Below are 72,089 nucleotides of genomic sequence, written 5' to 3'. Positions count from 1 at the left end.
AATTGTTATCTTCTACTTGCAGTTGGATCCCTTAGCAATAGAAGTGCTGATATCAGAGCAATTCCATGCTTCCCCCATCACCTAAGAGTGTCCATAGGAACTTAAAGTTACAAATACGATTTTAATTAAGTATATAAAATTAAAAACGCCTGTGTAACAAGCAAATCCTCAAAATATACTCAGGTGCATAGTCACCTGTGGAGGGACTTTGGGGTGGGACAGGGTTGGAGACAGATATTTTTAGTAAATTCATCCCCTTAAAAACATTCTTCCAAAATGCAGAAGGAATATAAATGGCACATAATATTAGAATGTACAAACCTGAAGAGGATTAGTAAATGATGTAATTTCTAGAAATTTGAAGCTAGTAAAGAAACTTGAAACAAAGCGTATCATTTCACTTTATCTTCCTCACCCTGCTTTAAACTTTTCGGTAACTCTTTCCATCCAGATAACTAGAGTCACCTTGTCTAGGTTATACAAGATATGGCATAATTTGGCTCTTGTATTCCTTCCTAGTTTGTTTTTCACTGAAACTTCCTTTGTATCCACTTGCCATGTAGAATAACCAGCAGTTTTCAAAACTCGCAATGATATCTCAAAGCTGTCATTTTCTATCATGCTGTTTCCTCTACTTGGAATCTACCACTTCTAATGTAGCCATTACAAATCTCACTTTATGTTTACTGGATATTTAGAAACTTGCCTCTCCCACTGCATTCTGTTTCTTCATCTTTTATGTTTTTTTTTTCATTGTTGTATCCTAAGGGTCTAGCAAAGTACATATCAACTACCAGATGTAAAATAAATGCTTGTTAAAGGGACAATTGAATCCAATCTGTAATTGAAAATATAGACTATGACCAAGCCTATGAGTATAAGAAAGAGGGTCATAACAAAACAAAATATCAAAAGTCATATGACACATGTAATGATATACATATTGATATTAATGTTGACAATTATGCCAGTAGTAGGTTGTATGAAGTATTCTGCCAAAATGTACGTCCTCCTAGAAACTTACAATGTGACTTTATTCAGAAATAGGGTCTTTGTAGATATAATTAATTTAGTTAAATTAAGGTGATTCTGGATCAAACCTCATGAGTGGTGGGTCCTAAATCTCATGAGTGGTGTCCTTATAAGAGGACAAGAGATATAGAGGAACAGAGGGAAGAAGGTCATATGAAAACAAGGGCAGAAATTGGCATGGTGCAGCTATAAGCCAAGGATCATGAATGAATTCCTGGAAAGGGCCAAAAGCTAGAAAGAGAAAAGAAAGGATTCTTTTCTAGAACATTCAGAGAAAGCATGACCATACCAACATTTTGACTTTTGACATCTAGCCTCCAGAAGCATGAAAAAGTAGTATTTCTGTTATTCTAAGCCACCCAGCTCCTGATAACTTGTTATGTAAATTCCAAGAAAACAAATAAAATTCCTAAAACGTAAGTTAAATAATGATTATAAGTCTTTAATATAGATTTCATGATTAATCTAAATTTTTCTCACATTTTTGTTCATGTCATGGATAAATGGCATTGTTGAATAATCTTTTTGGTGATAAGAACAGTTTAGTCCTTAGTTCTAATTTGAACCCTGGCATCCAAATTCCTTACAAGCCAGGCATTTCAGACCAGATCAGACATGTTCGGGGTGGTATGGCATAGACACAAGCCAGATGTTTCAGATCCTTTCCCTAACAGCACAATTTCTTAACCCAAAGCTTCATTACAATGCCTAGAGTGGAGTTTCCTGATTTTCCTTTATTATAAATCCTTAGTCTGCTATCTCTTGGGTATTTCTATCTTGAAAGTCTTTTTTAAAATAAAAATCTGCTCCATACTTCTCTGAAATGCATACTTTTGAAACTCATCTTTATTCCCAAAGCTGCTTATTCCCTTTCCTTTCTGCTGCAACTGACTTTGTAGTTAAAACCATTATATTACCCCTTTTTTTTTCCCAGTAATCCCATGCTGTTATACACTTGAAAGGCTGAAGTATCCTATAAAAGAGTCAGGGAATACAGAAGAGAAAGCAAAGAGGAAAATGTGTATAAACTGGAAGTTTTGATGAAGATTTGTTAGAATCATAAGTTTGAAAAGAATTGACCTCTTTATCACCAACACTGCTATGACAAAGTGATGAGATGTATTGACAATCTTGTTGCTCTTTGAATGGCAAGCTGAAAGAAATCGTGCTGCTATGAGGAGGCACTTAGAGGAAGGCTCACTGGGTGCAGGAGCAGACTTCAGCTTTGTTAATGATAGATCAGGTATCCAGACCCACCCTCCTGCTTAGAAAACTAAAACGGTAAAAAAAAAATGTAAGAGCTCCTGAGATAGTAAGAAATTAGAGATCTGAAAATCAAGTGAGTGATGGGGTTCAGGATACATTATCCCCAAACATGGCAATTTGGCATTTGAGAAATCAGAAGATGCAGGAAGATCACTATCACCTTCCTCTGGCCCTTCTCCCCTGAAGCAGAGGATTAAATTCCTTATTCTAGAAGGGCCATCCATATACCCAGAGGTGCTGCTTGATAGTAATGGTGACAATCTTTCCTGCAGTAAGTTGTATGTAGTACCCTCCCAAAATGTATGTCCTCCTAGAAATTCAAAGTATGACCTTATTCAGAAATAGAGGCTTTGTGGAGATAATTATCTTAGTTAAGATGGGGTCCTACAGGATTAGATTGGATCCTAAATCCCAGGTGTAATATCCTGAATAAAAGGATGGCAGATACTGAAGTACAGAGGGACTGAGGCCATGTGAAAATGAGGGCTCAGTTTGGAATGTTGCATCTGTAAGCCAAAGACCACAAAGGAATTGCTGGAAAGCTCTAGGAGCTAGAGAGAGGACAGAAAGGATTCTTCCCTAGAGCCGTCAGAGGAAGCATTCCCATGCCAACACCTTGATTTGGGATTTGGAAGGATAATTCAGCTATCCTTATCTGGAAGATACCAGGACGCAAAGAAGAATCTGAACACAGATCTCCAATTTATTACCATTGGATCATAACCCCCTTTATCTTACAATCATATTTCTCCATGACTGTCCACTTGTTATCAAACTTAAGCATAAAAAAACACACGTTTACTTGTCTCTTTGTATATTCACTTCCTTATGAAGGCTCTAGTGTTATGTAAAATATATTAAATAAAATTGTATGCTTTTTTCTTGTTAATCTGTCTTTTTTAAAATATTGTCCTCAGCCATGAACCTACTGATAGACAAGGAAAAAGAATTATATCCCCCCTGCCAGGGGCAAAAATCACAGAGACAATTCTGACATTTGAATTTGTTTGGGGCTGCACTGGTACATTCTAAGAAATTGCTGTGGTTCATCTTTATTATGATCCCTGGCTTTGGAGCTACCACCTTTTCTTAGATCATTTACTTTCAACACAGGTTATGGAAAACAGAATGCTGTTTGAAAGCAGGTTACTTTCTTGTGCCTAGAAATGACCATATTTCAGCCATCTTCTAAAATCTACTTTTGACTCCAAAGAAGGACATTTTTTGGGAGAAGGGGGAGGACAAAAGCAGCAAAAAACACCTGAAAATAAAATACTAATTAATAGATTATATTATAATATCATATCTCATTAATTCAATTTATAAAAATTGACATGTCAGTACCTGCTTTTTAGGAAGAATACAAACTGTGACATTTATATCTGTAAAACCACAAATATCCATACATACTACATAAATGCAGCACTACTGTGGACATACCATATTTTTTAATAGTCCACAGATTTAAGCACATTACTAATCTTAAAACTTACACTAAAAATTATTGGTTGAATAGAAAGAAAAAAAGGCATTGATGTTTGTAATTACTTCATAAACCACCAAAAGGTAGCATCAAAATCTTAAAAAGTAAAGACCAAGTAGACAGGGTCCATTCACAAACCCACAGGAGGAGCCCTACTAGGGGCATTGTAATGACTTCCTGATACTGTTTCAGAAAAGAACATGGATTCATCAGGAATCCAATTTGTTAAAGGTTAATAACATTGAGCATTTGACTGCAGAGTCCTGTTAAAATAGGATTTAGAAAATGTAAGGATAATTTAGACACTGATGAAAGAAAAGCTAAAGAATACCAAGTTTAGGTGTTGCTTCTTTGGTGAGCAATTTCTATTAAAAAAAATTATAGCAAAGTTCTGAGTATAGTGATTAGGAAAAGGATGAAACTCTAGGACCGCCACTCTTTCACCAAGTGAGAAACGAGACAAGGCATGCCACTGATATTTTCACATTTTGAAATAAGGTGTTTATTTATTTTCTGACATCCTGTTGAAAAACTGTTTGCTCTTCAATTTTCTCCCCTGAATTACAAAAAAAAAAAAAAAAAAAAAAAAATGGTGCTCTTAACATGCAAAATGGGAGTTGAGGCTGATAGAACTCAAGATTTGTGCCTTAAACAAGTTAACAATTAGCAAGAGGTATCACCAGTACTGGGAAAATCTGTACAGATGATTTAGATCATTTTCAATTGCTTCTAAATAAAATATCAGGGAACATATTCAAAAATAGAGAATTAGATGATCTTAATATCAAACTTGCAGTCCAAAAAGCATGATAATATATTCTTTTTTTTTTTTTTTTTGAGACGGAGTTTCGCTCTTGTTTACCCAGGCTGGAGTGCAATGGCGCGATCTCGGCTCACCGCAACCTCCGCCTCCTGGGTTCAGGCAATTCTCCTGCCTCAGCCTCCTGAGTAGCTGGGATTACAGGCACGCTCCACAGTGCCCAGCTAAGTTTTTGTATTTTTAGTAGAGACGGGGTTTCACCATGCTGACCAGTATGGTCTCGATCTCTTGACCTCGTGATCCACCCGCCTCGGCCTCCCAAAGTGCTGGGATTACAGGCGTGAGCCACCGTGCCCGGCCCAAGATAATATATTCTACAGCTACTCAAAACACTTAATTGCAATTATGCATTGATGTTGGAAAAACAATACTACTATTGTCTTCTATTATTAAATAATATTAATGTTTAAAAGTAAACACAGAAAAACAGAGTTTGAGATAGCAACTGACTTCAATTACTATTCAACACATTGACTAAGCACAACTAAAATTTTGCTAAGCAAACCCTATTGAGTAGCTGTCTTAAAAATGCTTCAATCAATAAGAAAGACAAAGTTTGTTTGACTTGAAGTCAAATTCTAATTCTACTTTCACTTTTTCTACAGGCTAAATAATTACAATTAACCACTGATTAATGCTGTGTGTGATGAGAAATTAAGGTATTCTTCTATTTTGTCCCCAACCCAAAACAAAACTTAGCTAAAATATATTTCATTTTTGACAGGAAAAATAGAACAGTCAGCAAGTCTTTTTCTAAGTTAAATGCTACTCATTTTAAATTCTTTCTTTTTACATCTTAATTCAGAAACATAAAGCCCATTAATAATTTTTTCAGAATTATACATGTTTTAATAGTGTATTTTAGCTGTTTTATTCTGAAAAGAAAGTAATTACATGTTTTTGAATCATTTAAGATTTTATTTTTTGAAAAAAATCTATAATAAAACAAAACCTTTGGAAAAGCTGATGCAATTTTTAAATAACATATTTACCTTCCATTATATTTCTTCCTATTACAACTGATTGAATCTCATTGTTTTGCTTAACTACAAAATGATTTTAGCTGATATACAGTTGAGAGAAAAAATGTGGGTGATTTTGAGGACCATGTTTATCTATTAAAGCAACAATTTTAATTATCAGAAGAAAATGTTTAGTGTTAGCTCAATTAACTGGGGAAAGATTGTGATCTTAAGATAGTATTTTCATTTTAACCTTTATAAACTTTGATTGAATTAGCTGTTTGCCATGCAAATTAATTATCTAATTTCAGTGACAGGGTTAGATGAATGGATTTTGAACACCATTCTTTAGCACCAAATTCTCTTGTCACTATTAATTCTACTTTACCACCTTTCTTGACAGAAGTACAATTTAGAATGTGGTATGGCAACAGAGTTAAAAACAGCCATAAGGGCTACATTGATAATCTATTATCCCCAGTGTCTTTGTTCCATTTTAAGTTTTCACTGCAAGGTAAGCAAGGACAAAGAATGGTGGTGTGCTTTAAATCTTTGATGTTTATAATTATTTAATAATTCCAGTGAGTTATTCAGTCTAATATTAAGCAAGCTATAATTTAAAAAAGATTGGTATTTGGCATCCTCTCACATCCTTATGGCATCTTTATTTTCTGTGGCTCCTTCTACTAAGTGCCTGAAACCTTTATTCTTCTCGCTGGTATTCAGAATTCCCCCATCATAACCACCAGGTAATATTTTCTCACTGGATAGAGCAATGCTTTTTCTGACTGCCTCAAAAATTGCCTACCTTGCAATTACTATTACAGAAGATAAAAATAGACTTTCAGAGATGCTAAATATCTTGTCAGAGGTCATGCATTTGGTGTGACATAGAGCAATAGCTTTTTTTTTCTTTTTTTGAAACAGGATGTCATTCTGTCACCCAAGTTGGCTCACTGCAACTTGAACCTCCTCAAGCAATCCTCTCACCTTAGCCTCCTAAGTAGCTGGTAGTACAGGCTCACGCCACCATGCCTGGCTATTTTTTTATGTTTTTTTTTAATTTTATTTTTTTTGTATAGATGGGGTTTTGCCATGTTGTTCAGACTGGTTTCAATCTCTTAGGCTCAAACAATCCACCTGACTTCACCTCCCCAAGTGCTGGGATTATAGGCAAGAGACACTATGCCAGCCATCACAATACTTTTCATAGATTATCTGACCAAATTATCAGCACACTTTCCACTTTCCCATATTCCTTGTTTCTGATTAGAAAGAAGAAATAAAGAGTAAAAGAAATGCTTTAGGAAGTTGACTCCACACATCTTTAATGGATATCATTCCCATCAGAGAATAAATATGTAAATAGAAACCCTTGAGTTTTGCAGTATACAACCTGAGTGATCATACATAGTGGCCTCATGTTGATGAAGAAAAAAAGAAAGAAATTGTATATATTTTAAATTCGATAGTAATTAATTACTAAATTTGGAGGGTTGCAGAGAAGGAGGCATCAAGGATGATTCTGAAACATAGCTTTAGTCTTAATCTTCTTTAGAATAAGGGTCATGGGAAAAGTGGCAATTGTGAAAGGGAAAGAAATGAGTTCATTATTTAGCCTCATTGGATTTGAAGATTCCTGCAAATAGAGATGTCCAGAAAGTGAACTTGAGTCCAGTAATTCAAAGTGTTGTGCTGGAGTTTGAGAAAGAAAGGATAACATTGGAGATTCAGATATAATACTCACAAACAGAGAAGAAAGAATTGAAATCATTATGTTGCCTGAAAACAGATTACTGAGAAAGTAGGAGCATCCCAAGAAAGCAGCATTGGGGAAAAGATAGTTTGCTATTCAGAGAAATGAAAGGGTTAGACAGCAAAATATTACTATATAATACTGATACGGTTTGGAGCTGTATCCATCACCCAAATCTCATATTCAATTTTAATTCTTAGTGTCGGAAATGGAGCCTTGTAGGAGGTGATTGGATTATGGCAGGCAGATATACCCCTCGGTATAGTGAGATAGTTCTCCTGAAATCTGGTCATTTAAAGCATGTGGCACCTTACCCTCAACCTCTTCCTCCTGATCTAGCCACATAAGGTGTGCCTGATTCCCCTTTGCCTTCTGCCATGATTGAAAGTTTCATGAGGCCTCTCCAGAAGCGCAGCAAATGCCAGCGCCATGCTTTCTGTACAGCCTGTGCAAATCTGAGCCAATTAAATCTCTTTTCTTTATAATTACCCAGTCTTCTGTATTTCTTTATAGCAATGCAAGAATAAACTAATACAAATACAGAATCAAAAACATTATAATCATATGAACCTCAACAAATGGAAAGAATTTAGAGAAGATGACAGAAATAGTTCTAAAAAATTACACTGAGAGGAAATGGTGGATAGGTTCCAAGAGATGGTCATCAAATGTAATGAAAAGGAGCTCACTAGAGAAAATAAAATAAATATATACCCTGAGATACATAAGTGGTCAGCCAGGCTCACTCATTTACCTAAGGGGCTTTTCCTCCATACTAATCTCAAAAATTCATCACCTCTTTTAAGCTTTGCCTCAAGCATTTTGCAGACTGGTTAAAACCATTTGATAAGGATGTTTTGGTAGTTCAATTTTCATCAAAATCTAGAATTCAAATGATCTACAATATCTAAAATTATATAGTTCCAGCATTGAAGGGAACCGGATTTAACAATAGCAGCTGGCAGAGACAAATGAGGGAAGGGTAGGTTAGGGGAAGGGTAGGGTAGGGTAGGGTTGGTTATGGGAAGGGAGGGGAGGGTAGGTTAGCGGAAGAGAAGGGAAGGGAGGGGAGGGGAGGGGAGGGGAGGGGAGGGCAGGGGAGGGCAGAGGAGGGGAGAGGAGGGGAGGGGAGGGGAAGCGAAGGGAAGGAAGATAGAGAGAGGAGCAGGGATAGAGGAAGAGAGTTTTCTTTACCCTATTGCATTTTTCTTTGCTTTAGGAAAAGGTGAAAAATTTAAAAGTGCTTCATTTTGTCTCTTTAATGTATCCCTATATATAAAACAGAAAAAATGTATTTATTACTTGTATTATCTGTGTCCCACATGAAAATGTAGGCTTCATATGGGTACAGACTTCTGCTATTTTGTGCCTTTGGTATCTCCAGCACCTCAAACTATAACTGGCAACAAGCTAACTACTGAATAAATCTTTTATGAATGATGAATTTCTTGACTGAACTTTTAAGAGCCAAAGTCTCAGAGATTTAAGGATGGCATAAAAGATTTTAAAAGTGTATTTGGTCACATATGATTTTACACCTTATTTATACTGTTTAAAATCTAGTCCCTGCATAAGCTGGTTCACCATCATTTTGGACATATGTTTATACACAAAATATGTACATATGTTTATCTAATATATCTATGGCACAACACATGGTAGGATTTCACATATACAAAATCATTTGCCAGCATACGTGTAAAGTATAAAAGAAAAATGCTTGCAAACAGGAGCTTAAGGCTGAAAAAGAAAAATAATAATAGTATAGGTTTAAATTTTTAAAATACATTAAAATCTATCCCAATACTTCAGAATTTCGAGCATATTTACAGCTTCACTAGCATTTGTGGAAATGGATGGATCTATGAAACTCAGTAGTATCTCATCATGGGCTGTCCGTCAAAAATTGTATCCATAAATCTACCAGTTTTAAAATATAGACTGCATATTTATATTTTGTCAGAAAACAAATTCACAGATTCTATTAAATTTGAAAAAATAAAGTTGAGGACTACTGATGGAAATTTAAACAAAAAAATCATTTTGTTAACTCATCCTCAGTCCTTTTCATTTATTTGACAAGCACATAGATGCTAGGAGTATACGCTGGGTTCATGCTCTGTGTTCCAGTCAAATACTTAGGCTACAACAGTAAAAAGATGCAAATTATTCAAGTCCCTTTAATTACAGTCTAGTAATATCTGTTAATGTAAAACCTATCTGCTTTCGGATCAAAGTCTAATATGTAATTCAAAATCCTTTCTAATTTTACTTTACTGAATTTCAAATCAAATAATACCCCAATAAATTTAAAAATTATTGTAAGAGCAGTTCTATTTCATGTTTACAAAAATGTACTTAAAGAAAATAAAATCATACATTTCTTATTATGTAGTGTAATATCATACATTATTGATAGTCAGCTTTCTTTTTACTTGTTAAAATATGCAGCATTTGGTTCTGATATTTTAAGTGTTTTGCACATTTACAAAAATAAAATAGCACTTTAAAGTCGCTATGATCCCAACCTCATCCTAATGCAAATGTGTAAGTTGCCTTCTTGCAAATTAATGAGAAAAATACATAAGAAACAAACTCATTTGAAATCTCTTACTCCCTTTCACTATTCATAGTGTTTCTTTACACTTTTATAAAAGTTTTCTTTTAATTAAGTGCTTAAAACTCTTCAAATGGAATAATTTGTTGCCAGAAGTGTTAGCTCTCTTCATGTTCCTGATCAGTTAGGCTCCTTGTTTCTTCATTTACAGAATATTAGTCTTCAGAAGTAAGATAATATTACTTTGCTGAATAGACTTTAAATTTCATCATTGTTTTTCTGATGTGTGAATAATCAGGTCAAAGATGCATCTAGGGTCCTTATGCATCTTTAGTTAATCATTATCAAATAGATAATGATTGTTTCAGATTCTTTTTTTCTTCTTTCCACAATTCTTGATCCCACAACATGATGAAGAAAGGAGTACATCGTCTACATTGTGATTCCATCCTTTTTTAAATAATCTTTTTACCTAGTTGTCATCACAGCACCTGCGGTGAGAGTAAAACATAAGTCTCTATTACAATGGAAAGAAAATCTTTTATTTGGCTTTTCCCATAGGCTACATTTTTACATACTAAACTAATATTCAAAGTAAGTAGTAATTAAAGGCCACTCTTACATAATGAAAACAAACATTACGTACGGAGCCCTGCCTTGTATTTATTATTAAATTTGTATTTTCCGTAAAAAAGGATTTAATCAGTGAAACCCTAGCTAAATGAATACTGTTGCCAATCTCCTTTTAAATACAAAATTTGTATTTTCTGCATACATTTGCCCTATTCTTGCACAACACATGAACTTGGCATGCTTTAACTTCATTAGCTGTCTTACTAAATAATATTTTAGATGTGGTAACGAATGTGATAAAATTTTAAATCCCTCAGTGAGGTTATAATTACTCTATATCATTAGTGTTCATTTAGATTTACTCTCATATTCATGTTCTTTGTCTTTTCCTCTTGCTTCCTTTCTGAGATTACATCTGGGATTATCTTTCTTTTCTGCCCAAAGAATAGTTTTCAGTTTCTTTGTGTGTTTTGTCTGCTGGTAGTGAATTCTTTATTCTGTGTCTGCAAATGCATTTATTCTTACTTCATTTTTAAATATGTCATTGTATACAGTGGAGAAATTCCGCTTGGCAATTATGTCCCTTGGCATCCTGAATATGCTGCACTGTCCTAGGCCACTGTTGTTGTTCAGTAGCCAATCATTCCTTTGAGGCTAATCTCTGGCTACTGTTAATATTTTAATACTTTGTTTAATTCAGCAATTCTGGGAAATTCCCATCTATTATCTCATAAAAGTCTCCTTATACCTGATTTTGGCTATTCTCTTTTGTTGCTTTCATTAAAAGGGTATTAGATCCTCTCTTGGTATTCTCACTTACCCATTTTCTTGATTCTTGTATTTGTTTCTCTGCTTCTTTCTAGTTCAGCTGTGTCTGACCTGCTGTTAAAATCATATATTGTTTTTTGGGGTTTTGTTAGCATATTTTTGGTTTCATAATTTCTCATTAACTTTTACTCAGATATGCAGTATCACTTTTTATAGTTTCCAGTTCCTTGCTTTAAATTCTAAATTCATTTTTCTTCCTCTGAATATACTAAGCACAATTGTATCATGTTATGTATCTGATAATTTTCATAACCAGCCTTCCTCTGGACCAACATGTACTGAATGACAGTGCACTGATTCTAGCTTGTTGTCTTTGATTGTTTACTTACATAATTATTTTCAAAAATAATTTGAGTCCTAAAATGTTGCAGTATTCTTTCAGAAATGACTTCTGTTTTCCTCTGCAGGGGTGTGTATGAGTAGACTAAGACCAAAACTTGGGAATTTTGTGACGTAGTTATCTAGATGGCCTGCTGGAGTTAATTCCTTACCCTATCTCTTGAAGGAAGTTTCTCCAGGTTTCTGCCCAGAGCAAGAATATTAGCTCTCAACTTTCCAGCTCAGTACATTAGTGTTGTTAAATTATAGTTTCCCTCTCAGATGCATCCAGGACTCTGACCCTATTTTCTGCCTTCCAGTGGTTTCTCATGGTTGAAAATTCCCCCGAGAAGTGGCACATTCTTCCCTCCCTATTATGTGAAGTTCTCATCAATTTATTAAGATAATTTTAATTGTTCCTCTTCTTTAGGTAGTTTTGGCAGGGGAAAATCTGAATCATCTAGTTCACCATTTCATAGAAATGAATAATTTTTCTCATAGACCACATATTTTTTAAAAGTTAACATTTAAAAATTCTGTATTGGAGATCTTAAAAATATTAACAGCTTTTGACCTAAAAATTCCACTATTTATTATTTCACAGTTTATTTTAAGGAAAAAGACAAAAACAAACAAAAGCAAACAAACAAAAATTCATGGAAACACTTTATGCATGCAAAGATAATAATTATAACATTTTTTTAAAGACTAAGAAAAAAAATAAAACAAACTAAGTGTCAAGTGTAAGAGAAGAGATGTGCTAATGAGGCCTGATCCATATAATATAATATTGTGTGGCAATTAAAAATAACATTTCTGCAATAATTATGATACTACAAAATCAGAATATAACACCTTTTAGACTATAAAATTAAAATTATATAAATAAAAAAACAGGACTATAAACCAAAATGTTGGAAGACAAATTTACTAAAAATCTATAGTAATTACTTCTGAATGTATTATTATTTTTATATTTACATATTATCTAAATCATAAAATAAAACTATACTACATTTAAATTTATTAAAAATACTAATTAATATTTATCTGAAAGGAAATATAGCGAAACATAATCAGTAATTTTATTTGCTTAATAAGAATTTCAGTTTTCTCTCTTCTTCCAATTTCTTTGTATTTCACAAATCCTCTAATTATGTACTGTTTTTATGATCAAAATGAAATTTACTCTAATTTTTAATTGAATGTTAAAAAAATCTATTTTTCTTTGGAAATAATGTTCCATAGGCTCTTCTTTCTATGCATTATGTAAAATTGTCTCTAACAATAAGGTTAAGATCATTCAGAAGAATTTATAACATTCTGCAAAAGAAAAAAAAAAAAGGTTTTGGCCACATGTTGGTCATCTGGTGTTTGAATAACAGTTCACAAAAATACTTAACAGGAACTGGGAGGAATTTTTTTTTCAAGTTGTTTTTTTTTTTTCAAGATAACCTGGTGTTTAAAGAGTGTGCTTACAGTATTTAAATAAGCCCTGAATCAAAAGATAATGTCATATGGCACTAATTTTCAGTCATTTCCTCAATGTAAAAACATAGAAAGATAAGCAGCCTTTAAAAACTTCATATTAGAAGTAAAATACTAAATGCTATTTTAAAAAGAGCACTTCTGGAGTATACCCTTTTTTCAGTAACTACCATAATGTGAAGGAGTAACATAAATTAATTGCATAAAGGCACAGTCTTCAGGCCTATATAAAGTGTTCCTTTCTCTTCTAGCATCAAATTGCTCCTTGCAAGGGATTCTTAAGTACTTTATCTCTTTGTAACGGTGAAAGAAAAGGCATTTCTGGCCGGGCGCGGTGGCTCAAGCCTGTAATCCCAGCACTTTGGGAGGCCGAGGCGGGTGGATCACGAGGTCAAGAGATCGAGACCATCCTGGTCAACATGGTGAAACCCCGTCTCTACTAAAAATACAAAAAATTAGCTGGGCATGGTGGCACATGCCTGTAATCCCAGCTACTCAGGAGGCTGAGGCAGGAGAATTGCCTGAACCCAGGAGGCGGAGGTTGCGGTGAGCCGAGATCGCGCCATTGCACTCCAGCCTGGGTAACAAGAGCGAAACTCCGTCTCAAAAAAAAAAAAAAAAAAAAAAAAAAAAAGAAAAGGCATTTCTAATTCCTCACATAATTGTCTTGATGTCCAAATCTAACTGTGGCCTAATCAATCACCTTCCATTAACTTTAGCCTAATTTCTTTAGTTACTGTTGGCAACACCCCCAATTCGGTTTCTAATGCTGCAAGAGCTGTTATGTAATATTCATCTTGCGTAGTAATTATAAATATACAGATATTATTTGGTTCACAATAATTTTCATCTACAGAACTAAAGCAAATTAAATAAAAAGGCATTACGCCCTTGAATTTTTTCTTGGCTGAGCACCCAATTAATTGTGACCTCAGCATAAGAAAAGAATGGCTAACTGAGCTGATGATTAGGCTGTTGAGGTGGCTAAAATTGTTTGGAAAACAGAAGGTTGTTCTTTACAGATGAATCTTATAATGTTGTAATTTTTACTTCCTTTACAAACCAAAAAAAAAATGTATTTAAAACACACATCTGCTCACCCTTGACATTTAGATAAACAAACTGACAAATGGCTTTAAATTCTAAATTTGTCAAGATTTTTAATCCTGTTCTCTCAAAAAATTGTTGACCATATAGTTTTATGCCAAATTTGAATATGAAAGTTTTAAATATAAATTCCTTTTTTGTGTGTGAATTAAGATAACTTTAAAAATTTTGTAACTTTATAATATCAGCCTTTATTTATATCCATCTATTTATTCATATCCTTGTCTGAAAGGTTTTAAGACAAATGTACATGTGTACATGTGATGATATTAAAAATACCAATATAATTAAATGATGAAAAAAGTGGGACAAAGGAGAAATTAGAAAAGTAAAAGTAAAATAAAGCAAACATGCCATCAATACATGAAGTGCTCACCAACATACTTTTCTGCTACAGAATACAAACTTGGCCACAAATCTCCTAGTAATTAATATGAAATAAGAAATAAGGCAAGTAACATAATTTGGTAAGAAAAAAAATGATTTTTTTCTTCTTTCAAGACAGCAGACTGGAGGCAGTATTAGCATGTCTGTTCCACTTGGAAGTACATAATAGTGGGTAGAGATTGACGCTGTGAATTTTCCCCCCCAAGAACCAATGAGGGAATTTAACAGGAAACCCAAAAAATCCACAGACGCTTTGAAGGAATTGGCACATTGAAACCTACTCCTGAGACAAGTGAAAAACTGTGAGTTCCTAGAGTATGAGATGGGGAGATTCTGCCTCCAAGCACATGTCCCCACCAGGGAATCTGAAAATACAGGCCAGGGAGAAGACTTTAATTCTACCCAGAGCTGGAATGCTTGAATTTAGGAAGCTGCATGAAATATTAAAGTAGAAGCAACAGCAGGCAGTGCCTTGCAGGCATTTCTAATCTCTAGTATAATCCCAAGAAGTCATTTCTGACTGTATCTCACAGTGGCTCTTGAAATCAGCCAAAATCTCAGGGAGGAGTTGCAAAGTGAAACAAGCTCCCAACTGAATTTTATAATATAATCCTAAGTGGGGAAAAACTCCCTTTATCAGAACCTGGGTGCCAGCAGGAAGTGTGCTGTGGACATGAACAGAAAAGCTAGAAGCTTTGCAGGCAGAAGGGGAGGAGCGTGGCTTGAAAGCTGTGCTTGCTGTCTCTGCAGGGAAGCTTATGGCCTGGGGCCGGTCTGAATTCTGTAAACAGACTTCCTAGATTTAAACCTAGGAATTCTTAGGGGAGCACTGTGGGAGTGATACCAGCCTCAGGCACTCTGTGGGAGCTGGGTGGAGCTTTCTACTGACCACTAGTCTCCACTCCCACTCCCTGTGTGAATTTTTCCGAGCAGCAGAGATGTTGCAGTTAAAGAGGCATGAGCAAGGCATGAGTGAGCTATCCCCCAACCCAGTAGGAATATCAGGTGGTGATTTGGCAGTTACCGCATTGCTTCTCTAAAAGTGATAAATTGGCAGCCTGTGCCAAGAAGAAGCCGTTTCCTGATGGTCCACATCTGTTGCACTAAAGTGTTAATTGAATGCAGGGGCCAGGGACAAGCCATTTCCTGGGCTTGTGCATTAAGACACAAAATGGTGGAGTATGACTTTCTGGGGACAATCCATTGGAAAAGGGAAGATAAGCCTCAGATAGGCATGTATGCAACTTCCTAAACACACCATAGGTGCTCCCTTCCCAAACATAAGGAGGGCACTGTGCAAGCAGGCAGTCCATCCTAAGGGAGGAATCATGGGAAATGCCAGATGCTTTTCTGATCTGAATAGCTGGAATGCTAGGACAGGAGTGAGGCTGGGAGGTAGACAGCTTTCCTACTTCCCTGGCAGAGGAGCTTAGGTAGATCCCACCCTTCACCCTAATAAAAACTTTAGTCCATCTAATTGAGAGCTCCTTCAGCCATCTTCATCAAGGTTGGGACCTCTGGCCACCACTGCATAATACATCTACCCACTTGCTTTAGCTATAACCAGTGCCTACCCAGGGATATCACTTTTACTGGCCTGAAGCCTGAATCATCAACTCAGTAAATAAAATAAATAAATATATGTACACCATAAGAGAATGAGATAAGCCATTCCAAACCCAGACAGTGAACTTGCTCACACATCAAAGACATACACTACAACCAAGATCTGGGAAAGCCCATGCACAAAGATTCTCTCTAACTAAGGAACTCATACAGAGTCTTCACCCCTAAAAGTACCTAGAATCAAATTAGGCTATAATAAATAATAAACAGTAAAGTCAGATCCTTAAGAGGGGAAAAAGAAATTTAAAAATACATAGTAAAATTAAAAGTAAATTCAAGAACAGTTTAAAGGAATAGTCTACCCAAATAAGAAGAAACCAGAAGAGTAATTCTGGTAATATGACTAAACAGGGTTCTATAATTCTCCCAAAATGTCATACTAACTCCCCAGCAATGGATCCAAACCAAGATAAAATCTTTAAAATGCCAGATAAAGAATTTAGAAGGTTGATTATTAAGCTCCTCAAGGAGATGCCAGAGGTAGGTGAAAACCAACATTAAAGATTTTTTTTTTAAATCCAGGATATGAATGAACTATTTTCAAAAGAGATAGATATCATAAAGAAAAAACAATCAAAACTTTTAGAAATGGAAGACACACTTAGAGAAATGCAAAAAGAATAAATCTGGAGACATCATATTACCTGACTTCAAATTATACTACAAGGCTATATTTACCAAAACAGCATGGTACTAGAATAAAAATAGGCACATAGACCAATGTAACAGAATAGAGAACCTAGAAATAAAGCCAAATACTTATAGCTAATTGATCTTTGATGAACCATACAAAAACACAGATTGGGGAAAGGACACCCTATTCAATAAATGGTGTTGTGAAAACTGTCACTTACATATAGAAGAATAAAACTGTATCCCATCTCTTACCTTATAAAAAAACCAACTCAAGATGGATCAAAGACTTAAATCTAAGACCTGAAACCATCAAAGTTTTAAAAGATAACATTGGAAAAACTCTTCTGGACATTGGCTTAGGCAAAGAATTCATGACTAAGACCCCAAAAGCAAGTGCAACAGAAACAAAAATAAATAAATGGGACCTAACTAAACTAAAAGGCTTTTTGCAGAGCTAAAGAAATAATCAGCAGAGTAAACAGAAAACCCACAGAGTGGGAGAAAATATTCACAAACTGAATATATACATCTGACAAAGGACTAGTATCCAGAATAAAGGAACTCAAACAAATAAGCAAGAAAAAAACATACGGTCTGGTCAAAAGTGGGCAAAGAACATGAATATGTTTCCCCAAAGAAGATACACAAACAGCCAACAAACAACTGTCCCTAGCTTTTCATTATGCAAATGCAGCTACATGGCACAAATGGCCTCAACCTGGCATAAATGGCCTCGACCTGGCTGTCCGCACACTTGGCAACAAAGAAAACACGGGAACCACCTATTGGATAGACCTGGCTCTTAGCCACTTGCAAGTACATATGTAAGCCTATGGCTAGCTTATCAGTGCTCACAGGTCTGGTTTTTTAGGCCCCTTTCTGTTAGAAACAAAATGTTCTGGGGGCTGCTTTTGTTTTTAAAAGAAAAAAACCTTACCAAGGACTCTTTACCCTTTCTAATTGCCTAAAATAATTTCTTAATAACTCCTATAATACCAGCACAGTAGATCATGCCTGCAATCCCAGCTACCTGGGAAACTCAGGTGGGAGAATTTCTAGAGCCCCGGAGTTTAAGGTTGTAGTGAGCTATGATCACACCACTGCACTCCAGCTTGAGCAATAGTGTGAGACCCTATCTCTTAAAAAAAAAAAAAAAAAAAACAGAATTGTGAAACCCGTAGTTACATATAAGCATGAGATAGCATGAGGATCAAAAGATTACATGAATTGATACAATTAATATCTTCCTTTGATCCTCTGTCTTTTAAGATAGTGATACATGATCAGTAATTAAGTTTATCATTGCAACAATGTGCATTGTGTACCTAGTACTGTAGGTTGAGCAGTACAATCAGGGTCAGAGAAAGAAACAGAGGGATTGTCTTCTCTTACGGATATCAAAAGTTAACAGAAAAAAGGTAATGTCCAAATATAATATAAGGTGAAATATACTCAATAAAAGGTGAAACATACTCAATAAAAGGCAAAAGTAACTTGAGAAAGGGAGAACTGGCTCAACTGGCAAAAGAGGATTTCTTGGAAGAGGTCATACTTAAATCTGTAGTGAGGGTTTTATATCAAGCAACATGTGTATAATACAGTATATTCAGATCGCAGTCACCTCACAGGGAGAGCTGATGAAAGACAGTGTGTGCACTGTAGTAGAGTCAGAAAGTCTAAGTGCTATCTTTGCACCACTGCATGGGATTACCTTGGGCATAACTTTATTTTGGCCAAGCCTCATTTTCCTAGTTAAAAATGGAAAATAAAGTTCTATACTACCTTGATTGATGGTGAAGAGGAATAACATTGATAAAAGGAACTTTATCATAGGTTATTCTCCCTACTTCTTAAAATTATTACCTTGATAAGTTGAGATAATATATTCTAGTTTGCCTACCTCCTGGAAAACTCTATGTATAAGGTATTGCTAAAATAATAAAACAGTAATCTGGAGGAAAAATGCAAAATGGAATCTGTTCAACTATTTCATACTATAGTGAATATGACATAACAGTTATAAGGGGAAACATTTTTCTTGAACTGTGGCATCTGATTTTCTGAATTTGAATCCCAGCTTTACCACCAAGTGATCTGAAGGCAGTGGCAAGCTCTCTAAGCCTTGGAGTCTCTTCCTATGAAATGGAGTTCATGATAGCTTTTATCTAATAATGTTGCTGAAACACAGATAATATTTTAAAAGCACTTAGCATACTATTTGTCATTATAGTAATTGATCAATATATATTAGGTTCTGTTGATTTATTGAAGATATATATATAAGTAGTCAAAGAGTGAATGGGTAGAGTAAAAGGCACCTCTTATAATCCTCTTCAATTACTAAATATTATTTTGAGACTAATACTATACAAAGTTGGACCAAAAGGTGAGTTATTTCACCATTAGTTTACAATGCAAAGGAAAGTATAGAAGAGAGGAAAAGTTGATGTTTAGGAAAGCAAACTGGCTGCCCACCAATAAAAATTCAGTATGAGTGCCACATCTTAGAGTCTGGTCCCCAAGTTTGCCAATTTGGAAATTTTAGGTTTCTGAATAACAACTTAATTCATGCTAATCAATCCATCTTAATTGAAGTTTCTTATCTGCAGTTACACATTGAACCACATTACATAGAAATTGCTTTGAGTGACAATTTTCTTAATTATTCCAATGAGTACCATTTTAGAGAGATAGGTGAGAAGTTAACTCTTAACATTCAATGGATGTCTTGGGACATCAGGGCCTAATTCTCACATATTTCAGTTAAAAGAGAACTATACATTTTCTTTTTTTGTTGTATCTCTGTCAGGTTTTGGTATCAGAATGACGCTGACTTCATAAAATGAGTTAGGGAGGAGTTGCTCTTTTTCTATTGTTTGGAATAGTTTCAGAAGGAATGGTACCAGCTCCTCTTTGTACCTCTAGCAGAATTTGGCTGTGAATCTGTTTGGTCCTTCGCTTTTTTTGGTTGGTAGATTATTAATTATTGCCTCAATTTCATAAGTTGTTATTGGTCTATTCAGAGATTCAACTTCTTTCTGGTTTAGTCTTGGGGGTGTGTATGTGTCTAGGAATTTATCCATTTTTTTCTAGATTTTCTAGTTTATTTGGATAGAGATGTTCATAGTATTCTCTGATGATAGTTTGTATTTCTGTAGGATCAGTGGTGATAGCCCCTTTATCACTTTTTATTGTGTCTATTTGATTTTTCTTCCTTTTCTCCTTTATTAGTCTGGCTGTCTATCTATTTTGTTAATCTTTTCAAAAAAAGAGCTCCTGGATTCAACGATTTTTTGAAGGGTTTTTTGTATCTCCAGCTCCTTTAGTTCTGTTCTAATTTCAGTTATTTCTTGTCTTCTGCTAGCTTTTGAATTTGTTTGATCTTGCTTCTCTGGTTCCTTTAATTGTGATGTTAGAGTGTTGATTTTAGATCTTTCCTGCTTTCTCCTGTGGGCATTTAGTGCTATAAATTTCCCTCTAAACACTGCTTTAGTTGTGTTCCAGATATTCTGGTACATTGTGTTTTTGTTCTCATTGGTTTCTAAGAACTTATTTATTTCTGCCTTGATTTCATTACTTACCCAAGTAGTCATTAAGGAGCAGGTTGTTCAGTTTCCTTGTACTTACGTGGTTTTGAGTGAGTTCCTTAATCCTGAGTTCTAATTTGATTGCACTGTGGTCTGAGAGACTGTTAGGATTTTTATTCTTTTGCATTTGCTGAGGATTGTTTTACTTCTAATTATGTGAAAAATTTTAGACTAAGTGTGATGTGGTTCTGAGAAAAATATATATTCTGCTGATTTGGGGTGGAGAGTTCTGTAGATGTCTATTAGGCCCTCTTGCTCCAGAGCTGAGTTCACGTCCTGAATAACCTTGTTAATTTTCTGTCCATTGATCTAATATTGACAGTGAGGTGTTAAAGTCTCCCACTATTATTGTGTGAGTCTAAGTCTCTTTTTAGGTCTCTAAGAACTTGCTTTATGAATCTGGGGTTCCTATACTGGGTGCATATATATTGTTAGCTTTTCTTGTTGTATTGATCCCTTTACCATTATGTAATGCCCTTCTTAGTCTTTTTTTATTTTTGTTGGTTTAAAGTATGTTTTATCAGATACTAGGATTGCAATCCCTGCATTTTTGTGTGTGTGTGCTTTCCATTTGCTTGGTAACTATTCCTCCATCGCTTTATTTTGTGCCTACCTGTGTCTTTGCACTTGAGATGGGTCTCCTGAATACAGCACACTGATAGGTCTTGACTCTTTTATCAGAGTTGCCAGTCTGTGTCATTTAATTGGGGCATTTAACCTGTTTATACTTAAGATTAATATTCTTATGTGTGAATTTGATCCCGTAATTACAATGCTAGCTGGTTATTTTGCCCATTAGTTGATGGAGTTTATTTATAGTGTCGATGGTCTTTACAATTCGGTATGCTTTTGCTGTGGCTGGTACTGGTTTTTTCTTTCTATATTTAATGCTTCCTCCAGAAGCTCTTACAAGGCAAGCCTGGTGGTGATAAAATCTCTCAGCATTTGCTTGTCTGTAAAAGATTTTATTTCTCCTTCACTTATGAAGCTTAGGTGCAAAAATCCTCAATAAAATGCTGGCAAACAAAATCTAGCAGCACATCAAAAAGCTTATCCACCACGATCAAGTCAGCTTCATCCCTGGCCTGCAAGCTGGTTCAACATACGCACATCAATAAACATAATACATAACATAAACAAAACCAATGACAAAAACCACGATTATCTCACTAGACACAGAAAAGGCATTCAATAAAATTCAGCATCCCTTCATGATAAACACTCTCAATAAACTAGGTATTGATGGAACATCTCTCAATATAATAAGAGCTATTTATGACAAACCCACAACCAATATCATATTGAATGGACAAAAACTGAAAGCATTCCCTTTGTAAACCAGCACAAGAAAAGGATGCCCTCTCTCACCGCTCCTATTCAACATAGTATTGAAAGTTCTGGCCAGGGCAATCAAGAAAGAGAAAGAAATAAATGGTACTGAAATAGGAACAGAAGAAGTCAAATTATCTCTGTTTTCAGATGACATGATTATATATTTAGAAAACACCATCATCTCAGCCCAAAATCTCTCTAAGCTGATAAGCAACTTCAGCAAGGTCTCAGGATACAAAACTGATGTGCAAAAATCACAAGCATTCCAATACACCATTAATAGACAAACAGAGAGCCAAATCATGAGTAAACACCCATTCACAATTGTTATAAGGAAAATAAAACACCTAGGAATAAAACTTATAGGAATGTGAAGGACCTATTCAAGGAGAACTTTGAACTATTGCTCAAGGAAGTAAGACAGGACACAAACAAATGGAAATATGCTCCTGGATAAGAAGAATCAATATTGTGAAAATGGCCATGCTGCCCGAAATAATTTATAGATTCAATGCTATCCCCATCAAGCTACCATTGACTTTCTTCACATAATTAGAAAAAAACTACTTAATTTCATGTGAAACCTAAAAAAATCTTTTATAGCCAAGACAATCCTTAGCAAAAAGAACAAAGCCAGAGGCATCATGCTACCTGACTTCAAACTATACTACGAGGCTACAGTAACCAAAGCAGCATGTGACTGGTACCAAAACAGATATATAGACCAATGGAACAGAAAAGCGGCCTCAGATATAATGCCACACATCTATAACCATCTGATCTTTGACAAACCTGACAAAAACAAGCAATGGGGAAAGGATTCCTTATTTAGTAAATGGTGTTGGGAAAACTGAGCAGATATATGCTGAAAACTGAAACTGGAACCCTTCCTTACACCTTATACAAAAATTAACTCAAGATAGACTAAAGACAAATGTAAGACCTAAAACCATAAAAATCCTAGAAGAATACCTAGGCAATACTATTCAGAACATAGACATGGGCAAAGACTTCATGACTAAAACACCAAAAGCAATGACAACAAAAGCCAAAATTGACAAACGGGATCTAATTGACCCAAAGAGCTTCTGCATAGCAAAAGAAACTATCATTAGAGTGAACAGGCAACCTACAGAATGGGAGAAAATTTTTGCAATCTATTTATCTGACAAAGGGCTAATATTCAGAATCTATAAGGAATTTAAACAAATTTACAAGAAAAATAGAAACAAACTGATCAAAAAGTGGACAGAGGATATGAACACACACTTCTCAAGAGAAGACGTTTATGTGACCAACAAACGTGAATAAAAGCTAATTATCACTGGTCATTAGAGAAATGCAAATCAAAAGCACAATGAGATACCATCTCATGCCAGTTAGAATGGCAATCATTAAAATGTCAGGAAACAACAGCTGCTGGAAAGGATGTGGAAAAATAGGAACACTTTTACGCTGTTGGTGGGAGTGTAAATTAGTTCAACCCTTGTGGAAGACAGTGTGACAATTCCTCAAGGATCTAGAACCAAAAATACCATTTGACCCAGCAAACCCATTACTGGGTATATACCCAAAGGATTGTGAACCATTCTATTATAAAGACACATGCCCATGTATGTTTACTGCGGCACTAGTCACAATAGCAAAGACTTGGAACCAACCCAAATGCCCATCAAGGATAGACTGGATAAGGCAAATGTGGTGCATATATACCATGGAATACTATGCATCTATTAAAAAAAAGGATGAGTTCATGTCTTTTGCAGTGACATGGATGAAGCTGGCAAACATTGTTCTTAGCAAACTAGCACAGAAATAGAAAATCAAACCACACATATTTTCACTCATAAGTGGGAGTTGAACAATTAGAACACATGGACACAAGGAGAGGAACATCACACACTGGGGCCTGTCAGGCAGTGGCAGGGGGTGGGGGGTGGGGGGCAGGAGAGGGATAGGCTAGGAGAAATACTTAATGTAGATGATGGGTTGGTGGATGCAGCAAGCCACCATAGCATGTTTATACCTACGTTAAAAACCTGCCTGTTCTGCACATGTATCCCAGAACTTAAAGTATAATAAAAAAGAGACCTGCAGACCAATATATATGTTACTTAATTGCTATATCTATATTTATCTGCATATATTTTATATATATTTTTATATGTATTTATCTATATATTTATACCTATCTATATACCTGTTTATACACTTATTTCTTTTTTCTTCCTTCCTTCCTTTTATCTATTTATTTATGTAGATAGAAGTTATCTATTTATAATAAGAACTATTATCATTGAGTTTTTAACTGAACAGCATTTTCAATCCTGCAGGCAGGCCTACATGAAGTCCAACTAATATCAGAAATACTGTTGTTGGAATATGAAGTAGTAGTGCCATTGAGTCATGAGGACATGATTTATTTTCCCCAATAAAGGTAGAGTTTCTGCAAAGACTGGACAATTAGATGTGGTCCAGGGCTCATTCTCTCCCCAGCCTTAGGCGTAGAGCCATTATACACCCTCCTGACTTTCTTTTCAATTATTTTCTAAAAACCCTTTTTTTTGATTGAAGCATCTTCTCTCTAGATATTTTTCATATATGTTATTATGCTAAAATGTTTTTGACTTAAACATATGGCTTGCATGTTTTAAAGAAGGGAATTCTCTTCCCAAGGAGCTTAAAATATTTTAAAATCTCTAATTGCATATCACATTTTAGATGTGATCTTTGCAGATATATTTCAAGCATGTCATATACTTCTTTACTTTGTTCTTTCCCTTTACAATAGAATATAGAATTAACAGGCTTAGACTTACTGATCATCCTTTTGAGTCCAATTCTTTTTCACTTTCAGCTGTTCTATGAATCCCGCCTTTGCTTTAGGTATATCAAAGTTATGAAACCTGTATTTTATTACTAGAACCAGCCCTCATTTTCTGGTTTTCTTTTTAATCATTTTAGTAAAAGCAAAATAAACAGTGGTGAAGTATTTTTTTCATGAGCAGAATGTTTTATGATTCAAATGACATATGAAAGGGAACTAGTGTTTTTGAAATTAGTCACAATCAGGAGACCCACTAGCCTGCACTCTACTCTCTTCCAACCAAAAAGCAAATGAATTCCTAAGACATATTTGTGGTGCCATATATACTCTGAGATTTAAAAAACACTGCAAAGATAGATTTTTGTCTAACTAAATACAGACATTTAGTTAGATAGATGAAATAGGTAAATGCCTGATCTATAGTGTGTTAGTTGCAGCATGTTAGTAATGCAGTGTATCAGTTTTTTTGTTTGCTTGTTTTTTCTTGCTGGAACAAATTACCACAAATTTAGTGGCTTAAGTAAGACAAATGTATTCTCTTACAATGCTGTAGTCTAGGCTAGAAGTCCAACCTGGATCTCAGTGAGCTAAGATCAAGGTGGCAGCAGAGTTCCATTCTTTTCTGGAGGCTCTAGGGTGTTGATTTCCTTTCCGTGGTCATGTGGATTCTTGGCCAATTTGATTTCTTGTTGTTGAGATTCCCTTTTTCTTACTGGCTGTCAGCCAAGAGCTGTTCCCAGCTTCTTAAATTCCTTGACTGGTGGTCCTCTTCCTTCATATTCAAAGTCTTCCATGGCAGCCCCATCTCCTTTATGCTTTGAATCTCTCCTTCTTTCTTCTTCATCTTTCTAATCTAGCAACAATAGGTTCTCCACTTCTAAAAACAAATGTTATATGATTAAATCAACCAGATAATTAAAGATAATCTCCCTACCTCCGAGTCTGTATTCATGATCACATATGAAAGTCAAGTTTTCCGTGTAAGACAGCATATGCACAGGTTTCAAGGATTAGAATGTGGACTTCTTAGGGATGGGGCAGAGGTTGTAATTATTCTCTTTACCGCATGTAGTGTTTGTGCAGTCATTTGCATTTGCTTATAATGTGGAGTTCTTGACCAATGGGACATGCTGGATTTAAATAGCTCCTTTAATCAGTTTACATCCTAGATATTATTTTGAACATTGAGGAGGCTTTGCCTACGAAAGTTTGATTAATTATGCACTGTTTTATGGTGAATTCCTAGAGGGGAATCTCTTGACTCTATTTCTAATATCTTAATTGAATTCAAGTGAGAAAAACTCACAGTTGCCCACTTGCAATCAGCGTAGTAGAGGGGGTTGCCTTTTAGACCATGGGTCATCAGATTAATCAGTAACAGACTATTAATAGTCCTGCCAGCCCTTCAGCCATTAAAATAAGTACACATACACAAAATATGGAGAGTTACTGAAGTGACAGAATTGGCCCAAAGCTAGGCAGACCAAAGCTTTGAATAAACGGAAGAACCAAATTTTGACATGCTTATCTGAATGTAATTGGAAATTCAAATCTCTATACAATCACTTATCCTTAAGTTCTAAGTCATTGCATTTCATCTGTTATTTATAATCTTATTTGGATTTCAGGAAAAATTCAATACTTCATAACACCTCTTAATTTATATTTTACCTTTACAATTTCATTACTCTTTGAGCCAAGAGCACAACACTTATCCATGTGTACAGGAGTTAAGAACTGCCACCAAAGGTGGCACTCATATAATGGAGACAGAGTTGTTGGTCTAAACTTGGTGTCCGAATGATGATTTGAATAATGGTGAAAATGACATTACTCCTTCTGAGAATTCAAAGACAGCGTCTTCCCATGGCATCGTGGCTTTCGGCCAGCCAGTTTCCAGGCACAGTGAGTAGCAGAAGAAGGGAGGGATACTAGTAGCCCTCTTAAGGTTGCTTTTGCTAGCTCTAGTTACAAGAAGCTGATGTGACTGCTACCCAAGGCAGAACTTCTGTAAAAGTTCCACCAGTAGAACACTACACATGCCTACTGTGTTAATAAGAGAGAGAAAACAACTAGAAGTTTCTTTTCTCTCTCACTTGATACTAAAGGGCAATAGGACAGCTATCAGCAAAAAGTCCAGAGGCACAAATCTAGCAACACAGAGAGAACTCAAAAGTTGCATTTCACAAGTGGTAAACACATGATATGTTTTCTCTGCATTCCCTAGGGGTCAGGCTACTTCTCAAATGCCAGTTCCCATCACAGTTGGTGCCTTTGGCACTTCTGAAATACTGGGTGTTTGGCATTCAGCTGAGGAATTTCTGTGTTCAGGAACCAAGCACTGAAAGAAGGCAAGGGTCCAGGTCAGCTGCTGCCAATCATCATCTTCGCTCCACAGGGGTTCACTCAAAGGAGAATACAGCTTTAGGTTTCCCTTTAGGGAAGTTTCTCTTTCATTGCCACAGCCAGTCCAAGTAGATTTTCTACTGTCTCTAAAATCCTGACAAGCAATATGGAAGGAAAAGAGCAGCACATTTCTGAAAATAAAATATGTGCACCAATACTGACATTATATAAGGTAAAGTCACATAACTTACTGAATACAAAGCAATGAATAATACTACATGGGTTAGGAAATACCATAGTTCAAAGGTATTTTTTGCCAGGGTTTTAATGAGTCTAACAAATACAACACGTTAATGCATGCACTGATGCATTCAAGGACTTTGATTCATGTCTAAATAAAAAGAACGGCAAAACAACCCCCCAGTCCCAAAGGGTCAAATTCAGGGGCATGTTAAAACACCTCTTTCAGATTCATCTCATAACAAACGCATTTTAGGAATGACTAAATCAAAGTGTCATGACCCAAAGAGAAAAAATAACAAGCTAAATAAATTTATCATTGCTGGGAGAAGAGTGGGCTATGAGAATGATCTTTGAAACTAAAAATCTCTTTAAAGCATTATAGAATTTGCTATCAGCACAAATTGAGAGTAAATGAATAATTACCAAAATCCTACCAGATATTAATTTCCATCCACATTAGAATGTGGGCAAAAATCCACATTAGAATGTGAGAAAGCACAAGAATTTGCTTTTAAATGTTACATTGTACCAGAGGAATCATAAACAGCAGACACCATCCAACAATTAGATTCATAGATTTTTTCTTTAAGACATGGGACTGAACTCTAGCTACACCACCACGGACACACACACCTGGAAGTGAGTGTAGAAATATCAACCAACTTCACAAGCAGCTGGAAAGTCTCAAAATTCTATGCCCTTTGTACTTTCCAACACACATGATTGCTTACTTTCATGCACAGCTGTAGGAAATAAATAAGACCCTTTTTTAATTGTGCAAACTTAAACCAATTTGTTTGTGAAACACCAAACTATCCCATATTGAAACTAGTTTGGAAGACCTTCATATGTGAGGATAATCTATTTGGCTTGCAAAATTCACTTGAAATTGGCATACAAACTCTGTATATTTTCATATCTTCCACAATTTTCTCTTCTTCCCATTATAGGCCAAGAGGGCATAGCTATGTCCTGGCAGTGAATAATTGCAGCATAATATGTGTTAGCATTCCCTTACAAATAAATATTCCCTTAAGAACCAAACACAGTAGAAAGGACAGGCAGAATGCATTATAGCTGTTTATCCTCATTGCATCATTTTATTTAAGACCCAAGCTGATCCCCTTAGAGTGGCTATAATTTCTTTTGGTATTACACAGTGTACATGGGGCTAATGAGGTCAAGTCAGTCTTTATATGGTACCCTAAACTCATGGCATCTCTTAAATAAAACATACTCTTCAGGTGACAAGAGGGGAAAAAAGGGAACAAATTTATGTGGATCAGACTGAAATCTGGGAATATTTTAGATTTCCCCTTTTCCTTATGCCCCATATTAAATTTGATCATTGAAAATGTCTCACATGTTGGCTCTTTCCACGGCATCTCCTTCAGCTCCAGCTTTAATTCAAGCTATTATGATTTCCCACCTGGTTTGTAGCTGCAATCAAACAGATCCCTCCACCTCCCATCTGTCACTGTATTCATTATATTCTACACTGATACCACAGATAGATCTAAAGCACATATTTATTTTCTCTCTTATTTAAACCCTTTGGTTGCTTGGCTAATTCTTTGCATGTGCACATAGACAGCCTCCCTGTTAGTGGCATTTAATGTGCCTGGGCAAGTAACAGCTCACCACCCAAATAGGAGTCAAGTAACATATCCTAAGCTCCTGGGACTTGGAACTATCATGAGAAAAAAAATTGAACATGCGAAAAGCAGGAGGCCAGAGTTATCAGACCTATGCAGACATGTCTGATGGCTTGGAAGATCTTATAGAAACCTGATTTCAGGAAGTAACAACTTTGGTTCTGAGAAGAAAATCTCAAAAAAAAAAAAAAAGGGAGAGAGGGAGAGAAAAAGAAAGAACAAATTATTCAACATGGACTACACCCAATGGCCATGTTTGCTAACAACTATAAGCTAGTTTTAAGAAGCATTGGGAAGCCACGTGAATCCACTCAACCCAACTGTGTGCCCTACCTTCAAAGCATATAGGAAATCTGCAAATATGGGTGTCATTAAATAAATACTGATGTAATTAAGTAGTATGAAGCTTGGGATCTCTAAATCTAAGCATCTTCTCTTCTTAGACAAGCATTTAAAGAAAGGAGTGCTTTCTTCACCATCCAAAGAGAAGTAGGTAGGTGAAATGAGTAGAATAGAGAGTAAGAATATCTGCAGTTTCAAGTGGAGAAAATGCAGATGTCCCTGATATTTTGAAGCCAGTTATGAATCGCCAAGCATTCAGAGATCCATATAGAGATAATCACAGAGAATCACTGGCAGATGCATTAAATGCCTTGGTGATCCAGAGAAGAAAAAAGATAGGATCAAAAGTCACAGATGGTCACCCTGGAAACATGTTTAAGTCACCTCTGGCCATTTTTGAAAATTTCTAAAGAGACATGAGGAAAGTGATGAGGTTCTGAGGTTCTGGTAGAGGTTTTTGACACAGCAACCTGACCAACCTTCCATCCGTTAGTATTTGTATTAGAATGCTTTGGATGAAAGTGTTAAAAGGCTCAACTCAATATAACTTAAACAGAAGAGGTATCTGCTATCTCATAATTGAAGTTCAGGGATAGGTTGGTTCCAATGTTGTTGACTCAGGGGTTCAACATCATCATCAGGAACACAGATACTATGCACCTTTCTCCTCATTCAACTTTGGAATGTCACCTTGATCCTTTGGCTTGTTCCTCATGTGAGTAAAGTAGTTACAGACACCACCTCATCATCTAAAAGTAGGTAAGGTGTTTTTTTAAGATCAGAGACACTTTTCTAACGTATACACGGACATTCTTCACATCTGACTGGGTAAGCTATGTTTTAGGCTCACGCTAAACTAGTTACTAGCAACAGGAATTAGAATACCTTGATAGGCATAGACAAATTACTCGTCCTGAATGAAACTGGGGTGTTGTTAGCCAGGACAATGAAGTAGAAATTATAGTTTTATTGCATATACAGTGTCATCAATAGCTAGCAGGCACAAACCACTATAATCTAGGTCAGTGCTTTGCAAATTTAGATTCTGATTCAGTGGATTTCAGGTAGGGCCCATGATTCTGCATTTCTGATAATCTTGTAAGTGATGCTGTTGCTGCCAGTCCATGGACCACAGTGCAAATAGCAAGTGTTTAGATAACATTTATATAACTTTTTGTTTCATTGGCTTTAATAGCCTTCAGAACAAAATTCACATTCCTTAGCGTGAATGTCATACATGATGTTTCATTACAGCTAACCTTGTAACAATTCTCATTGCTGTTTATAACTTTAGTGCAATGTGCTTCAATATGGCCATGTTACATTCAAAGTGCTGTGAGATTAACCCCCTATGGCTTTTTGCTCTTGCATGTGATAAAATGTCAGGAAATAACAGATTTGATTTCCTTTTATTTATTTTTTCTTCCTGCCTTGATCTCACCCCATTAATTTCATGGCAGCCCTTGCTTGGGCAGGTGGAGGTTGTGGGGTGGGAGGAGTGATAAAAATAAATGCAAAATAGCCAAGCAAATTTCTTAATAGATTGTTTTAAAATTTCAGAACTCCCACTATAATAGTCTTTTTTTTTTTTTTTTTTTTTTTGAGATAGAGTTTTGCTGTTGTTGCCTAGGCTGAAGTTCAATGGCACGATCTTGGCTCACTGCAACCTCTGCCTTCCGGGTTCAAGAGATTCCACTGCCTCAGCCTCCCTAGTAGCTGAGATTACAGGAACCCACTACCATGCCCAGCTAATTGTTTGTACTTGAGTAGAGACAGGTTTTACTATGTTGGCCAGGCTGGTCTTGAACTCCTGACCTCAGGCAATCCACACTCCTCAGCCTACCAGTGTGCTGAAATTACAGGAGTGAGCCACCATGCACGGCTCGAAACCAAGGTACTTTTGAACTTGAATAGCTGGTTTGTTTGAAACACTTTTTGATGTTTTATCAAGGTGTTTAATTTTAGTTTTTTTCTTCAAAAATCAAAGGACATAGTTTATAACACAACAAAGTAAAAAAACTGTGATGATATGAATCACCTCTGGTTCCAATCTAGATAAAATACATGGTTCAAAATGAAAGAACTGTGGAAAAAAATTAAGCAAATTAGTACCTTTGAGGGCTATGAAGGATAAGCTGATCTTTCCCACTGATATTGAATTCCCCCAGCTGCCTACCAGGGTTAGGGAATAACAAAAGGTCATTACCTCTAGAGGAACCTAATTGCAGAAAGACTAGTGTCAGACTTTCTGTATTGGAACCTGTAAATAGACACTTCTGAGAATGAATGTCAGGGGTTGAAGTAGCAGAAAGAGAGCTCTGCTGTCCCTCAAATCTTATACGCAGAGAAAGCACAAGAAAACATTTAACAACTTTTAATGTTCCTCCATTTCCATGACATGAGAAGCTCATATATAGCCAAGGGCTATATATTTGGGGTGAGGAGGGTGTAAGCCTAAACGTTTCCAGTGAGGAAGAGGCAAAGAACCCAAAACAGAAGCAGTGAGAATAGGAGTCAATGATTAAAAATCAGTGGGAATTATATACCAAAGGAGCAGCCAGGAAGATGCCTGCTGAGGCAAGGTTCAGACAACTTTCCCCCATGTGAGCATAACATGTGAGCCCTTGACCAATGTTTCCCACTTGTCCCTCCTGATTTATTCTTTTCTGCCTTGCTCTGGATCTTGAGCTGACTTGCATGGATCACCCACTTTGGGCAGGCCATATTGTCATCTACTCTATGGTTGATTTGGACAATAAGAAGCACGTAAGAGATAAGAGGGGGACAGATAAATAGGTCAAGTTATTCACTTATATTTTCCATTGCTCTCTCCACATTTTATCCGAAAACACAAATTTTGGCATGGGATGACTTTTCCATGTCTGTGACTATTCATCTTCACAGGGTTTCAGGTAATGTTTCTCCTGTTGCCCTTAGGGTTTAGGAGTAGTAACAACTTCTCCCTGTTGCAAATCCTTGAGCAGTTCGCCATCTCTTATTCATATCCCTCAGCCTTGCCCACATGTTTGTAAATAATTCCTTTTTCATATTCTCTACCTTTATTCCCTTTGAGTGTGTGATTTATCACCTAATCCTGAATTTAGATGACCCTCTGGCAAAAACAGAAACAGAAGTTAAAGGCAGAAATTTCTGAACTGATTAAATATTAACCCAGAAAACATTAGAAGCCATTAGTATCCTTTAAACCAGTAGAAGATTTTTCTACCAATTGAGGAAATGCAATTTAAAACTTAAGTGAAATTCTGTTAGAATGTCCAAAGAAATTTTCCATTTTGTGCGCTTGAATCATGGCCTTTAATACTCAACTAGCTATATATAAGGATGTTATTTTTCAATGTTTTTTGAAAAAAAAATTTAAATGTAACATTTTACTCATTCCAAAAGGAATTAGCTAGGTGATTTTAAAAGTCTTATAATTGAACATTAGTCTTAAATTAAATACTCACAGTTTAATTTTCCCAACCTCTCTTTAACTTATTTGTAAAATTGGTTTTAAAGGATTCAACCATATGTTCAAAGAGTCATTTGCAATTTAGAAGTAGTACAGATGTAATTATTATTTCAACTTGAACCAGCTTGAAATATATAAACTATTAATGCACTAGACGTTATTCATTTGTGTAATTTACAAAGATCGAAAAGTTAAACCTACAATGTTCATAAACCCTATATTCATGAGTTGTAGCTTTCTTTTTAAGGAAATCTGTAAATGTACATGCATGTATGTATTTGTTTGTTTCTCTGTGTGAATTGAGTAAATCCCAAATAGCATAACCCCAAATAAATCCGTGAGAAGACATACGATTAAACTTTGTAAGCTAAAAACAAGAAAAAAATATTGAAAGCAGCAGACACAAATGATGCATTGTTTATTTGAGGGCACCCATTTGAATGACAGAGAATTTTCCAACCAAAACAATAAACACCAGAAAGAAATAGCATAGCATTTTTCAAGTGTTGAATGAGGATAACTGAAAATTCTACATCTGAGGCAAATATGCTTTAGGATAAAGATATTATCAGATGAAAGAAAACTAAGAAATTTCTCTCTAGCAAACCCACCTTTCAGAAATGGCTAAAGGATGTTATATTAACAGAAAGAGAATGATCACAAACGTTTTGAAATTTCAGGGGAAAAAAAAAAACCTTTGGAATGGGTAAAAATAAGAATAAATACAATAGGCTACCCTTCTTTTCATGGGTCCTAAAACATATTTAATGATTAAAGAAAAAGTTACACCACCATCTGATGTGGTACTCAATGTATATGGAAGAGATACCCAAGGCTGTTATATTGTAAAAGGGGAAAGATTAAAGAAATCTAAATGGAAATAAGGTTTCTGTACTTCACTTGACATGATAAAACATCAGTACTGGTAGGCTAGCATATGTTATGTATGTGTATTGCTAACCCTTGAGTGACCACTAAACTCTAGTTTGGTGCAGAAGTAATTGCGGTTTTGCCATTAAAAGTAAAAGTAATGGCACTCACCTAATATATGCAACTATACATTCAAAAACACCATAAATCAAGATGAGCTTTTTTTTAAAAAATTCTAAAATATACCAACCAAGGGGAATAAATAGATGTGTATCTAAAAATTTCTCTCACATGTAATGGATGGATAGGTGAGGTGCGCTTGTTAGAGAACTGACCATGGATTTAGGTTAGACTTAGGACCAATGGAGTCAAATTCAAAGTGCAAGAAGGAGGTTGAGGTTCCCTCCAGGGTGCATATGGGATGACATGGAATAACAGTATAAGCAATTACAAAAAGCCAAAAAGTAAAACATAAATACGCACACACTAAAAAGTCAAATGTCAAGGTCTACAAGAGTTCAAAGCTAAGTTCAATGAGATCAGAGTGAGAGGAGGTATGCAGCAAGTAGAAAAGTTGAGGGAAGGAAGGCTGGTTTCTATGGACTGGTAATCATGTGATGCATTGTGCTGAAAGCTACCTGATTCACTGGGCATACAGAGGGTAGGAAGTGAAGTGTAGGGACACATAATAGCAATTGTTTGGTTTCCATTCCTGTAAAGAACTTTTCCTACATCATCTCATTTAATCCTCTCAGAAGCCTGTAACAAGAAACTTTAGCCTCATTTTCCAAATGATGACTGAGTCTTAGTGACTCTAATAACTTGAACGTGATAATTTAGCCAAAGACGATTAGCCCAAGATTTGCATCTAGTGTAACTTTCATAGATCTTTCTCATTAGGCAGCATTCTCCAACTGGAATGAGCAAAGAATCTGGATAGACAAGAATGGACAATCACTCTACAACCTCCTCCTACTAATGTTATGCAGAACGAACTTGTTCAGCACTTAGATAATAAAATATTTCCATAAACTTTTTAAAATTATATGAACAGAAAAAAATCTTAAAATAAAACAAGGTAGAACTTTGGTTTACTGAGATCACAGGTAGATTACAAAAGAAATAAGTAAAATCTAATGGTAGAAAAATGAGAATTATTCAATATAATCAATTTCTTTTTAAAAAAATATTAGTGCCTATGGTTTGCTCATAGTACTTTTAAAATGACAAATCTTAACAAAAAATGATGCATTTTTACTATTCACATTTACTTTTTCTGAGAAATCAGAGTTGCCCAGTATTTAAGAATAGAGGCTTAAAGTCAACTGATATGGATGAATCCAGAATTAGCTACTCCTTAACTGTGCAACCTTGGGGATAATATTGAACCACTCTAAAGTTTAGTCCGTTTATCTGTAAAGTAGGAATAATTATTTGGGTTTCTGAGAGATTAAATCAATGATACATACAGAATGATAAAGTATCTTCTTGACATTTGAAAAGTAGAGAAATTTTTAGTGACTATTTGAAATTTTAAATGTTAAATCTTGATAGAAGATAATATTGATAAGGTCATAGTCTTGACCTTCATTGGATATTTATTTCCACTTTTTAATTTTTATTTATTTATTTATATATTTATTAAGATGGAATTTTGCTGTTATCACCCAGGCTAGAGTGCAGTGGTGCTATCTTGGCTCACTGCAACCTCCACCTCCTGGTTCAAGTGATTCTCCTGCCTCAGCCTCCTGAGTAGCAGGGAATACAGGCACCCATGACCATGCCTGGCTAATTGATTGATTGAGTGATTGACTGATTGATATATTTATTTGTATTTTTAGTAGAGATGAGGTTTTGCCATGTTGGTTAGGCTGGTCACAAATTTCTGATCTCATATGTATGGCTGCCTCAGCCTCCCAAAGTGCTGGGATTACAGGCGTGAGCCATTGCGCCTGGCTGGAAACTTATCTCCATTTTCTATATACACTTTGAATCCTGAACAGAAAACCAGCAACTGATTCATCATAATCATGTGGGATTTGAGTCAAAGAGTATAGCAGGATCAAAGAAAATATAAACCTGCTTTCAGAAAATAAAAGTATCTCAGAGCACATCCCCCACCCAAACTGAGCTAAGGTTACCATGAAGAATAAAAAACGCATGGTATTGAGTATGCAATACGGCCTTTAAAGACAACTAATGTAGCAGAACATAAAACGGTTGGGAAAAATACAGTAGAAGTATAATGCTTGCTCATAGAAAACCCATAAGGAAAAGAAATTATTTGGGAGGAAATGACTGCAAAGAAAAACAAGCTGTGGTTTTCTCACAGCTAAACACCATGGAATAAAAGATAAACGCTAAGCTTCTTAGGTGTGATGCTATGAATTCCAATTGTGTATAGAAGAGGGGTTGACAGAAGACTAATTTCTCATGAAGAAAATGTTTTAAAAATTAAGCACTTGAATCAATATATCATTCTGGTTTAAAAGCAAAAGTGTGGAATCTGGGGAAAGAATTTTTATTTTATAATCAAATGTAAATATAAAAATAAAAATCCTTTACAACTTCATTTTAAGTGATCGATGCTACCTACCATGAGTGATTGCTTTAATTTTATTTTTGTAAGGCACACATCGATTAAAGATTAACTATTTGTTTCTAGTAATTTATCAACAGAATAATGCTATTTTTATAAAATATTCTAGAATGATAGAAATACTTGTCATTATAGAAATATCCTACTTATTTCAGTTTACAAGGTATCAATTCTATAATATGGACCTAATTTTTGTGTAACTCATTATAAAAGTTAATACTTGAGAATTAGAAATTTCATTTGATTACACAATACTTGTCAGATTAATTAATCACTTTTGTTCATTCTCAAGTCTCCAAGTGGTAGTGGAATATGAATTGGCAATCCATATTTATTCATTCATGTCCTGGAGAAACACTACTTCTCACTAAATAAGTTCATGTCATAGAACTAAGCAAAATGTTTTCTCAAATTTGACCTCAATATGGTGTTTTCCAAGACGTTTAGTACAATACACTTTTTTTTCATTTGGTTAACATAATGAAATATGTCAAACCTGTGAGATGCATGTGATAATTTACAAAATCCCTTTGATGAATTTCTCCTGAATGTTTTTCAATTTTTCCCTACTGGAACTCTTAGTATATAGTCCTTCCCCTTGTGTTAAATTTTCTTATGTAAATAAACAGAATTTTCTCTTTTTAAAATTGTTGTTTAAGTAACTTTTGGGTTACAAATGTTTTTTTGTTACATGGGTGAATTATAAGATTTTAGTGCACCTGTCACCCAAGTAGTGTACACTGTTCCTAATGTGTTTTATTTACCCCAGCCGCCCTTCCACCCTCCCGCTCTGAGTCTCTAAAGTCGATTATATCACTCTGTATGTCTTTGCACACTCATAGCTTAGTTCCTACTTATGAGTGAGAACATACAATACTTAGTTTTCCATTCCCAAATTACTTCATTTAGAATAATGGCCTCCAGCTCCATCCATGTTGCTGCAAAAAAACATTATTATTTATTTTATTGCTGAGTAGTATTCTATGGTGTATATACAACACATTTTCTTATCCAGTCTTTGGTTGATTGGCACTTAGGTTGATTCCGCCGCTTTGCAATTGCAAATTGTGCTGCTATAAACGTGTATGCAGGTGTCTTTCTCATATAATGACTTCTTTTCATTTGGGTAGATACCTAGATGTAGGACTGCTGGATCAAATGGTAGATCCACTTTTAGCTCTTAGAGGAATTTTCATACAGTTTCCTATAGAGGTTGTATTAATTTACATTTCCACCAGCAATGTAAAAGCATTACATTTTTATCACATCCAGGCCAACATCTGTTATTTCATGACTTTTTAATAATGGTCATTCTTGCAGGAGTAAGGTTTCTCATTGTGGTTTTAATTTGCATTTCCCTGATGATTAATGATGTTGAACATTTTTTCATGTGATAAATAGGATTTTCTATAAGAAATGCTTAAGACAAATCTAAAATACATTTTACTTTGAAAAACTATAGCTTGCTATTATTTATGTTTTGATATAGTGGCCATGTTTAAGTGTGAGTATTAAACAAAAGCAGAAATAAAATTTAGGCACTGTTTTCTGTGTGTCTTTTTTTTTTTATAAAACAGAGATTAACATGACGGTTAATTTTTATTTGAGATACTATTTTTCAATGTTAAGAAATCTTCCATCGCATTTATAACCAGAGAGGCTCTGTATTAGTCCATTCTCACTCTGCTATAAAGGACTGCTTGAGACTGGGTAATTTATTTTGAAAAGAGGTTGAATTGATTCACATTTCACATGGCTGGGGAGGCCTCAGAAAACTTGCAATCATGGTGGAAGGGGAAGCAAACACACCCTTCTTCATATGATGGCAAGAAGGAGAACTGCTGAGCAAAAGTGGGGGAAAGCCACTTATAAAACCAGCAGATCTCATGAAAACTCACTAATTATCATGAGAAGACCATGGAGGTAACTGTTCCCATGATTCAATTACCTCCCACCAGGCCCCTCCTGTGACACGTGGAATTTATGGAAACTACAATTCAAGATGAGATTTGGGTGGAGACAAAGCCAAATATTATCAGGTTATAAATTCTCTATTGAAATTATTCTTTTCTTCATTGTATAAATTTAAATAACTTAAACTTCATTCTGTGTGGTTATATTAATTAAAATACTGCCTTGCAAATTCATGCAGCTTAGGATAAGAAAGAGAACATTAATTACTGTTTTCTTACACCTGTCACTGCAGACTTCTCAATAACCCTTTGACCATCCTCTACCATGCTGTATCAGCTTACTCCACTTTGCTAAAACCACAAAACATGAACAAAAGTATGCTTACTTCTCTATGGCAGAGCAATTAAAGACAAAATTTACTTTCATAAGTTAATAAAACTTATTTTTAAAATAGAGTGGGAAGTTGCTGAGAGCAACCATGGAGTGAAAGAGAAAACAAAAAGTAGCTGCTAGATTAAAATTAATTATCATTATGTACAACCACATATATGAACCTCAAATGCGCTGTGTTAAGTACAAGAAGCAAAACTCAAAAGGTATGATCCCATTTATACTTTAGGCAAAACTCTGTAGTAAAGACAAAACTACAGAGACAGAGACAGATCCATGGTGGACAGGGATGGGATGGAGGGAAGAAATGAATTACGAAGGAGCATGAGAAAACTTTATGAAGGTAAGAACCTGCCAGACTCCTTGACTGTGGAGATGTTCATCTGACAGTATATATTTATCAAAATTCATAGAACTAGACATCTTTAAAAAAGATGTTGCTCAATATAATTATACCTCATTAAACTTCATGATTTAAAAAAATGAATGATATGCAATATTATTTCTCATATCCCTTAAATAAAACTTCAAAGATTCTCTTATAAGAATAGCTATAGCTTCCTGCTTGCTGCTCCAACTGGAAATTTCATCTCCTCTTAATATCATTTCCCATTTCCAGGGTCCCCAAACTCCTGCCTTCTCAATTGCACCCAAAATAATGTCCAAATCTCTTAAAACACAAATAATCAATTCACTTAGAAACAATTTATTGCCAGGCAGGAACATTTTTACCACTCATTATTTTGAACTAAATCATTGCTTTTACCTGATCATAACCAAGGTCTTTCAAAAGTGTTTCTTTTCCTTCTTGTTTTCTTTTTAATAAATAATGAACCATCTATCTCAAAGATTTGCTGTGTGTGCCCCCTCAAATGACAGTGGGAGCTATATATTAGAGTCTTCTCCACCAGACTTCCCAGTCCCAGGTGTAATTTTAAACAAGGGTTCTGTTGCCAAGTACATGTGTTTTCTTTCTTTCCAGTAGCTCTCATAAAAAGGAAAGGACTAAGTACTAGAAAATTCATTTCCTACTTGAAATTTATTTTCAAAGTATCATTTTTGGTTATCTAGTCTCTCTTCAGTTACTAGTCATATTAGTTGTTCAAATGACAAAAAAAGGAGAAAAACGTTACTAATTTATCCATTTATTTGCTTACTTTCTTCCATTGATTTTCATTCAGAAAATATTTCACATTCAAAACGGATTCCATGTTAACAAAAATGTGTGTTAATTCAAAGGGATAAAACATATTTAAAAATACTTTGTGTAGTTGTCTTTAAAAGTATTACACAGTAATTTCAAGCTTATGGGTATAAATGAGATTAATTCGTATCTCCAGACCATCTCACCCATAGCTGAGCCAGTCCCTGGGGTGTCATGCATACTGAAAGACAATTATCTACAGCCTTTCACATTTCTGCATGTCTTCTGAACAAAAGGCCTGGACGGGTATGCTTCAGAATATCTTATTGTATCAGTCAGGGGTCGCTAGAGGGACAGAACTAATAGGATAGATGAAGATATGAAGGGGGGGTTATTAGGAGAATTGACTCACACAATCACAAGGTAAAGTCCAACAATAGGTGGCCTGCAAGTTGAGGAACCAGGAAACCAAATCAACTCCCAAAAGCTCAGACATAGGGAAGCCGACAATGCAGCCATCTCTCTGTGACCAAAGGTCCTGAGAGCCACTGGCAAATCGCTGGTGTAAGTCCAAGAGCCCAAAAGCTGAATAACTTGGAATCTGATGTTCAAGGGCAGGAAGAATCCAGCATGGGAGAAAGATGGAGGCCAGAAGACTCAGCAATTCTGCTCTTTCCATTCCTGGTTTTATGCAGGCAGCTGATTTGATAGTGCCCACCCACATAGAGGGTGGACTTCGCTGTCCCAGTCCACTGATTCAAATGTTAATCTCCTTTGGCAATACCCTCACAGAAATATCCAGGAACAATACTTGGCATCCTTCAATCAAATTAAGGTGACCCTCAATATTAACCATCACACTTGTCAAGAATTTTTGTATAGGAAAGGGCTTTGGAAGATAAAGATGGTTTCTCCCTTCAGGCTAGAGGGCAGATTTTTTTGCTAATCAGGGTAATAAAAATAATGTCTTTCTCCAAGGCAAAGGTTGGACAAGTTTGCTTGGAGCCCCTTTGAAAGGTTGGAGTTCCAAAGCCCAAGAGTACTCATCGGTGATGCAATCCCATTGGCTGCACCTCATCTTCCTGGCCAATCTGCTTCACCCTATGGGATTTGAAAAAGAAGGGACAGATATGACCATAAACTTGATGATGACAGTGGTATTATGGGCAATAACACCTTTTGTCTCTGACTCAGGAGTTTCATATCTTCTACCAGCATTCATGAAAATGTAGAAACTAATTTGTTAGCTTGAAAGCAATGTGAAATCTCAGACTTTATGGCTCTTGACAACACCATAGTTACAAATAAACTTACATCTGTGTGCACTACTGATATCACCTGTAAGCTCTTGGGGCAGTGCTGATAATGTTGCCACTGGATTTGTATCACATCCCTGTATGTCTTCCCAAACCATGTACACAGCATTGCACCATAACTGCTGTCATCATCCACATTCAAGGAGCTGCTCTTCTTGCAATGCTTCCTGGAGGCATTCTCTCTTTTAATTTTCTAAGACCGCTACTCAAACCACTGATGCCATCACAGCTGACTGCCCTACTCAGGCCTCTCTGAGATGCTCTGCTAGAAAATAAGGAGAAAACTTCTCTTTCCCATGTGGTCTTCTTTTTTGGACATATATTGTAGTAGAGGCTGCTTGGTGCTGGAACTATTATAGTTCAGTCTGGCTTTACAAATACATGACCTCCTGCTCTCTCTTTTTCTCCAGGATTAATGCTCAGGGATAGCCGCTAGGTTAACCTGAGTTCAAGTAAAGCTGACCTAATGTAACCAGGATGATTCATCCTCTCCAGCTTTCAAATCTTATCACTGAGTCAGGCTGCATTTGATACACATTCTCCTCAATGATCATAGATTTTTCTACCAGGGGCTCACAGTCACCGCTAAGTTCTGATAATTTGGAAACTGTTATGGAATGAATTTTGTTCCCTCAAAATTCATTTGTTGAAATCCTACTACCCCCAATGTGGCTGTATTTGGAGATAAGAAATTTAAGGAGATAATTAAAGTTAAATGAGAGCATATGTGTGGGGCCTTAATCCAATAGAATTCCTGTTCCTGTAAGAAGAATTTTCTTCCCCCACCCTCACGGTCTCTCCTGCTGCCTCCACAATGCATGCACACAGGAAAGATGATGTGAGTACACAGAGAGAATGCGGCTACCTATGAGCAGGAAGGAAAGAACTCAATAGAAACCAACTATGATAACATCTTTATCTTGGACTTCTAGCCTCCATAACTTTAAGAACATAAATGCCTTTTATTTAATCCACCGCAACTGTGACATTTTGTTATTGGAGCCTGAGCAGACTAATACAGAAACTCATGTTTCTGCCTTCCCCCCTCCCACAATCACATTAGCAGTGCAAACTCTGAATGAAAAGAATAGCTCATCAAGTTACCTTAGCTTTGGGAAACGCTTAATGTTCACCCCTGGACTTTTGTGGAATAGCAATTTGTCTCGTCTGGAACATATAATGTTTATTTATTTTTTATCTTTTAATAAAGCTTCTATTTATGCCTTCAAGTTGGAGACATGATGGGTGGTATGCTGGCCTATTCAGGGGAAAGATTTCATGACTTGCTAACAAAAGGCTGAGGTTACAAGAATCAAGGCATTTAGGATGCAGATTTAACCTTATAGGTCATAGATATTACTACACAAGAATCTAAATATTTGGAAATTAAAAATTATATGTTTTCCTATGAGCAACAATGATCAACAACTCATGAAAAAATATAAGCGCTTTCCTCTATTTTATTTTTATTTTTATTTTGGGGACAAGGTATCATTTTGTTTCCCAGGCTGGAGTGCAGTGGCCCAATTATAGCTCACTGCAGTCTCAAGCTAGTAGGCTAAGCAATTCTCCTGCCTCAGCCTCCCAAATACCAATGAAACCCAACCGTCTCTCTATTTTTATAACTTAAAAAATATTTTCCTTACCATCTTCAATGTTTTAAGCATGAAAAACCCATATATATTTTTAACCCAATATAATTAAATGCTAAAAATGTTAATATGTTCTGTGTAATTTTGTTTTCATATTTTATATTCAAATTTACACAATAATATTTTATATTTTTCTATAGAACTATTAAAATATAATATTAATAGCACATTTTAAAGCCAGTTGGCTATAAAATCATGATTCAAAGTTCCCTAAACAGCAATCTGTATGACAGCATGCTAGGTTATAATCTGTCAGGAAGTCAAGAGGCCATGAACAAACATTTCCCGGAAAGTACCTCTAAATGGTACACATTGACACATAAGATGTTTGAGAAAAAAAAGTGGCAACAATTTCACCAAGCAAAAAGTGTCCTTTTTGTTGTTGCTATTGCTTTTTCTTTTTCTTTCTTTTATTTGTTTATTTAGAGACAGAGTCTTCTTCTGTGTTCAGTTTGGAGCCCAATGGCAAGATCTTGGCTCACTGCAATCTTGCAACTTCCGACCTACCCACTGGGATTCAAGTGATTCTTCTGTCTCAGCCTCCCCAGTAGCTGGGATTATAGGCACACACCTTCAAGCCTGGCTAATATTTGTATTTTTATTAGAGATGGGGTTTTACCATATTGGCCATGCTGGTCTCAAACTCCTGACCTCAAGTAATATGCTGATCTCAGCCTCCCAAAGTTATGGGATTAAACGCATGTGCCACTGCACCCAGACAAAAGTATCCTTAAATGTAGTAGCTTCTATTCCTCTTTTAGTATGATTTTCCAGCATTTGGTCTTGATAGGGAAAGATAAAAGGAGTTGAATAAATTTAGTATTTGATAAATACTCAAGTGTTTATTTTATAACTTACAATTAGTTACTAAATGAGTCTTATTGCATATGAGATAGTTTCTGATTTACTTTTGAGGCAGGCTATAGATAGCAGACTACATATGAAGAAAATTCATCTCATCTGGTCATCTGTCAAATGTCTGGGGCTGTTTTCTCATTGTCATTGGTTTACTTCTGTATAAGAGACCAAGGCAAAATGAATAACTCCTGGAAAATTTAAAAGAGCTATTTATCAAATGATTGAGACACTCTTGGGCTGTTTGTCCTCAAATCTCTCTTTGGTTTTATTTGTTTTTTTGTTGTTTTTTTTTTTTTCTTTTTTTGCTTTTCTCTCAGCTCTGCAGGATGAATTTCCCTGGATTAAATGGGATTCGTTGAGGGAAAACCAGAAGCCAGAGTATATCTCATCCTCCCCCTGCCTCAGCTACTCCACCACTTCCCCATCCCCCACCCATGGCTCTAGCTCCCACTAGAGAGGCCTATTAAATTCCAGCATCTGTCACATTATCCTGGCCTCTGTACTTTGATATCATCCTACATTCTTTATGTCACTTGCCTACAGATGATAATTACTTCTACCATTCCTATTATCTGAGTTATTTCACCAGTCTCTCTGTGCCTCTATCACCTCTATCATCAATTTCTTACAGTAATTCTTCTCTGTTGTCTTATAGGTTCTTAAAGTGGTTTTGGTTTTCTAATTTGGATACTAATACATATATGCATTTGCTTGTTTGTTTATGTCATAACTTATGCTGTGTCTTATTCCAGAAAAGGTTTAAAGCAATTTGAAGAAAAATGTAAACTATAAGAAGTCATATGTCGAAAATTAGAAAGTGGATTTTTTTTTAAAGCTGGGTACAAGGATAAACTAATTTATTGCAATAATTTCAGTTATAAAGCTAAACTAGCCCTGCATGGTGACTCACATCTTTACTCCCAGTGCTTTGGAAGGGCAAGATGAAAGGATTACTTGAGGCCAGGAATTCAAGATCAACCTTGGCAACGTAGCAAGAAAACATAAAAAGAACAAACAAACAAAACACAAAACATTACCCAGGCATGGAGGAGTGAGCCTGTAGTCCTAGCTACTGTGGGGGCTGAAGCAGCGGGATCCTTTGAGCCAGAAGGTCAAGGCTACATTGAGCTATGATCACATCACTGCACTCCAACCTAGGCAACAGAGTAAAACCTCATCTCTATAAATAAATAAATAAATAAATAAATAAATAAATAAATAAAGCTGAAACAATGCACACGGGACTTTGGCAGTAGATGGTCCTTACATTTAACTCTAACCTTTCTAGTATTAAGTATAAAAAGGGAAACATGATGAGCTTTAAAATTCACAGGTAGGAAGAGAAGAGGAGAAGGAGGGAGTGAAGGAAGTAACTGCTGATTTAACTATTAGAATCCACTGTTATTTGTGATATTTGATTAAGGTACATGTAAGGTTTTATCTTTTTTAAATTTGTTTTTTATAAAAAGAAAGTACTTAAGCATTCTGTGGCCATCTAGTATTATTTAATTCTGTCATATCCAACCACTCTCCAATATTCCTGGAGTTGTCTCAGTACAAAAAGAGCTTTCATGATGTATCCTGGTCATGATTGGATTCTTCCTATCTAATGAGTCTGTCAAAATTAGGCACAGCTCCACCAGACCAGACATGTTCTTTTCTCATGGAAAGCTCTCTTCTTTGGGAATCCATGAGTAACTTCCTAACACGGACCTCAGTGCAACCATCACTGGCTGTCAAAATGTCGTAATGGCATTGAATGCTATATGTAAAATTTGTTTCCTTGCTTCTAAATGACACAAAATATTTCATAGTGTCCACAATCACATACCTTTTGTTCATTCCCCAACAGTATTTTCAGCACATTACTTTTGTGCTCTGTACAAGCATGTATTTGGGATATACACCTAGAACTCATTTCTCACGGGCACAGAAGCCCCACAGGAGACATTTAAGATCCCTAAATATAGACAGATTTATTTCCAAAATGGTTTTTCTCATTTATGTTCCCCATGATAATAATCATATTTTTATTTTTCCACATCTCTGCCAATGTTGTTTTTACCTGATGTTTTTTTACCTACTGAGATTGTAAAGAGGTATTCCATTGCAGTTTCACTTTTCTCTGACTACATGAGCATTTTTTCATATACCTTTGCAACAACTATACTTCTTTGTAAATCACCTGTCATCTTCCTTACCAAATCTTATTGGGTTTCCTTTCTTTCCTTTGAAAGTTAACATGAGTCGTTTTAGTATATATATATATATATATATATATATATATATATATATATATATATATAAATTACATTATATATATAATAAATAAATATATATAATAAATTATATTATAATTATATAATATATTACATAAATTATATAAACTTTAGATATATATACACACCAAATTAATCTGTATATTTACTGCATTTTAAACTTTCATTTGGATTGTTAAAAAGTAATACAATTATTCTAAATTTATATAAAAATGCATCTACGGTAAACAGGTTAATTTGGAAAAATAAAACCAATGGTGAGATGCTGCCAATTTTAAAAGACACTACATTGTTGTGGTAGTAGTCACAGTATTACAGGAACATAGACCAATTAACACGCATAATAAAGAGCTCAGTAAAACACCCATCTCTATACAATAGTTTAATATACAGTAAAGGTGGCACAAACATCTCTGGGGAAGAGACTGATTCCTTTTAGAGAGGATGTTAGTAAAATTAGTTCACTAATTTGTATATTAAAAACAAAAACAAAAATAATATATGAGGTGGCATAATATGCTATATTGAGGTGGATTACAGATAGTTTAAAAATCTAAATATGGAAGAAACCACCTTAAAGCTAATAAAAGTAGGTATAATTAACTATGGTTTTGATAGTTGTCAGAAAAGACATTTTTGTCAATTTGCCCATATTCAATTTTTAAAAATACTTTCAATGCTATAGTAGAAAAAATGTAGCAGAAATATAGCAGGGAGAATTTCACAATGTCCCAAATCAACGTGTGTGTGTGTGTGTGTGTGTGTGTGTGTGTGTGTGTACAACAAACATACATATATACATTTTACTATTCAAACACATACATATATATATGTGTATATATATATACATATATATGTATGTGTGTGTGTATATATATGTGTGTGTATATATATGTGTGTGTATATATATATATATATATATATATATATATATATATATATATATAGTATTTCTCTTCAAGAGGAATAATCTGGCTGAACAGGTGGCTCATGCCTATAATCCCTGAACTTTGGGATGCCCAGGCTAGTGGATCACCTGAGGTCAAGAGTTCGAGACCAACCTGACCAACATGATGAAACCCCGTCTCTACTAAAAATACAAAAAATTAGCCCGGGGTGGTGGCATGCACTTGTAATCCCAGATACTCGGGAAGCTGAGGCAAGAGAATCACTTGAATCCGGTAGGTGGACGAGGTGGTAAGCTGAGATTGCACCACTGCACTCCAGCCTGGGCAACAAGAGCAAAACTATGTCTGAAAGAAAGAAGGAAAGAAAAAAAGAAGGAAGGAAGGAAGGAAAGAAAGAGAGCAAAAGAAAGAAAAAGAAAAAGAAAGAAAGAAAGAAAGAAAAAGAAAGAAAGAAAGAAAGAAAGAAAGAAAGAAAGAAAGAAAGAAAGAAAGAAAGAAACTATTGATTTGGTTAAGCTGACTTTCTAAGCAACAATCTTACCGAACTACTTTATTACAATAATTTTTTTTTCTGCTGAATTTAATTTTATTTTGACAATTATGCAATAAACAAATGAAGATATTGTTAACTCTACCTCTTTGTATTCGTTTTCATGCTGCTGATAAAGACATACCCGAGAGTGGGTAATTTAGAAAGAAAAAGAGGTTTAATGGGTTCACAGTTCCAAGCAGAGGGGAAGCCTCACAATAATGGCAGAAGGTAAAGGGTATTATGTAGCAGCAGGTGAGAGAGAATGAAAACAAAGCTAAAGAGGTTTCTCCTTATAAAATCATAATATCATGTGAGATTTATTCAGTACCATGAGAACAGAATGTAGGAAACTGGCCTTGTGATTCAGTTATCTCCCACCTGGTCTCTCCCACAGCAGGTGGAAATTATGGGAACTACAATTCAAGATGAGATTTAGATGAGGACCCGTATCACTCTTATATCTCAAACTTTTTTCTTCTTCTTCTCTAATAGTTTTGATAACTGTGCAAAACACTATTGATGAAAATAGACATTCTTTTGTTTTTAAATAAAATATGTTTCAATGCCCTCAATTAAATATAGCACTTGGTATAGTTCTCAAGAATATAGGTGCATTCTTTAGGGATGCTTCTTTCTTCCATTATTTTTCTGAGTTTTTAATAAAAAAGTGTGATATTGTTTAATTTATTTTTCATAACTATTGAAGTGATAGTGTTTTTTTATTATGTGGTCCTTCAATGTGATGAATAATATTATACATTGATCACCATTTATTAACATTATGATTAGATGATAACAGATACAATTGAAGCTACATTGTTGGCTAGGGTAAATGCCCGAGGTTCGTCATCTCATACTAAGGGAATTAAGTAGGTGGACACACAAGAAGTGTGTTTGGGAACAAAAGTGCCTTCTCCTCCTCCTCCTCCTCCTCCTCCTCCTCCTCCTCCTTCCCCTCCCGTCCTCCTCCCCCCTCCTCCTCCTCCTCCTCCTCCTTCCCCTCCCGTCCTCCTCCCCCCTCCTCCTCCTCCTCCTCCTCCTCCTCCTCCTTCTTCTCCTCCTCCTCCTCCTCCTCCTTTATCTTCCTCTTCCTCTTCTTATTCCTCTTCCTCTTCTTTTGGGACTGAGTCTCACTCTGTCACCAGGCTGGAGTGCAGTGGCATGATCTCGGCTCACTGCAACCTCCACCTTCCTAGTTCAAGTGATTCTCCTGCCTCAGCCTCCAGAGTAGCTAGGACTACATGCTCACCTACCATGCTGGGCTATTTTTTGTATTTTTAGTAGAGATGAGGTTTCACCATGTTGGCCAGGATCGTCTCCATCTCTTGACCTAATGACTCGCCCGCCTCGGCTTCCTAAAGTGCGGGGATTACAGGCGAGAGCCACCGCACCCCCCAACCCGCAGCAGAAGTTTACTAGGCAAAAGAAAGAAGAGAGCAAAGGTCTTTCTCCTGAGAGAGAGTTGCTCCAGTGGAACTTCACTCCATCAGTGGAGCCCACAGGGTTTTACAGACAGGCTTAGGAAGGCAGTGTCTGATTTACGGAGAGCTCATAGATTGGTTGGACCAGGTGTGACATTTACACAGTGCATTAGGAAACTGGCCACTCCACCTTAATCTTTCATTATGCAAATAGAGTCCCTACTTGGCCAGCCATGTTGCCTGCTCCTTACTGTGCACATTGTTGACAAGGAAAGGGGAAGATGGAGAGGCCATGTTGAACGTGTCTAGACACAGGTAGCCTTTTCCTATTGGCACAACTGCAGTAATTCACACATGCAACCTTCCAGCTTGCTTATCTATGTCTGCGGCTTGTTTTTACAAGCTGCTCTTTGTTAGAAAATAAAATAATTTGGGGCTCCTTTTTATTAAAAGGAAAACTTTACTAGCTGCCTAAATAATTTCTTCTTAACTCCTATATCATAATTTTCTGTCAATAAGTATCTTTCCATTTTTTAAATAAACAGTATTTTATTTTTTAAATTGACAACAAACTAATTAAGATAGTTATATTTTACTTAATAACTATGCGTTTGCATTTATAAAATTAGTCTATAATTTCTTTTCCTTCTTTCTCCTTATTCTATTTTTATGGGATTCTATGAGCCCCAACAAAATAAGTTGGCAATTGGTCCTTGTTTTTATTTTTGTGATTATTTGTTTAATGTTTTAAAAAAATTATTTGGAGGGGTGGATTTGTCTCTAAAAATGTTTGGGCATGAGATTTTGCGAGTCTATTAAAATTTTTCTGTTCCTTTTTTTTAAAACCAAATTTTGCCATTCTCAATTTTCAAAAATATATCAGTTGTGTTTTATTTTAAAATGTATTTTCTACAATCTTTATAACATGCTTTGAAACTTTAATATTTTGATATTCCCTTTATTATTTATGTATTTTTAAATTTCTCATTCTTTAATAAGTTTTCTACTGGTTCCTTATCTTTCAGTCTTTTCAAATAAACAAACTTAATTTTATTCCATTTCTCTGATTTTCTTTGTTTTTGATTTTGCTGATATTTACATTATATCTTATTTATTCCCTTCTTGTTTAATTATGTTTACTTTGGTAATGTTTTTCCAATTCCTTGAGTTAAATGCTTAGCTCATTTAATTTCTTTCTGTTTTTCTAACAACGCATTTTGTATAACTCCCTCCTTAATATTGTGTTTAGATAATAAATATTTCCGTTGTATTTTGTTCTAGACATCATAACATCATTTCTAATTCTTTGAGCTCAAAGGTATTTAGTAATTTTTAAAAAATAATTCAGGGGAATACATTTTTGAACCACCTTCCAATTTGTTTTTAACACACGTGCACACACACTCACACACACACTAATCATATATATATATAATTTAATATATAATATATATTTATATTATATAAAATATATATTATATTATATAATGTATATTATAGATTATATTTTATAATGTATATTATGTATCATATAATATATATTGTATTATATATCATGTATATTATATATTATATAATACCTGTTATATAATATATATGTATGTCTTTAAAACTAACTTATACAACCTGAGAATAGTCAGTCCCTCAACATGAGTATATTCATTACCTCTTTTTACAGAGGAGGAAAGTAAGGCATAGAGAAGTTACATAATTTCCCAATGCTATAGAACTAGAAAATATCAAAGTTGAGCTTTAAGTCCAATTGATGCATCTGGTGCTTTTCAGTATTGATATCCTAAAGCACAATCAATATTGAACAAAAATACAAAGTTTCTCAAAATGAAACTTGCTGAAATAATGAATAGATAACAGTAATGATGAAATATGATTACTAAAAGAAATAAAAATATCTTCTTAGATGCCTCATACAAAAAACATATAGGCAGCCAATTCTGAATACTTTTGGTAGATATGAAATTAGAAACTGTGTGACCTATTTAAGATTTCCAGTAAAATGCCAAACAAGGTTACCATTTAAATAGTAATGCTAATAATTACAGTTTTAGCTCTTACCTCATTGAATGGCATAATTTATTTATTTCACATTTCCACTGTTGTTAAAAAATTCCTTTGTTTTTACAACAGCTCTTGATTAACATTTTTGAAATTTTGATTAATAATCTGCTTGAATGGAACAACTTAGATCATTTTCTATGGAAGGGATTTTTTGAAACAAACAAGCAAACATATTTTCTTTTATTATGCAGATATCTGTCTTGGGAAACAAAGTATCTCCTGGATAACACTGTCAGTTAAAATTATACAATTTCCATGAAAAAAAATTCCATGGATAACTGTATCTTTTCTTTTTTTTTTTTTAATTAGTGGCTGGACTTCAGTACTTACACTTACCTAATCTGTAATCTCTGAGGTAAATAAATAACTTTAATGTACAATCTTATATGTTTTAGTTTAATATCCTATCCTGAGTATAGAGACCAGAATAAGCTTGTGTTTGGCAGATATCAAGACATTCTAAATAATTTCCATTCATCGCCATGCATATTAACAAATTGAAAAAAGATCACATGTAATAGCTACAAAATTTATTATAAGTAAAAGCTTTAAATTTGGGTATGAACTCCAAAAGAGAAACTATATGAAAATATAGTCAGAAGATCAGAGGCTACATGTGTCAAACCTAACACAAATCTAGAGGTGTGTTAATAATTATAACGGGAGAATTTTAGCCTTAGAAAAATGTCTATTCACCTCTCCAAAGCAAAAAACAAAACTGTATCTACCAACCTCCCTAAAAGTTTCCAGCTAACATCTTCTTAGCACTAATGATTGAAACCTTGTTGAGGGAAGAAACTTTTAATCATCTAGCTTGCAATGCCAAGACTTTTAACCTAGACAGTGCTCCATAAATAAGCCAAATGGGTAGAAAATATTTACAATACATTTATTTGACCAAAAACTTTTATTTAGAATCTATGAAGAACTTTTACAAATCTATATTGACAAAAACACAATCAATCAAAAATGGTCAAAAGTCATAAAGAGATACTGGATTAAAAAATCAACATATGTTAATAAATGCAATAGTCACCAGGAAATGGCAAATTAAACCAGAATGACACTGTTTCTCACCCTCTGAAACAGCTACTTCATAAAAGACAGATGCTATTAAGTATTGACAACTATATGAAATAAATGAACATCTCATATGTTGCTCATGGGAGGATAAAATAATACAATCACTTTACAGACCTGTTTGACATTTTATTACAAATTTAAACATAAATCTACTCAATGCCTGAGCAATTTGACTACTAGATTTTTATCGAAGAAAAATGGAAACATATTTATAAAGAGTTATTTGTTACAGCCTAAAATTGGAAACACTAAATATCTATCAAAAAGAAAAATGTATACATACATTGCAGTTTATTCATACAATGCATGGCCAGGAGCAGAGTAAAACAAGGTGTTGGAAGCAAGCTCTGGTTCAAATGAAAGTGTGACCTCTTCAAGCTGTCAACGTCCCCACTTGCTCAGTCAACATAACATGCTTCTCCTGTACAACTTTGATTATTGTTGAGCTCCCATGTATTGCAGCTCCACCAGAATTCTGTGCTGATAAAGTATCACAAAAGCTATAATGTGAATTGAGTGGCAAGAAAAGGCAGCAAACATACCTATTTTATGTTTCTCTTCTGCTAATGTGCATGCTTCATTGTCCCATTGGACTTCATTTACAAATCACAAGTTCAAAGATAAAATTATCAACAATTTTCAAGATGGCAACAGCAGAAATTAAACCAAACATAGGTCCTTCCGAACCTGGGACCATTTGAGCCCTTATCAGTGGATAAATAGATAGATAGATGATAGAGAAATGTAGAGATAGATGATAGATACAGTGATTGATCTGTATTAGGAAAGCACTCTTTAAAAGGTGATATGGCTTGGATTTGTGTCCCTACTCAAGTCTCACATTGAATTGTAACCACCAGTGTTGGAGGTGGGGGCTGGTGGGAGGTAACTGGATCCTGGGGACAGAATTCCCTGTTGCTGTTCTCCTAATAGTAAGTGAGTTCTCTCGAGATCTGGTTGTTTAAAATTGTGTAGCCCCTCGCACTTTTACCTCTTCCTCCTTCTTTGGCCATGAAAGATGTGACTTGGTCTTTTTTATCTTCTGCTATCTTTGTAAGTTTTCCAGCCATGCTTCCTGTACAGCCTGTGGAATGCCAAGCCAATTAAACCTCTTTATAAATTACCCAGTCTCAGGTAGTTCTTTATAGCAGTGCAAGAATGGACTAATACAAAAGGTAAAAGAAACTTCAGAGGAGAATCATGATGAGAAGAAATCAAAATCTGAATATATCTTCATGAGACAAAAGAGTTTTGATGTGGGCTTTGTGTGGAAAAGATAAATCAAAAGTGACTCAAGGTTTTTGGCCTGAGAAACTAGAAAAGTCAAGTTATTATGTAATGAAATGGCAATGACTACAGGAGGAGGTGGTTTGAGAGATGAGAGAGATCAGAAGTGCAATTTTGGATGTACTAAGTTTAAGTGCCCATTATACATCCAAGTGTAAATGTCAATTAGGCAGTTGGATATGTGAGTGTGGAGAGCAGAGAAGACATCTGAGCTGGAGATTTAATTTGAGAGTAGTCAACATACTGGTGACACGATATTTAAAGCCATGAGAAGTGAGAAAAGCTAATGCAAGAAGTAAGTGTAGATGGATAAGAGAAAGGTGTGAGGACTGAGCCTTGGACGACTTCACTATTTAGAGATTAAAGAAATGACGTGTGACCTACAATGGAAACTTCAAAATTAACTTTGGCAAATGACTTAATCTCTCCAAATGTTTTTTACTTAACTGTGAAATAAGGATATTGACACCTACCACTTAGGATTGCTAGAGGATAAAAGACACAAATTTTAATTATCTAAACTATCCAGAATACACAACAAGATTGCCTTCTCACTGTAAGTACAGTGTCTCTTTTCTCTGGTTCATTTCCCATCCTTTCCTCAATGGTCTCAAAACAAACAAACGAATACACAAACTTGATTATTTTATTTATTTATTTATTTATTTATTTATTTGTGTTACTTCTACTTGTTTTCTTAATGTTTTTCATTACTGGTCAATTGCCCAAGACAGGAAACATGATTTATGTCTCTTGGTGAGTACATTAAACGCATTGCCTCACAATGAGGGGTTTTTTTTCAAATAATAATCATACTCTCAGAAGTAATGTGACTTCACAGTTCTTAAGACATCAGGACAATCAGGAATCTGACTTGTAAGAAATATGTTTTACATTTCTTATGGTTATGTTTCCTTTAACTTGGTGAACTAAAAATAATTTGAGAATGAATTTTTCATATTTTTCTTCAGAGCTAAGAAGAGTAACAGTGAAAATTTTAAATATGATAGCACCCATGGGAAATAAGTAACTCTTCTAACTTACTCTAAGATCTAAGTTGAAAACTAAATATTCTCCAGCACTCTGTAGGACTTTTAAAATGTCAAGATAGACTCCACTTCGATTATTCATAAATTTGAAGTGACTCTATTAACATTCAAGCTTGCAAAGTACCTCTCTCTGGTTTCAGTGGAAAAACAGAGCCTTTTACATGAATGATAACTTATATACAATTGTGTTAAAGGGCTTTAACTGAACCCATGGAAGAAAAAAATGTTACATCTAACCCTATTCAAAGCTACCAAGCCTCTGATTTGGGTTATATATAGCCAAGTTAAAAAATCACATAAATTTCAGCTAAATCATTTTCCTTTCTTGCACAGCTTTTCTCAATGGTTAGCCACTGAAAATATTCAAATGGTCCTAGAATCAAAGAGTTAAAAATTGACCCTGATGTTTAGTTCAGTATTTGACTTAAAGAGGTATGCTCTCAAAGGATATGAAACTGGGAAATACCGGCCACTCTAGGGATGATGTCAGAACACATACTGGAAAAGAAGATACCACTCTGAATATACAAAACAAGAGGGAATAAAATGTAAGGATCCAGCTAGACTAATGATGAAACACTCCAGAAAACAACCAGTGAACAGGAGACAATAAGGTAACCTGGAGATTAACAATAGGAAGTTTCTGCATTTTCCACCACTAAACTAAAGGGACAAAGTAAGCAGGTGGTTTTACCAGGGACAAAAGACCAGGATTATCTAGTGGAATCTGGGGCCATGTTCACACTGACTTGCCAGCACATTCTTTCTATATAGGACAGTGATTATAAAATTTGATGTACATAAAAGTTACATGAGTACTTGCTTACAATGCAGGTTCCCAGTATTCACAGCCAGAGATTCTGTTTCAGTAGAATCTGATGTAGCAATATTAATCCCAGGAACATGTAAAACAAATACTCTTGGAAATTTTAATATATGCAGCCCCTGGGTCACATTTGTAAGTGCATCGTTAAGGAGTGATTTTCATGGAAGTCCAAATTATAGCAAAACTGCTATTTGAAAAGAATTCAGCCCAATGTGGGAAGTGATGGAATTAGAAAATGTTCTAAATGCATTAATTTTATGCTTCCATTAATGCCTGGCTCCTCCATTGCTTTTCTCAGACTTCATGCTGATCACATTCCACTTCTCTCAAATAAAACATTTGAACTTAAAGGTACATACTAATTAGGATTCCTTAGATTGCAAGTAATGGCAACAGATTCAGGTTGCCTCAGGATTTTGTATCAAGTTACTGAGCAGTAAAATGAGTAAAAAAAAAAAAAAAACTATTTTAAATAATGGCACAGCTGCTCCTGTGCTCCTGTAAAACTGAGATTGTAAACTATTATTTAGGACATTATAGTTAACCTCAGTTCTGGTGACCCAATAGAAGGTCTCAGGTCCTAGTCTTTCTTACACTCTCAGATACATGCGGCTTTACACCTCTACTTCCTTAGTCACTCTGATGACTCAGTTTTCTTATTACCTCCTTCTTTTTGTTTGTCTTTTTCTATCTAATTCCACATCCTTCTCAAATGATTCATTCATTGCTATCTCTGATCTTAAAGCTATTTATCTCTTTACATTCAAAGCTCCCCAAAAATGTTGCAATCAAGTAAATGAAATAATGAGATAGTATCCTATATGGAGCCTATATTCAGCAGAGGTCTCAGATTTGTTTAGGCTCTTCAGCAAGAATCATATTTCAGTCCTGTTTTAAGAATGCATTTCTTATTATTTCTTCACATATTATTAATGGACAGTCGCTCAAGTAATTTCAGCACATGACTAATTTCACCAATTTAATTTTGATGTTTTTTTCTAAAGTCCATTTTAAAATTATGAATACTTCACTGTTAAACGCATGTGCTCACCAGATATTCACTACTGAAAATGAATTATCTGTTACTCAAATATTTCTACTAAAGATGTTTTCACAATATGATTTGTTTGCCTAATCCAATTGCAGATCATTTATTATTCCAAGGATCTTCCTTAAGACATTAGCAACTGCTTTACTAAAACATTAAATAATACATACTAATGGTGTCTGAAAGACATGTAGAATATGTATAATCATATATTCTTTCTCCAATAGAATAGCTACCCAAATATTTAAAAGCATCTGTTATGGCTCTCTTAAGTCTTTTTTTTTTTTTTTTTTTTTTTTTAAGGGGAAGGTTGGGAGGACAGAGCCTTGCTCTGTCACGCAGGTTGGAATGCAGTGACGTGATCATGGTTCATTGCAGCCTCGACCTCTTGGCCTCAAGCAATCCTCCCACTTCAGCCTCCCAATTAGCAAGGACTACAGGAATACTCCACCACACCCAGCTAATTTTTAATTTTTTTTTGTAGAGATGGGGGGTCTCTCTATGTTGCGCAGGCTAGTCTCAAAGTCTGGCAATCCCCCCAACTCAGCCTCCCAAAGCATTGGGATTATAGGCATAAGCCACTGCACCCAGCTTTCTTAAGTTTTCTATCTCTAGGATAAATTCACCAAGTTCCTTTAATCTTTCCTCATGGGTCAGAGTTTACAGACACTTCTGTTCTGAATATACACTTATTTGCCAATAACTCTGTTACCCTGTGGTGTATAGTATTAGAGAAAATATTTCAAGCATGAATGCCTAGTAGATGGGATGACTAACATTCTTTATATAGACATGATATTTGATTAATACAACTTAATACCTTGTCATTGACAATATTTTTAGTGACATGACCAGGATGCTGACACATAACTGGATTTGTCATGGTCAAGAAAACACAAGACTTTACTATGATAGTACCTTTGTACTAGTTAGTCATTACCTACACAATGATTGTTTTATCATTACTAATAAAGGCATAAATTGGCATTGTTCCTTTAAAATTTAATAATATTATTTTTATTCTATTAATTTTTGTAAGAATGATCTGAAATATTAAATCGTTTAATTTTGGAACCAAAAAATATATTTTCATCTGCAAAGTCAAAACAACCAGACTGACAAGATAATCTCAATAGCCCAGAGTTATTTGACCTGCCCTATACATCAATTCTGTAGTTCTCTAATTCTATACAAGGGTTGTCTAAATATCATAACTGTAACTAATGAAACTAATTTGGTTTCCAGTTAGCATTCACAGCAACATGCATGAGTCTGGAGGAGGACATTATGTTAAGTAAAAAAAGTCAGGTACAGAAAGATAAATACTGCATGTTCTCACCCATATGTTGAAGCTAAAAAGAAAAATTTTCTTCATAGAAGTAAAGAGTATTGTTGTTATTAGAGGCTGGAAAGAGTCGAGGGAGAGGAAGATAGGGAGAGGATGATTAATAGTCAAAGCCATAACTAGATGGGAGGACTATGTTCTATGTTCTATAGCACTATGGTGAATAGCTGTAACAATAATTTATTGTGTATTTTTATAAGCTAAAATTGAGGATTTTGAATATTCACAACACTAAGAAACAATAAACATTTATGGTGATAGATATGCCAGTTACCCTAATTTAAGTATTACACATTGTACACGTGAATCAAATATCCATCTGTTTCTTATAAATATGTGCAGTTACTATATGTCAGCTATAAAAAAAAAGTGTATGAAGAGAAAAAGACACTAAACGAATATAATATACAGCAAAATAATGGAACAGAATACATGACTCTTGGAGCTGCAAAATATATATTCTACCATGTATCTGAATCACAACAAATGAATGGATAAACATATAGGGCACATAAGCTAATAGTAGCAGCCTTAAAAGGTAAGGACATTCTGATACATGCTATAACATACATTAATCTTGAAAACATTATGCTAATAAGTGAAATAAGCCAGTAACAAAAGACAAATAATGTACAATTCTATTCATATGAAGTACTTAAAGACATCAAATTCATGGAGACAGAAAGTAGACGAAGATTGCCAGGGGCTAAGGGTAACAGGTAATGGGGAGTTGTTTAATGAGTAGTGTTTTAGTTTTGCTAGATGAAAAATAATCTGTGGATGGATAATGATGGTGATGGTTGCACAACAACGTCAATTTACTTAATGCTACTGAACTGTACAATAAAAATGGTAAAAATGATAAATTTCATGTTATGTATTTTTTACCAGAGTTTTCAAATATACTGTATTAGACACTGGCCTGGACAAATAATTTTGAATAATACCTCAAAAGCAAATGCAACAAAATCAAAAATAAACAAATAGGATTTAATTAAACAAAAGAGCTTCTAGACAGCCGAAAAAGCTCAAAAAAAAAAAAAAAAAACAGACAACCTACAGAATGGGAGTGGATATTTACAAACTATACATACAAAAAAGGACTAGTATTCAAATCTATAAAGAAGTTAAATGACTCAACAACAAAAAAAATCCGTTAAAATATGTGGTGAAAGATATAAACAGACACTTCTCAAAAGGCATGCATACAACCAAAAAACACATTTAAAAATGCTCAACATCACTAATCATCAAATCACAGTAAGCTACTAACTCACACTAGTCAGGATGGCAGTTATTACAAAGTCAAAAAATAACGGATGTTGGCAAGGCTGTGGAGAAAACGGAATGCTTAAACCCTTCTGATGGGAATGTAAATTAGTTCAGCCAATGGGGAAAACAGTGTGGAGATTTCTCAAAGAATTAAAAATAGAACTACATTAGACCCTGCAACTTCACTACTGGGTATATACTCAAAGAAAAATAAATTATTCTACCAAAAAGATACATCCACTTGTATGTTCATTGCAGCACCATTCACAATAGTAACGACATGGAATCAACCTAGGTGACCTTCAGTAGGGTGATGGATAAAAAAAATTTGGTACATATACGTAATAGGTTACTATGCAGCCATAAAAAAGAACAAAATCATGTCCTTTGCAGCAACATGGATACTGCTGGTGGCTCTTATCCTGAGCAAACTAATGCAGAAATCAAAAACCAAATATTACAGGTTCTCATTTATAAGTGGGAGCTAAATCTTGAGTTCACATGAACATAAATATGGAAACATTAGACACAGGGACTCCAAACAGAAGGAGGGAGTGAAAGGGGCAAGGGCTTAAAAGCTTCCTATTGAGTACTATGTTCACTATCTGACTATGTGATGGGAGCCCAAACGGCAGCACCACACAATATGCCCTCATAACAAACCAGCAAATGTACCCCCGAATCTAAAACAAAAATGGAAATTAAAAAAAAACCAATAATAACTAAAGCCACATGGTGGCTTGTACTTATAATCCCAGAAATTTAAGAGGCCAAAATGGGAAGATTACTGCTGGAGGCCAGGAGTTCGAGACTAGCCTGGGAACTATAGTGAGATCCTACATCTAACAAAAAAATCTGAAAATAACCAGGTGTGGTGGTGAACACCTGCAGTCCTAGCTACTCAGGAGACTGAGGCAGCAAAATCTCTTGTACCCAGGAGTTTGAGTCTTCAGTGAGCTGCAATTAGGCCACTGCAGTTCTGGCCTAGGCAACAGAGCCTGACCCAGTTGCACAATAGTAATAAAAAGAAATAATTTTTTTAAATAAAACAAAAATTAAGATAATATCTTACATGTTAGAATGAAATCATGTTCTCAGTTTGTCTTTACAACTTTTTGTGGTGTGATCTTTCCATGGCATGATCTGAAACCATTTGGGTTATGGACTTCATTACACTCTTCAAAATTATTGAGGGGACTTCTGTATCTGGTCAAGATGGAAGCAGGTAAATCCACTATAAAATATATTTTTGGTCACAAAAGAAGTCATAAAAAATTTAAAATCATATATATTATATTCTTTTACTAAAATGGACTTAAATTAGAAATCAATAACTCAAAGTTTAATACCCTCCAACTATTTGCTAACTAAATTAAACACTTATTAATGCCCATGGTTTGAAGAAGAATTGAAAGAGAACATTATAGAGTATTTTGAATAGAGTAAAAATGGAAACAAAATATGTTAATATCTTTAGATACAGCTAAAACAATATTTAGAGGGACATTTATGGCACTAAAACACACACTTAAAAGAAGAAAGTTTCAGCTTAGCTTCTACCTTACTAAAAGAGAAAATATACTAAATCCAAAGTCAGCGGAAAAATAAATAAATACCAAAACAGATATTAATGAAGTAGAAAACAGATTAAAAAAATAGACCAAAGTCAATGAATTTGTTTAACTTCTTAAAAAGTAATAAAACTCCGAGAGGACTCAAGATGGCGCTGTGAGAACAACCCAGGATTGAAGCTCTCGCTGGATGCGTGGAGAGGGTGAGTTGGGGAAGCATTTCCAGACGGATCTTAGTTGCCCACAGAACGGGGAAATTCCCAGGTATAAAAGAGACGCGGGATGCCAGGCAGAGGTCTCGGCTGGTGCAGCCGGCAGCCAGTGCGGCTCCGGCCCGTGCCGGAGCGCAGAGGCACTCCACAGCACTCCATACAAAAGTGCACTGTTACGGGTGCCCTGCTGAACCGGCAAACTGAGACCCGAGAGGGCTGAACTTCAGACTGAACGGGTCTTGAACTGTGACCCAGCCCAGGGAATCCCAGGGACTCAGCATTTGGGGGAGCACAGTGCGACAAACAAAACAGCGCTTCCAAACGCTCCCAGTGAAAAGGTTTTCTTAAAGCGCAGCTCCGCGGGGGAGGGGCGTCAGCCATTACTGAGGCAATCAGCCCCTACTGAGGTACACGCCCATTGCTGACGCAGCCTGCCGTTGCCGAGGCAACCCGGTACAACAGAGAGACTCCGCTGCAGGGCGTAGCCCGTGGCAACAGGGTGGAGACCACAGCAGAGGGGCAGAGCCTGCAGCAAAAGGGCGAACCTCACACCAGCAGGGCGGAGCCTCAGCAGGCAAAAAGTGACTACACTGCCTCCTAGCTGGGCAGGACAGTGAGGCGGTCACTCACAAGGAAAGCCCAAACCCACCCCCAGACAGAGCATCTAAGAAAAAAAGGGGTTTTCTTACGAGTTAGGTTGCAGCAGAACTAAACATAGCAGCCTAGCAGCCCTGAATGAACAACAGAGCTCACAGCTCAGCACTTGAGCTCTTACAAAGTACAGACTGTCTCCTCAAGCAACTCCCTGACCCCTCTATATCCATAAGACTGACATTTGGCAGACATCATCCTGGGACAAAGATAGCAGAAAAAGAAATTGGTAGCATCCCTCGCTGTTCCGCAGCTCCTAGAGGTGCACGCCAGACAAGCAGGACCTGGAGTGGACCTCAGCAGTCATACAGCGAAGGGGCTAGACTGGTAGAAGGAAAAGCAAGTAACAGAAATACTTCATCATCAACAATCTGGGTGTCCACTCAGAGACCCAATAGAAAAGTCAGCAACTACACAGATAACAGGTGGATAAATCCACAAAGATGGGAAGAAACCAGCGCAAAAAAGAGGAAAACACCCAAAACCAGAACACCTCGCCGCCTAGAAAGGACCAAAACTCCTCACCAGCATGGGAACAAAGCTGGATGGAGAATGACTGTGACGAAATGACGGAATTAGACTTCAGAAGGTGGATAATGAGAAACTTTTGTGAGCTAAAAGAACATGTTTTAAATCAACGCAAAGAAACTAAGAACCTTGAAAAAATATTTGAGGAAATGATAACAAGAATGGATACCTTAGAGAGGAATATGAATGAATTAAAGGAGCTGAAAAACACAATACGAGAACTTCGCAAAATATGCACAAGTTTCAATAGCCAAATTGACCAAGCAGAAGAAAGAATATCAGAAGTCGAGGATCAACTCAATGAAATAAAACGAGAAACCAAGATCAGAGAAAAAAGCGCAAAAAGGAATGAACAAAGTCTTCAAGAAATGTGGGACTATGTGAAGAGACCTAACCTACGTTTGATAGGCGTACCAGAATGTGATAAAGAGAATGAATCCAAGCTGGAAAATACTCTTCAGGACATTATCCAGGAAAATTTCCCCCACCTAGCAAGACAGGCCAACACTCTATTGCAGGAAATACAGAGAACACCACAAAGATATTCCGCAAGAAGAGCAACTCCAAGGCACATAATCGTCAGATTCAACAAGGTTGAAATAAAGAAGAAAATACAAAGGGCAGCCAGAGAGAAACGTCGGGTCACCCACAAAGGGAAGCCCATCAGACTCACAGCAGATCTCTCGGCAGAAACTCTACAAGCCAGAAGAGAGTGGGGGCCAATATTCAACATCCTTAAAGAAAAGAACTTTCAACCCAGAATTTCATATCCAGCCAAACTGAGCTTCAGAAGTGAAGGAAAAATAAAATCCTTTGCGAACAAGCAAGTACTCAGAGATTTTGTCACCACCAGCCCTGCTTTACAAGAGCTCCTAAAAGAGGCACTACACATAGAAAGGAACAACCAGTACCAGCCATTCCAAAATCACACTAAATGCTAAACAGCATCAACATAATGAAGAATCTACAACAACTAACAGGCAATACAGCCAGCTAGCATCAAAATGGAAGTATCGAATTCACATATAGCAATATTAACCCTAAATGTAAATGGACTAAATGCACCAATCAAAAGACACAGACTGGCAAATTGGATAAAAAGCCAAAACCCAGCAGTGTGCTGTATCCAGGAAACCCATCTCACATGCAAGGATACACAAAGGCTCAAAATAAAGGGATGGAGGAAGATTTACCAAGCAAATGGAGAGCAAAAGAAAGCAGGAGTTGCAATCCTCGTCTCTGATAAAATAGACTTTAAAGCAACAAAGATCAAAAGAGACAAAGAAGGCCATTACATAATGGTAAAAGGATTGATACAACAAGAAGAGCTAACGATCCTAAACATATATGGACCCAATACAGGAGCACCCAGATACATAAGGCAAGTTCTTAACGACTTACAAAGAGACTTAGACTCCCACACAATAATAGTGGGAGACTTTAACACTCCACTGTCAATATTAGACAGAAAATCAACAAGGATATCCAGGGCTTAAACTCAGACCTGGAGCAAGCAAACCTGATAGACATTTACAGAACTCTCCACCCCAAATCCACAGAATATACATTCTCCTCAGCACCACACCACACCTACTCTAAAATTGACCACATAATTGGAAGTAAAGCACTCCTCAGCAAATGCAAAACAACTGAAATCATAACAAACAGCCTCTCAGACCATAGTGCAATCAAGTTAGAACTCAGAATTCAGAAACCAACCCAGAACCACACAGCTTCATGGAAACTGAACAACAGGCTCTTGAATGTTGACTGGGTAAACAACGAAATGAAGGCAGAAATAAAGAAGTTCTTCGAAACCAATGAGAACGAAGACACAACATGCCAGAATCTCTAGAACACATTTAAAGCAGTCTCTAGAGGAAAGTATATAGCAATAAGTGCCCATATGAGGAGAATGGAGAGATCCAAAATTGACACCCTATCATCAAAATTGAAAGAGCTAGAGGAGCAAGATCAAAAAAACTCAAAACCCAGCAGAAGACAAGAAATAACTAAGATCAGAGCTGAACTGAAGGAGACTGAGACACGAAAAGCCCTCCAAAAAATCAATAAATCCAAGAGCTGGTTTTTTGAAAAGATCAACAAAATAGACAGACCACTAGCCAGATTGATTAAAAATAAAAGAGAGAACAACCAAATAGATGCAATAAAAAATGATAAAGGGGAAATCACCACAGATTCCACAGAAATTCAAACCATTATCAGAGAATATTACAAACAACTCTATGCACATAAACTAGTAAACATGGAAGAAATGGATAAATTCCTGGACTCCTGTGTCCTCCCAAGCCTAAACCAGGAGGAAGCTGAAACTATGAATAGACCAATAACAAGGTCAGAAGTCGAGGCAGCAATTAAGAGCTTACCACACAAAAAAAGCGCAGGTCCAGATGGGTTCACAGCCAAATTCTACTAGACACACAAAGGGGAGCTGGTACCATTTCTTCTGAAACTATTCCAAATAATCCAAAAAGAGGGAATCCTTCCCAAATCATTTTATGAGACCAATGTCATCCTGATACCAAAACCCGGGAGAGACTCAACAAGAAAAGAAAACTTCAGGCCAATATCCATGATGAACATAGATGCAAAACTCTTCAATAAAATATTGGCAAGCCGATTGCAACAGCAAATCAAAAAACTTATCCATCATGATCAAGTAGGAGTCATCCCGGTGATGCAGGGCTTGTTCAGTATACACAAGTCTATAAACATAATTCACCACATAAACAGAACCAAAAACAAAAACCACATGATTATCTCAATTGATGCAGAGAAGGCATTTGACAAAATTCAACAGCCCTTTAGGCTAAAAACCCTCAATAAACTCAGTATCGATGGAATGTATCTCAAAGTAATAAAAGCTATTTATGACAAACCAACAGCCAATATCATACTGAATGGGCAAAAACTGGAAGCATTCCCTTTGAAATCCGGCACTAGACAAGGATGCCCTCTTTTGCCACTCCTACTCAATATAGTACTGGAAGTTCTAGCCACAGCAATCAGGCAAGAAAAAGAAATAAAGGGTATTCACATAGGAAAGGTGGAAGCCAAATTGTCTCTATTTGCAGACAACATGATAGTATACCTAGAAGACCCCATCGCCTCAGCCAAAAAACTCCTGACACTGATAAGCAACTTCAGCAAAGTCTCAGGATATAAAATCAATGTGCAAAAATCACAAGCCTTCCTCTACACCAATAACAGACTTAAAGAGAGCCAAATCAAGAACAAACTGCCATTCACAATTGCTACAAAAAGAATAAAATACCTTGGAATACAACTCACAAGGAACATAAGGGACCTCTTCAAGGAAAACTACAAACCACTGCTCAACGAAATCAGAGAGGACACAAACAGATGGAGAAACATTCCATGTTCATGGTTAGAAAGAATTAATATCGTGAAAATGGCTATATTGCCCAAAGTAATTTACAGAATCAATGCTATCCCCATCAAGCTACCATTGACTTTCTTCACAGAACTGGAAAAAACCACCATGAACTTCATATGGAACCAAAAGAGAGCCCGCATAGCCAAGTCAATTCTAAGCAAAAAGAACACAGCAGGGGGCATCACACTACCGGATTTCAAACTATACTACAAGGCTACAGTAATCAAAACAGCATGGCACTGTTACCAAAACAGAGATATAGATCAATGGAACAGAACAGAGGCATCAGAGGCAACACAACATAGCTACAACCATACAATCTTTGATAAACCTGACAAAAACAAGCAATGGGGAAAGGATTCCCTGTTCAACAAATGGTGCTGGGAAAACTGGCTAGCCATGTGTAGAAAGCAGAAACTGGACCTCTTCCTGACACCTTACACCAAAATTAACTCCAGATGGATTAAAGACTTAAACATAAGACCTGGCACCATAAAAACCCTAGAAGGAAATCTAGGCAAAGCCATCCAGGACATAGGTGTAGGCAAGGACTTCATGAACAAAACACCAAAAGCATTGGCAACCAAAGCCAAAATAGACAAATGGGACCTAATGAAACTCCACAGCTTTTGCACAGCAAAAGAAACAGTCACTAGTGTGAATCGGCAACCAACAGAATGGGAAAAAATTTTTGCAGTTTACTCATCTGACAAAGGGCTGATATCCAGAATTCACAAAGAACTCAAACAGATTTACAGGAAAAAAACAAACAAGCCCATTCAAAAGTGGGCAAAGGATATGAACAGACACTTTACGAAAGAAGACATATATGAGGCCAACAATCATATGAAAAAATGCTCATCATCACTGGTCATCAGAGAGATGCAAATCAAAACCACATTGAGATACCATCTCACGCCAGTTAGAATGGCGATCATTAAAAAAATCTGGAGACAACAGATGCTGGAGAGGATGTGGAGAAAAAGGAACACTTTTACACTGTTGGTGGGAGTGTAAATTAGTCCAACCATTGTGGAAGACAGTGTGGCGATTCCTCAAGGCCTTAGAAATAGAAATTCCATTTGACCCAGCAATCCCATTACTGGGTATATATCCAAAGGACTATAAATCGTTCTATTACAAGGACACATGCACACGAATGTTTATTGCAGCACTGTTTACAATAGCAAAGACCTGGAATCAACCCAAATGCCCATCGATGATAGACTGGATTGGGAAAATGTGGCACATATACATCATGGAATATTATGCAGCAATCAGAAATGATGAGTTTGTGTCATTTGTAGGGACATGGATGAATCTGGAGAACATCATTCTCAGCAAACTGACACAAGAACCGAAAATGAACCACCGCATATTCTCACTCATAGGCGGGTGATGAAAAATGAGATCACATGGACACAGGGAGGGGAGTACTAAACACTGGGGTCTATTGGGGAGAAAAGGGGAGGGCCAGTGGGAGGGGGAGGTGGGGAGGGATTGCCTGGGGAGAAATGCCAAATGTGGGTGAAGGGGAGAAAGCAAACAAAACACACTGCCATGTGTGTACCTATGCAACTGTATTGCATTCTCTGCACATGGACCCCAAAACCTAAAATGCAATTACAAAAAAAAAAAAGTAATAAAACTCCATCCGGACTGATCAGGAAAGAGAAAACATGTTAATTAACAATGTCAAGGTTGAGATAGGTGATGTCACTAAAAAATTGCCAGATATGGCTGGGTACAGTGGGTCACGCCTGTAATCCCAGCATTTTGAAAGACCGAGGCAGGCTGATCACCTGAGGATGGTAGTTTGAGACCAGCCTGGCCAACAAGGAGAAATCTCATCTCTAATAAAAATATGAAATTAGTTGGGTGTGGTGGTGCATGTATGTGATCCCAGCTACTCAGGAGGCCGATGCAGAAGAATCGTTTGAAACTGGGAGGCAAAGTTTGCAGTGAGCCGAGATTGTGTCATTGCACTCCAGCCTGAGTGACAGTGTGAGACTTCATGTCAAAAAAAGAAAAATTGACAGATATTACAACTATAACTTTATGCCAACAAATTTGACATCTTAGATAAAAACAGTTTCTTAAAAGACTTAAGTTACTAAAGTTTACTTCAGAACAGTTAGATAACTTGTGTATTTCTATATTCACACAGTCACTGCCACCCCTAAACTGACCACTCTGGGAGAGCCTGGAAATCATCCCACCACTGCCTTTTCCAGCCAGCACCTGCATGTACCACCAATAGGACCTAAGGAAAATAATGCCTGGGCTGGCTTTGCAACTCCACTGTTCTAAACGATGCAGTCCAGGGGCCTGAAGATCATCCAGGCCAGTCTACACTGTTGGCATGTGAGCACTACTCCCAGGGACTGAAAGTTGGACCCACCAACCCTGCTATTACTACCATAGCTAGCACTCACCTGCATGTACTACCTGCAGGCATAGAGATGACTGAAAATCACATAATAGCCATCACCAACACCAGCATGCACCATTCAGGACCCAGAGGTCACTGCCACTGATATCACTCATGCCACACCTGTGGTCAGGGTCTGTAAAGCCACTTACCCATCTGGCCCACCACTGCCTCTAACAGCTTCTAAGCAAGCCACCTGGAGGCCCAAGAATTGACCTGCCTGGATATGCTAACACTGGTACCAGCATATGTCACTCTGCTGACCAAGGACTGGCACAGCCAGCCCACTGTTGTCACCACTGGGAATAGTCCCCAGCAAAACTTCACTATGACCACCACTTAAAACTGCACCCTATCCCACCAAGGAAATCACAGACACCATGGATGCTATTTACATTTGAGAAATCATACAAACTACACTACTCATGTACCTAGAATCAAAGTCAAAGTACCATATCCAGCAGATACTATAGACACATATTCAGGAAAAAGTTTTCCTCTCTGAAAGCAAATTCAAAACATAAGGAGAAGACATTGTTTCACCAGATGCTTGGATATCAATACAAATACACAAGAAACATAAACGGGAAAGAAAATATGCCACCACCAAATGAATAAAATAATTCTCCAGCAACATAGCCCATCTAAAAATAAATTTGTGAAATCCTGGAAAAAGAATTAAAAATAATAATTTTAAAGAAATTCAGTGAGATAAAAGAGAATGCTAAAAACAATACAAAAAATCAGAAACCAATTAAGAAAATAAATGGGAAATAACCAAAGAATAGATATTATTAAAAAGAATCAAACAAATTCTGGAACTAAATAATTCATCCAATGACATACCAAATATATTTTTAAACATCAACAAGAGATGAGATCAGTCAGAAGAAATAATTTCAGAATGTGAAGACAGGTCTTTGGAAATAATCCAGTCAGACAAAAATGGAGACCTGAGAATCATGCCATCCCTGACTAACAGAGCTGGCTCTTGTACATACCACCAGGGTGCCAGAGGACAAGACATTCGGCCTGGCTTTGCAACTCCTTTGTGCCAAAGCATGCTGTCCAAGGGCCTTGGAATTGCCCGGCCCAGGCTACTACTGAGAAAAAAGAAATAAAAAATTTTTTAAAGAATCAAAAAGAATGAATAAAGACTACATGAAATATAGGACATCATAAAGCAGCCAAATGTTTGAATTTGTGGAGTCTCAGAGGCAAAAAGAAATAAATGGTGTTAGAAAACATTTTTTTAAATAGATTAAAAGCTTACCAAGTCTAGCCAGAGATTTAGACATCCAGATAAAGAAGGCTCACAGACCCCCTGAATGGATACAATGCAAAAAGGTCTTCTCCATGGAACATCATAGTCAAACTGTCAAAAGTCAAAAACAAGGACAGAATGCTAAAAACAGCAAAGGAAAAGCATCCAGCCATCTATAAAGAAATCCTCATTAGATTAACAGTGGATTTCTCAGCAGAAACCTTACAGGCCAGGAGAGAATGAGATATTTAAAATGCTAAAAGAAACAACTGGCAGTCAAGAATAGTGCATTCAGCAAAGTTATTCTTCATGAATGAAGAATAAATAAAGTTTTTTTCAGACAAGTGAAGGCTGAGGTAATTCATTACCAATAGACCAGCTATACTAGAAATGTTTGAGGGAGTCCTACATCTGGAGTTGAAATAATGATATCTACTATGAAGAAAACACATGAAAATATTTTTTAAACACTGGTAGAGTAAACATACAAGCAAGAAAGAGAAAATACTTTAATGTTAGCATTATAGAATTACTAATTGACAATAAGAAACAATAAAAGAGAAAAAATGATATATAAAACCACCAGAAATCAGTTAATAAACTGCAAGAAATAGGCTATCAGATAGCACTAATCACCTTGAAAATAAACAGATTAAACTTGCCACTTTAAAGATAGATTGGATGAATGAATTAACAACCATGACTTAAGAATATGCTGCCTACAAAACACATCCCACTTGTAAAATAAGTATGGAGAGAAAATAAAAAGATGGAAACAGGTATTTAATGCAAACAAACACCAAAAGCCAGCAGGAGCATACTTATATCAAATGAAACAAACTTTAAGACAAAAGCAGTATAAAAATGTACAAGAAGGTCATTATATAACAATAAAGAGATCAATTCAGCAATAGGTTATAACAATTCTAAACGTATATTCACCCAACACCAGAGTATCCAGATATATAAAGCAAATATTACCAAATTTAAAGGGAGAGGTAGACTCCAATACAGTAACAGTGAGGGAGTTCTATAGCTCATTCTCATCACTAGACAGATTATCTAGGCAGAAAATTAAGAGTGATACACTGGATTTAAACTGAACCTTAGACCAAACAGACATTTACAAAACATTTTATAAAGCACCTATAGAATACACATTTTTCTCATCAGCACGTGGAATATTCTCCAGGATAGAAAATATGTTAAGCCATGAAACAAGTCTCAACAAACTTTAAAAATCAAGTGAAGTATCTTTTCAGATCACAATGCAATAAATCTATAAATCAATAATAAGAGAAATTTTGAAAGCTGTACGAATGCATGGAAATTAAAGCATATGTTCCTGAATGACTATTAGGTCATGTAAGAAATTAAGGAGATAATTTTTAAAATTCTTAAAACAAATGATAATTGAAACAACATAGGAAAACCTATGGGGTACTGTAAGAGGAGTGTTAAGAGAAAAATTTATTGCAATAAAAACAAAAAAGTAGAAAATTTTAAAATAATCTAAGAGTGTACCACAGGAGCTAGAAAAGCAAGAACAAACCATAGCCCAAATTAGTAGAAGGAAAGAAATAATAAAGATTAGCACAGAATTAAACCCAAAAAAGACTAAAATAATAGAAGTTCATTAAAATGAAAAGTTGGTTTTTTGAAAAGATGGACAAAACTGATAAACCACTTGCTATACTAAGTAAGAGAGAGAGAGAGAGAGATCCAAATAAACAAAATTGAAAATGAAAAAATGAGACATTACAAGTGATATCACAGAAACACAAAAGTTGTTTCAAATACCACTATGAACAACAATATGCTAACAAAATGGGAAACCTAGAAGTGGATAAATTCCTGGGCACTTACAACCTACTATGGTTGAACAAGGAAGAAATAGAAAACCTGAACAGACTGATAATAAGTAATGAGATTGAATTGGTAATAAAAAGTTTTCAACATAGAAGCATTCAGGACTCAATGGCTTCACTGACAAATTTTACCAACTTTCAAAGAACAAAGAACAATTATTCTCAAACTACTCTAAAACATTGAAAAAGAGAGGATTTGTCCTGGCTCATTCTACAAGGCCAGCATTTCTATACACCAGTAATGATCCAGCTGAGGACCATATCCAGAAACCAATTCTATTTATAATAGCTTAAAAAACAAAACAAAACAAAAAAACTGGGAATAAGTTAACCAAGGATATGAAAGATCTCTACAAGAAATGCTATAAAACTAGTGATATTGAAGAGGATAAAACAAAAAAAAAAATACATCTTATGCTCATGGATCAGATGGATTAAGATTGTTAAAATGATTATATTGCCTACAGAAATCTACAGATTTAAATGCAATTCCTATTAAAATACCAATGCCACATGTAAATAGAAATTCTAAATTTGTAAAGAATCAAAAAAGAGCCCAAATAGTCACAGTAATCCTGGGGAGGGGGAAGTTGCAGGTATTATGCTAACCAACTTCGAAATATATTACAAGACTATGGAAACCAAAACCACATAGCATTGGTATAGAAACAGAGACACATAAATAGAGATCAAGGGAATCAATATAGGGTCTAGAAATAAATACACTTAATTACAGCGAACTGTTTTTTTACAAAGATGCCAAGAACGCACAGTGGGGAAAGGTCACCCTCTTCAATAAACGGTACTGGCAAAATTGGACATCTTTGGGTAGAAAAATAAAACTAAACCCTTATCTTTCACCATATACAAAAATCTACTCAAAATAGATTAAAGATTGAAATGTAAGAAAGACCTGAAATTATACAATGACAAAAAGAAAACATATAGGGAAGATACTTCAGGACATTGGTTTAGGCAAAGATTTTTTGTCTAAGGTCACAAAAGCATAGACAACAAAAGCAAAACAGACAAATGAGACTTTATTACTCTAAAAGGTTTCTGTGCAACAAAGGAAACAGCAGAGTGAAGAGAAAGCGTGTGGAACAGAAGAAAGTATTTCCAACCTGTTTCTCGAAAAAGAAATGAATATTCAGAATATATAAGAAACTCAATAGTTCCTATAAAGAAATTTTAAAATGAGCAATGAACATGAATAGACATATTTTTAAAAGAAGGTTGTGTTGGCTGAGAATAGGGGCCCACACCGGTAATCCTGGCACTTTGGGAGGCTGAGGTGGGTAGATCACTTGAGGCTAGGGCTTGGAGACCAGCCTGACCAACATGGCCCAACCCTGTCTCTACCAAAAATACAAAAATTAGGCTGGCTTGGTGGTACATGCCTGTAATTCCAGCTATTTAGGAGGCTGATACATGAGAATCTCTTCAACCCAGTAGATGGAGGTTGTAGTGAGCTGAGATCACACCACTGCATTCCAGGTGGGGTAACAGAGTAAGACTCTCTCTCTGTCTCTCTTAAAAAAAGAAAAAAAAAGAAAGAAAGAAAAGAAAAAGAAGACTGTGTGAGATCATTCTTACATTGCTATAAAGAAATACCTTAGACTTGGCAATTTATA

General features: G+C 35.8%; 1 long non-coding RNA gene across 1 annotated transcript; it reads right to left on the bottom strand.

Moving 5' to 3' along the window:
* Nucleotides 1-39,548: 39,548 nt before the first annotated feature.
* Nucleotides 39,549-67,573, bottom strand: LOC144576758 (uncharacterized). Its single transcript, XR_013519223.1, has 2 exons — nucleotides 67,476-67,573; nucleotides 39,549-40,661 (listed from the first exon to the last, which is right to left on the bottom strand). It is a non-coding gene; the product is annotated as an uncharacterized LOC144576758 (long non-coding RNA).
* Nucleotides 67,574-72,089: the final 4,516 nt, after the last annotated feature.

This window comes from Callithrix jacchus, chromosome 6 (genome assembly GCF_049354715.1).
Source record: "Callithrix jacchus isolate 240 chromosome 6, calJac240_pri, whole genome shotgun sequence".
Lineage (NCBI taxonomy): Eukaryota > Metazoa > Chordata > Mammalia > Primates > Cebidae > Callithrix > Callithrix jacchus.
The sequence above is the reverse complement of the archived record's forward strand: the minus strand, read 5'-3'. Positions and strand labels throughout refer to the sequence as shown.